Source organism: Dromiciops gliroides, chromosome 2, assembly GCF_019393635.1.
Source record: "Dromiciops gliroides isolate mDroGli1 chromosome 2, mDroGli1.pri, whole genome shotgun sequence".
NCBI classification, from domain to species: Eukaryota; Metazoa; Chordata; class Mammalia; order Microbiotheria; family Microbiotheriidae; genus Dromiciops; species Dromiciops gliroides.
Window position 1 is genome coordinate 187,544,459 of NC_057862.1, and position 72,089 is coordinate 187,616,547.

Consider the following 72,089-nt stretch of genomic DNA (forward strand, 5'->3'; position numbering starts at 1 on the left):
TAATTTAGATTGTTCCTGAGATCATGATGTTTCATAATTCATAGCCCTTTAGCATCCCCAGGAGAAGACTGGTGTTAGATATTGGAGAATACTTGATGCTTTTGTAGCATCCAGTGGTTTGGCATGATAAAAAGTTAATGATCAATTTCCCAAGTGAGAATTCCCAATCTCTGTCTCTTAAGGAGTTGCAGGCCCAGCTCATTTTATCTACGTAGTTCCTCATAGGAGTGTGGAAGTAAAGACTGGGTTTTAAAAGGCTATCCCAGAAGAGTACACATGAAGACTAGTTCTTCCAGGCCAGAAAAGATTTCCCCTGTGGGCCTGGCAACATGCAATGTATGCACTCTCTGAGGAAGTCTAGCCAAACACAACTTCTCAACACCAGAAGCTTATTATGATTACTAACCAATAACTAATATTTTATGCAGGGCTTTGAGGTTTGCAAAGTGCTTTACAGAGATAACCTCCTTTGATGCTCAAAACAACCCTGTGGGGTAGGTACTATAATTTATTTATCCCCATTCTACAGAAGAGGAATCAGGCCCAAGGTCACACAACCCAGCAGGCATCTGACAGATTCAAATTCAAGTCTTTGTGGCTTCAAATCCATCATGCTAGTCAATTGGTCACCTAGTTCAGCCACCAAATGATAAGGTTTTTTTCCTTTGGTCATAGTGATCCATGAAATGGACAAAAATACAAAATGATCCTCCGTCAGAATGTTTATTCATCTTATGAATTCAAAGCTAAATTCAAAGATAGAAAGGACTGTGGGTATGAATAAACTATGCCTCAAATAGATTAAGTGAATTGTCTGTGATCATATAGGCAGCAAGTTACAGAAAAGAGCATATACTCCTTACATATAGAATATACTCAGCAAATATTTTTGAATGAGCAATAGTAATAACTCATATTAAAGATTATAAAAAGATGTCCCCACAACAACTCTGTGAAATAGTGAGTCATTACCTTCATTTTGTAAGGTCTACTAACTCCAAGTCTAGTCTAAGGCCAGTGCTCTTTGGTCAATTATTCTATAAACTAATTTGAACTAAAGTGTTATTGAGTGAAAATAGTTTCATTTTTGCATCATTACAAAACCTTAACTTGAAGGAATAAGTAATGTGAGGATTTCAAATACCAAGGGTAACCAGAAAAAAATATATTATTAAGTTATGCCATCAATAAGTTAGTAAATTTTATTGCTTCATTGATGTCATTTGTTTTCATGTCATCATTATTTCTAAAAATAATAATAATAGCAACCCCCTCCAAGTCAAACTTTCTTTGTAATGTAGGGGGAAAAAAGTTAAACAACAATAACTGAGAGTGGCAGTGTGGAATATTGTGTTCATCATTCTGTCCCCATCATTATTCTTCTGCTAAAGAAAAGGGAGATACATAATATTTTCTGCTTTCTGGAATCTCATTACTGGTTTTTCAGTAACTTAAAGTTTGGCTTCCTTTTAATGATCTTTCCTGCCCTCATATGTCATCATTGTGCATATTATTCTTCCAGTTCTACTTATTTCACTCTGCATCAGTTTATACAAGCCTTCCCATGTTTCTCAGAATTCCTCTTAGTTGTCTTTTCTTACTGCATAATAATATTCTATTCTATTCACAAACCACCATTCAGCCTTTTTTTTAATAGGCTATTAAGCCCTTTCTTCAATACTTAAGCTATCAAAGGGAATCAAAGAGATTTTTTGTACAACCAATATGCTGAGTTTCACCTCACACCTTGTGGATTGGCAAAGATGGCAAAAACAGAACCATTGAGCATTAGAAGTGCTGCAGGAAAATATGACTACTAAAAAGCAAAGCACTGGACTTGGAGTCTGAAAGAGATGAATTCAAACTCTGCCTCATAAACCTACTAGTTATGTGACCCTGGGCAATTAACTCAATCCCTCAGAGTTAGTTTCCTCATCTTTAGAGGGAGGGTGATACTATCATCCTCCCTGTAGCATGGCAATGAGGTTCAAATAACATAAAATATGCAAAACACTTAAGCTCTGTGTAAACAATAATAGTAATATTATTATTACTAGACACATTGGAAGAGAGTCAAAGAAAGACAGTAAGTCACCAAGCATTCATTGTGTTTACCTTCTGTCAGACATTGCTGTGTACTAAGAATGCAAAGAAAGATTAAAAAAAAAAAAAAGTCCCTGCCCTCAAGGAATTTACTTTTCACGGGTGAGACAACAGGACAATAGCTGTCTACATATACAATCTATATGGTGTTGATAGGAGGTCATCGCAAAGGGAAGGCACTAACAGTGGAGGGGCTTAGATTGTAAACTCCTTTAGAATAGGGATGATCTTTTGTCCCTTTTTGTATCCCCAGTACTTAGCACAGTACCTGACACACAGCAAGTACTTAAAAAATATTTGTTGATTGATAGGAAAGGCCTCTTGCAGAAGGTGGGATTTAAGCTGCCTTGAAAGAGGGTGGGTGGGGCAGCTCGGTGGCACAGTGGATAAAGCACCAATCCTGAATTCAGGAGGACCTGAGTTCAGATCAGGCCTCAGACACTTGACACTTACTAGCTATGTGACCGTAGGCAAGTCACTTAACCCTCATTGACCTGCCCCCCCAAAAAAAATTTTTTTAAAGCAAAATAGATAGTCTTATATTTAATACAGGAAGCCAGCAGAGTTTTTTGAGTCGGTGGGAGTGATATGAAATACAGGTACAATAGACACAAAATTATTCATAGCAGGGCAGCTAGGTGATGGGGTGGATAGAATGCCTGGCCTGGAGTCAAGAAGTCCTGACCTCAGATACTTACTAGCTGTGTGACCCTGGGCAAGTCACTTTACTCTGTTTGCCTCAGTTTCCTCATCTGTAAAATGATCTGGAGAACGAAATGGCAAAACCAGTCCAGTATCTTTGCCAAGAAAACCCCAGATGGGGTCACAGAGTCAGACACGACAGAAACGACTGAATAGCAGCACAAATTCATAGCAGCACTCTTTGTAGCAGGAAATAACTGGAAGTAAAGTGTATATCAAGAGATAGATGGGTTTGGGATGGCAGAGTGGCCCAGTTCTCTACCACCTACACCCCGTCAGCAGCTACCAATTGATGGGTGACTTCTTTAACTCCAGCGAAATCTTTGCGATGCACTTCCCCTTGGTGCCTTACTGCCTCAGAACAAATGGTAGGGAATCAGGTTAAACAAAATCCTTCACTGCACGCCTAGTGTGTCATCCTTCATCAAACATGCTGGCCCTCCTAACCTGCCATTAGCAGGGCATGGGCTTTCTCTGCCAGCAGTGGTGATGAATTTGTGTTGCTCAGTCCACAGCATCTAAATCCTCTTGTGACCACCAGCTTTGCATTGAATCAATGTGCCGGGCAGAAGGATAAAGCTCCAGGTCCCTTGCTTCCAGGACATATTGTTGTGATTCTTTAAAAGTTACTCAGGACATTTCCTATAGGGCATGAATAAAATCAATTTGGGAAGCACCATTTCCAAATCTTTCTGCTGAATATTTTATAGGATGCTCTTCATTACAAGGAAGTGTATTATATAGAAAAGTTGAGAGAGAAAGAGAGAGAGAGAGAGAGAGAGAGAGAGAGAGAGCGCGCACGAGAGAGAGCTACTTCATTTGCAGTGTTTGCTGAGAGAGGCTGAGGTATGTTCTCTCAGTTACACATGACTAAAAAATGTGGTTGAACTTTGTTCAAAATTAAGAATCACTTGTTAGTTGCTACAAGGCAGGAGTTCTAGGTTAGGAATCAGGGGACCTTGATTTGAATCCCTGCTGTTCCATTTACTTCCTCTGTGACCTTGGATAAATTCTTAACCTCTGTGGGCCTCAGTTTCCCATCAGCAAAATAAAGGAGCTGGATTAAATGACCTCTAAGATCTCCCAGATCTAAATCAATGACCCTGTAGTCTAAAATGACTGTGATCGTATGAATCACTCCTTTCCAAGTTTGGGGCATGTTAAAAGGCAGCGAATAAGAATTTGAAATGGGATGCTTGCACTTAACTAGAACCAGGGCAGGGGCAAACCCTTTCACCCCTAAGGACCTGGGAAACAAAATACTCAAGGGCTTAAAATGTAACTGTGGGAAATATCTCAGAGCTAAATAGGGAAGGAGCAAAGGGGGAGCGGTGATAGAAAGGAAGGCAATTCTCCTGAGGGAAACAAATGGATGTCTACATAAAATACCATTACGGGCAATGGGAGCTTCATCACCATTGTTGTGTTGTGGTTTGTTGCCTCTGTGTGTGTGTGTGTGTGTGTGTGTGTGTGTGTGTGTGTGTATGTGTTTTCCAAATCATTCCAAGAATAGTCCAATAAAATGTCAGAAACAGTGCACTCAGCTTGGGCAGCTGGGGAATTTGAGGATTTCCAGCACAAAGAACCATCAGCAGTGGGGATGAGGATTCAAACAGATTGTTTGGCTAATGGACAAGGGAATAAATTCTCCCAGAACATCCCTATTCAACCCATTGGAAATGGAGTCGCCCTTCAGATAATCTGCACGCCTATTTCTTTTTTCCATTTTCAATTTATAATAACAATAACGACCTAGACATAGGACATTTCCTGGGCTTTAATGACTGTCTGAGGTTAATGGCCCTCAACTACACCTCAGGCCATCAACTCCTCCCAGTTGGTCATTAATCTCCAGGAAATATCCTGTACCAGGGTCATTATTGTTTCAATATCAACTATCCCTTAAAAGCTTTATGGATTCTGCAAATACAGATCTCTTGCCAATAGAGGTTATAAAACCTGTTTAGAATTCTGAAATTATTTTGAATTTGACCTCATGGGGATGTGTTTCATCCAGACTTAAAACTAAGCTGAGAAAACACTACCTATACTTTGTTTTCATTGATAGGATTCAAAAGAAAGGGAAAAAACCAAGAACAATCTATTCAATCTTACCAGAAAACAAGCAAAGCCAACGAATATTGGAAAGAAAAATGTGAACTTTGTGACTCACAACATTTCTCTGAGGGCACTAGGATATCACAGATTTGTTTTGCAGAATATTATTGGTATAATGATTAAATAGCACCAGAACATCTATATGCAAAGACTTTCCCCAAAGTCCTGGTATCTTAAATTTACGACTTGATTGATGCATTTATTTGTAGGTGCAAAGCCATATTTGTACATATGCATGGGTATTTCTGTCCCTAATTGGTCCCTAATAAACTCCCCTTTGCTAAATGACAAATCATTTTATTTCCAAGGCCTGCTTTAGGATTTTACATTATATGATATAAATCTGAAAAAACCACACACACAACATGGTATGCAAACTTTTCTAGGGAGTAAATTTAAAGCATTATGTTCCAAAGATTTGCGATGTAGAATCCCTGTCAGGAGCCAAGAGAAACATTAAATTTATAAAAAAGCAAAATATATTTTATGATCTACCTACCTAAACTCTTCTGGGGCTCCACCCCAGCATTCAAGTTATCTTTTATGTCATTATTTCGTTCCCACTGGGATACTATAAGAATTAAGATAGAAAGTTTTGAAGTTAAAGGTAAAGAAATTGAGACAAGTGAGGCATTACAGATTTGTGCTTAAGGGATGATTTGGTCAAAGGAACTGGTGAGAAAAATTATTTTGGCAACAGCACAGATTACCATCTGCTTGGGGAATGGAATAGGTAGCAGGAAATCCAGTGAATAATGAGCTAAATAAAATAGTCCAAGCATGTGATAACTAGGGGAAGATCAAAACCAGGACTAAAGATTTCAAAATGGCAATTATAGCACCCCCTCTTGACTTTTCCCCCTAACTTGCATGGTTTGGGTTCCCAGGGTTAATCTGCTACCTTGGATTCTAGGGTTCACCCTGTGAGTCTACAAACCGAACACTATAGCTCATAAGCCCCCACCAGTAGCTTTCCATTAACAATCAGTGAGTGGATACAATTAGATCTTGGCAAAGGCATTTACAAAAATGACAATACAAGCAGAATCTATGAAAATATTACTCTCCTAAGTCTCTCTCTCAAATACACTCTCCCAAATATACACACAGAGTTCATAATAAGAGTCAGCTTACACTTAGAGAAAATAGTAGTGAGGTACACATATCTGTTACATATATGGCAAAGGAAACTTAAAACTCCTAGTACTATAGGGTTTGGAAATATTTTTTTATCTTTATAGAGACCCAATGCTGAACTCTCAAGATCTGTTCCTCTGTGTATGATTGTTTCCTATATTTCTGTCTGGAATAACTCTCTTCTCCCTACTGGACACAGTACTAACTTTCCTTCAGAGCTACATATGGTTAATGGTGAAGATTAAGGGGAGAGAAATCCCCTGCCCCAAGTCTGTCCTCCATAGACAGCTCCTGATTGTAGTCTAGCCCACTCTCATATTTAAACTTCTCTAAATCTTGACTACAGGGCTTAGCTAATATAAAGGTATAGTCATTTTGATTTCTCAGCCAATCCCCGTTGTTCCTTTCTAGACTTAATCAGAGACATATTCACACCTGATAAAAGGATCAGGGCTTAGATATCCCCCCTTACAACCAATTTAGCACCTCATTAATATCTTATGACTACATTATAAGCCTTTTATGAGAACAAATGAAGTGGGAGGGCAATTCCCTCCCTTACAGTTACAATATCAACAACAATAACAGCACTGGGATAACAGCTCATCCCAGGCCCAGAACTCCAAGAAATATAAGATGAGAAAATGAGACTAAAATAATAATCAACACTTTTATTTATATGAAGCAAGTTTTTTGCTTTTGTTTTTTGTTATGGAAACCTTTTGCAGTCTGGTGAAACCTATGGACCCCTTCTCAGAATAATGTTTTTAAATGCATAAAATAAAATTCATGATATCAAAATAGATATAGATATAGTTATCAACTATGTTAACCTCCATTTAAGAACCCCTGATATATACAACTTAAGGTTTGCAAAATTCTTTGAATGTGTCATTTCATTTGAACTTCACAACCTAGTTAGATAAGTATTACTGGTATTATTTATTCTCATTTTGCAGATGAGGATGGATGCTGAGGCTCAGAGAGGTTAAGTTACTTGCCCACGTGCACACAGCTAGAAAGTGTCAGGAGCAAGATTCAAACACAGGTCATCCTAACTTTAAGTCTAACATTCTACCCAACAGAGAGGATGCTATGGAAATGGGACAAGGAATGCTATTTAGAAAGAAGCTAGAATTATTTGCAAATGATGAGTTAAGGCAGAAAGGGTAAATTAAATCTTTTCCATTTTGAGCTCACTGGGTTTGAAAGATAGGAATTAGAAGGTTAGGAATTAGAAGGGGGGATTTTAGGGTCAAATAAAAACCCCAACTTCCAAAGCCTAGATGCACAGGAGAATAAATTTAGAGATAGACAAGGTCTCAGAGATGTGTTCCAAGTGCTTGATTTTAAAGACAGTTCAATAGCTTTCACAGGGGCACAGAAGTAGTAGGCATTAAAAATAAAAAGCTAAGGGCAGCTAGGTGGTGCAGTGGATAGAGTACCGGCTCTGGAGTCAGGAGGACCTGAGTTCAAATCCGGCCTCAGACACTTAACACTTACTAGCTGTGTGACCCTAGGCAAGTCACTTAACCCCAATTGCCTCACCAAAAAAAGAAAAAAGGGGGAGGGCTAGGTGGTGCAGTGGATAAAGCACTGGCCTTGGATTCAGGAGGACCTGAGTTCAAATCCAGCCTCAGACACTTGACACTTACTAGCTGTGTAACCCTGGGAAAGTCACTTAACCCTCATTGCCCTGCAAAAAAAATAATAATAAAAAGCCAGGATCAAAATCAAAATGAAATAATCCTTTGACTCCAAATCTCTCTCTCTCTCTCTCTCTCTCTCTCTCTCTCTCTCTCTCTGAATTGGTTCTATCTGGCTTTTATGTACCAAAGTGGAGGGTAAATTGCAAGAAGAAAAATAAAATCTCCAACATATTTCTAGCAGAATATAACACATTTAAAATCTCCCAAGTTTCCATTCCAAATAAAAACAGCATGAAAAGATAAGTTTGTCCTAAGAATATTCTCATTTTAATGTACGGTGTGGGCACTATACATGGGGAATTCTTTGAAGAATTATCAAGTTCAGCAAACAATAAAATAGAATGGGGCACAAATGATATTGGCCATAGGATATGATTTTCTTTTTTTAGTTTCTGGTGGTTTTTTTAACTAAAACTAGAGGTCCCCCAAATAAGCTCCAATAATGCCTCCACTTCTGCAAAATGGACACACTTCTATATATGAGGCATAAGATATGGTATGATGGCACAACAAAGAGGAGTATCATGCAAATTTATATATTTGTATATAAAATTTATATATTTATATATTTGAAATGTCAAAGCTAAAACTTACCATTTGAAAACACCTTCTAACAAAAGTATTTCCACAACCATTATCCCTATTGAACAATAAGACAACTATAAGTTTCCACACAGAAGCCTCCTTTTCAGTTATCAACTTAGCAATATTAGAAAAGAATAAGTAAATTTAAAGTGTTTTATAAAGTATAGGAAAAAACCAAACATGGTGGATTAATGGTGACTTGAGAGTTACATTTAATATCATAAAATTTAGGGAAAATAATTTTCTTCCCTAGAAAGAGTTTGAGAACTGAGCATCATTGTTCATTTTCATTGTTCTCCATTAACTGGTCATTTCTAAAGTTCAGATTAGCAAAATGACAGCCAGAGAAACAGCCTTATAAAGTAGAGACCAAGGGTCAGTTATCTTAGAAAGAATAAGAGGGATATAACTGACCCTATAAGCTACATTCACCCATTTCAAAGGACTCTGAATGAGGAGTCTCCTGCCATATAGAATATGATTAAAATCCAATAAGTTTCCATTTTCTATTCCATTTTCCCAAGCTCATAGGAGAGCAGAAAAGTGCTTGGGTGGTTAAGGGGCAAAGGAATAGAGGAGAGGAGAGAGAGGAAGGAGAACCGGTTGGTTGGGTTGGAAGAGCAAGATCATAATAGGGGGAAAGCCTATTTATTATTGAGGCTGTCTATTGACTAGCTCTATGATTTCTGGCAAAACATTTTGCCTCTCTGACCCTTGACTTTCTCATTTATAAAACAGAGGTCAAATGATTTTCTTGGTTCCCTGAATGGGGATTCAAGACCGAGAATTAGTTCTAATATTCAGATGATTTTATTTAATAATTTTAGAAAAATGCATTGGTTTATTCTAGCTTAAAGCACTTTTGTTTAGTAGGCATTTGGTTTAAAAAAGATCTTCTGGTTTATTTGTGAATTATGATAATTAAATGAGATAATATAAAGAGCCTTAAAGCACTGAATAAAGGTTGGCTTTTATTATTATTTCAAAATTATTATTTGTGGCAGCTCAAATTCCAGCTCCATTCCAAAGCGCCTGCCTTTGGGAGCACTATGAAGAAAAGGGAATATTCCAAGATTTCCATAAAGAACTTTTTAAACCTTCAGTTCTTGAAGAAAAAGTAAGGATGATAGGAATGAAACATAAGTAATTCTGAGAACAGATTACCAATAATGAGATCATACAGTCCTGCTAGGCTCATTGCACCTCCTTAGCATTTCCTAGCTGCATGAAAGATGAAGATGGATGACAGAAGGACACAGAAACAATCACCAAAGTGAAAGGATGGCAAGTATCATCATTGGCAAGCCACACCATTCTCTAATTACATATAGAGATACTACCAAGAGCAGCTGGAATACCTACCTTGATACTATAACTCAGTCCATTTGGGACATACATACAGTGCCTATAAGGCAGGAAGCCAGAACTAGCTACTATACCAGAACACACAACAACACCCAGTGAAACTACAGCCCTGGACTGGAGAGGGGACTATCTTTTTCACATTGGACAACATGTGGCATGATGGATAAGAGTGTGAGATTTAGTGACAGGAAGACCTGGGTTCAAATCCCACCACTTACACATTACTCCAGTGACCTTGAGCAAATATCTCAGTCCTTCATATGCTATAAAACAGGAAGGACAATTCCTATAAGTAAGAGACAATAGAACATAGTATATAAAGGAACAAACTTGGAGTCAGGAAACTTAGTTTCAAGCCTTGCCTCTGACACATACCTAATCAAATCACTTAACCTTTCAGTGTCTGAGAAAAACATCTGAGCCTATAACTTTCTGAGATGCTATGTTCGTGGAAGGAATTTCCAGGCAAGGAGTTTCCTACATGGATGAAATCAGAGGTCTGGACCAAAAAAAATTTTTTAAATACAGATGGGGCAGTTACATGGTGCAAGTGAATAGAACACCAGCCCTGGAGTAAGGAGGAACTCAGTTCAAACCTGGCCTCAGATACTAATTAGCTCTGTGACCCTAGGCAAGTCACTTAACCCTGATTGCCTCAATAGATAGGTAGATGGATGGATGGATGGATGGATGGATGGATGGATGGATGGATGGATGGATGGATGGATGGATGGATGAATAAAAATACAGATAGAAAGATAGAGTTATAGATGATATATAAATATATTATCAGTCCATATGATATATTGGATAGAGAACTGACAACAGTCAGGAATTCAAGGGGTTCAGGTTCACCATCTGAAATATATTGGCTGTGTGGGCCTGGGCCAGTCAATTGACCTTGCAATATCCCCCAACAACTCCCTAAGACTATAAGTTACTTCTCTTGATCATCTCTGGTAGAGGATGTTTCCTCATGCTAAGCTCCCTACATAACATTACAGGACTGAACCAGAACCCACCAGGCAAGATTGTTGTGAGTTTCAAATGGCATCATGTAATTGAAAATGCATTCTATACTACAGAGTGCTAGGACAACATCAGTTATTATTAGTGAGCCAGACTTGTCTATGTACTTACAGCAAAGAAGACAGAAATATAATCTTCCTGGTGACATTCCTACCATCCAGGGCTTAGAAAAATTGCCAACTAGAGGTGAGACCTCAAGAATAGCTATAAAGTTACATCATACTCCTTAGCATGGCATCTTTTTTGGTCAAGATATGTAGGATCATTTCCTCCACTGATAGAAATGTCCTGTCCACAATCACTCTCAAATCCACAGAAAAGTTCCCAGGTACCAGTTTATCTTTGGGAGACCCTCAAGGAGAAAGACTCCCTAGGAAGGAGATCCCAATTTTTTTTCATCCCAGTTAAAGCTTCTATCCAATACATTAATAGTCACAATAACCTTGGTCCAGGGCATTTCCTGAAGAAGCCATAACCAGCTGGGGTTAATGAACTCTCCCTATCATTAATTCCTAGGAGAGGCCATTGGCCTGAATTGTTACTTAATTACTCTTCTGTGTACAGCTTCATAAAGCAGTGAAATACTTTCTTTCAGGAAGGAGGGAGATGGTAATGGGGGTCATCAGAGGCCATTAATTTTACAAATAGTTTGTTAGAAACTACAGTATGTTAAGAAGTCACATTGGCCCACAAATCAATTCAGGATGGTCCTTATTAGTAGGGACCTACGACTTCTTGGGTTTCTATGGGCATCTCTCTGTGGATTATCCACAGGGAAATGCCAATTTTGCAGATTCCAGTCAAGTAGTTTAGTTTAAATACATAAATAGAATGATTCATAAACAAGGGCTCAGCTTTCTCCTCTCTCTCTCCTCCAAAAAATAAATATGTGCATTTTCTTCAGACCAACAAAAATATTTACTTATTATGTAGCTAGCAAAAGGACTTTGGGAAAAAATGAAATAGATCAAAGGATGTAAAGATCAGTTACTCTATGATTCTGTGAGCCATATAATCCCAGGATAATAGATTTAGATGTGAACGGCCTAAGAGGCCATCCGGTCCAGCCCCCTCCCCACCACCACCATTTTACAGATGAGGTAACTAGGCCCCATAAATTTTAAGTGACTAACACCCAAGGTCACACAGATAGAAGGGGCAAAGACTCCAATCCCAGATCCTCTGATTTGAAATGCAAAACCATTTACACTGTAACATGCTACCTCTTCAAGGGTTTCAATGGAGTCTGGCACTTTATTGTACCACGGCCGACAAGGCAACACCTGAGCAGAAAGTTGAAAGACAAGGGAATGACCCAATGTTTTCTGCTACATTTCCCCCCCATAAGACCCCTTCAGATAGATACATAGATACATAGATAGAGATAGATGATAGACAGGTGTGTATTTATAGATTTATATTTTGTATATGTTATATTATATATGTATGTAGCCACATCACTAAACATTTTCAAGAACATCTAGTAAGCAATCTAATGCTAACTTTCAATCAGCTCTTCTAAGCCTATTCCCCTCAATACCAAAATTACATTGAATAATCAAGAGTTGGTTACATATATGTTTATATATGGTTGCATGTGGTTATATGACCCTGGTGGTCTGCAGAGGAAGATTCTTTTTTAATCATATAATTTAAGTCAGAAGCAGTAGACAATCATGATTAAAAGTCAGAGAGAGGGGCAGCTAGGTGGCACAGTGGATAAAGCACTGGCCCTGGAGTCAGGAGGACCTGAGTTCAAATCTGGCCTCAGACACTTAACACTTACTAGCTGTGTGACCCTAGGCAAGTCACTTAACCCCAATTGCCTCACCCCCAAAAAAAGTCAGAGAGATTTTAATAATTCCAGGTTATATATTAAGAGCTCATGTCCAAATACAATAGCTGGTGTCCATGCACACGCATGTGCATGCGTGTGTGCACATACACACACACAAATAACCCAGATCCTAGCACAAAGATGACACTACATGCTCTTCATAAGAGTTTACCTATTGAATCCCAAGGGGCAGCTAGGTGGCACAGTGAATAAAGCACTGGTCCTGTAGCCAGGAGGACCTAAGTTCAAATCTCATTCCGAATACTTACTAACTGTGTGACTCTGGGCAAGTCACTTAACCCCATTTGCCTTAAACATCTGGGGACATCTCTGGTCATTCTGTTGTTATATCTTGATGTTTGACCCAGATGGCCCTGAAAGAGTGAGGCTGGTGACCTTGCACAGCCCCTCCTCACTTAAATCCAATTTACTGCAAGCTATGACATTGCCGGGATGTCATGGTCCTCTTCTAGAACAAAGAACAAACAAAAAGAACTTAGTGAATCCCTCCCAGAGCCCATAATACTAAAACCCACCAAATGAGGCTTGAAATGAGAGAAAAAGTACTCAGCCCAAAATATAGACTGGGATGACTCCCTTACTCTGGAGGTCAGCAAAGTCCACAAGCAGTATGGGATCAAACTGACAAGAGCTTTGTTTTGTGTTGCTGTTTTCAGTTTGATTAATCTATCTGAGATTAACCTATCTCTTTCTTCTGGTAATACTTTCAAGAACCTAGGGTCCCCTCCAACATTCAAGGAGGCCTCAGAGGGTTTGGGGGTAATTCTTAAGATGCACAATACTTCCAATAACAAAAAATGTGTTTCCATTATGCAAAGACCAATCACATGAAGCCCAAAGGGGTAAATCCTCATGAGGGTAGCCACCAGCTAATATAATTTTTACTTATGGTCACTAATAAACCATGAAGGGATTACAGTGTGTGTTAGTGGAGGGAATACTCACAGCTACAAAATTGCCTTCCAAAGGGAATCCAAGGATTGTATGTGAAAGTCTTTTGTAAATTGTAAAGCATTTTAGAGGGTGTCCCAAAGCTTTAATAACTTAAAACTAGAGTAAGACTTTTGAGACACTCTATACAAATGTAATGAACTATTAATTACAATTACCACCACCACCACCCCCAACCCCAGAGAGGCAGTGTGGCATAGTGGATAGAAAGCAGGCCTCAAAAGGAGAAAGACTCAGGTTTAAATCCTGGCACTGATAATTAACTATGTGTCTGTCATTCGACAAGTCACCCAGCCTCTAGACAAATTGATTGCACAACCTTCCAGTGTTCCCAGGTAACTCTTTCAGATTATAAATCTCAGACCAGTTGCTGATCTGTGTTGCTTAGAAGGATCTTCCTCAGCAAGAGTTAGTTCCCTATGCAAAGGGAAATCACGGATATGAACCAATTGAGTGATTCCATAAGATGAGCTGACCAGTGTTACAGAAAACACTCAGCTGATGTACCTGTTTGTGCCCAGTCAGGCAGCTGCCCCACAGTGATGGTGGTGTGCTATTACCACCCACCTCCTATGACATGTTGCCCCACCCAACTCTGGATGACAGAGCAGGGCCAGCCTCCCCTGGGGGATCTAAGGAGTCTTGTATCAAACAACAGGGAGGTGACCTCTCTCTAAAGGTAATGAAATTCAATTGGAAGATTTAGTTGGGAGACAGAAGAAACTCTGGAGAAGCCAGTGTTCTGAGACAGGGAGGGGACAAGCATACATCTGGAGGGAGGTGGTATCTGAGGAAAGGAGGAGAGAGGGTAAAGAAAAAGGACCAGGGAACCTTTTCCCACTTGACTCTGGGCTAAGAAACATTGTCTTAACTTCTCTGACGTGTTGTCAGAAAGAGGATGCTGTGTTGCTACCAAGAGTACAAGATTATGGATGCTGGGGTTAGGGGAAGGACAATAGCCAGTGTTGTTTACCCAGACCCTTAAGGAAAATCATATATATCCAACCATGCCCACACTCTAAGAGCCTTTAAAAAATGACTGGGCCTAGAGGAAACCAGGGCCTAAGAGTAATTCCTTCAATTACCTATGCTCCACCTATTCTTTTTTTGTAAATTTTCATGGGAATTTGTTAGTCATGTAATCAATGATTAGATCTTGTGTTTTATAGTAATGTTTTGTTTATTCAGAGGTCAATGAAACCAACTTGCTGGTGGATGCTTAGGCCTCCCCAAAGAATAACCTTTTTTCTGCATAAACTGAGGCACAGAAGCAGAAAAAGGCAGAAGAGAACAACAATCTAAGAGTGAAGCTAGGAATCAGGAGACCTGGAGTAATCATGGCCTAGATCTGGGGGCAAGAGGGAAGTGGGGACTGGTGGCTCTAGTTTTTCCCATATCTATTGTAATTCTGGGATAGGTATTCTAAGAACCAGCATGAGATCCACTTCCCCATTTCACTAGCAAACATCTATCTCTATTGATACTTTAGGAAACTGAGGATGGAAGAAGAAGAGGAGCAGACCCTGTTGGATGAGTGAGTAATAAGGACTTAATCTCATTCCAAACTCTGCACTAGGTGAAGTTGTCTCTGATGTGTTTGCCTCCTGTTTCTATGCACATCTCTCTCCTGCTCTTGCCTCTCTGGTGGCCTAGCACCCTAATGCTGCCTGTACCATTGCAGTGCCTCACCCAGGCCTTATCTATACCCCTTCATACTACCAAATTACCCATTCCCTTCTCCCCTCTTTCCTTTCTAAAAACTCCAATCCCTTCAGTAATGCACTGTTGGGGCCCAGTTCCCAAAGTTCTGAGGAGAGAGAATTAAGTCACTAATTCACACTCAGGTATTAATAACTCCAGAGTTTAATGCAATCACTCCTCCTAAGGATCCATGCATTTTAAAAGACTACCTGGATCTTTTCACAAGTTCACCAACAGTGGATTAGCATCCCAGTTTTCCCACAACCCCTCCAAAAACCAATATTTCCCCTTTTTGTTATATTTGCCACTCTAATAGGTGTAAGGTGATATCTGAGTTGTTTTAATTTGCATTTCTCTAATCAATAATGATCTAGAGCATTTTTTCATATGATCATTGATAATTTTGATTTCTTTATCTGAAAACTGTCTGTTCAAATCCTTTGACCATTTGTCAGTTGGGGAATGACTTGCATTTTTAAAAATTTGATGCAGTTCTTTATATATTTGAGAAATGAGGCAAAGACACATCCCCTAACCCTAAGGAACGACTCTATAAATAGTCAATGCCAGGGAGATTGATGAATATCATTTTGAGACTGATAGTCCTCAGATAATACCATCTAGGTGGCCTCTTAAACATAAAGCTAATCTTTGAGGTAAGTAATGCTCAGGAAGAGATTCTCACCATAGCATTATTGCAGTACAAGCTCTGCCACCTATCTGGGAAGGAAGAAAGCACAATATTGGATACTGAATATCCCTAATATTGAAAAAGCAATTTCAGGGGCAGCTAGGTGGCACAGTGGATGGAGCACTGGCCCTGGAGTCAGGAGTACCTGAGTTCAGATCCAGTCTCAGACACTTAACACTTACTAGCTGTGTGGCCCTGGGCAAGTCACTTAACCCCAATTGCCTCACTAAAAAAAAAAAAAAAGAAAAAGAAAAAGCAATTTCAGAAAACAAATCCTGCCTTCAGTTTGAATCCTTTCATATCCTTAATAGACCCTTATCAGACTAATCGAAGAGACTTTTTATAGAGAGGAGAGGGGAATTTTTTCTGCTCTGGAATAATTTGGAGAAGGCTCAGAAAATATTCCCCTGGCTATGTTGGTTAAAAGAGACTGGAGGGGGCAGCTAGGTGGAACAGTGGATAAAGCACTGGCCCTGGATTCAGGAGGACCTGAGTTCAAATCCAACCTCAGACATTTGACATTTTCTAGCTGTGTGACTCTGGGCAAGTCACTTAACCCTCATTGACCTGCAAAAGAGAGAGACAGAGAGACAGAGACAGACAGACTGGAGCATGTTAAAAGAATAGGGATATGGGTTTGTGTGTGATACCAAAGGAAACAGACAGATGGATAGATGGATGCATGCCATGACTTTGGAAATCTTTCTGACTCTATTATACATTATTGTTCTCTGGTTATCTGTTCCTTATCAATTTTTCTGAATGGAGTCTACAGGTCCTCCCAAAAGATGGAAATCCTACGTTTGGAACAATCCAAGAAAACCCTAAACAGTTTGAACATGGACCTTGAAAAGGATCTTCAGAGAATAGATGAGGCAAACCAGTCTCTTCTATTAAAAATTCAAAAGGAGGAAGATGAAAACAACAGGTAAGGGTTTGGGGTTGAATGAGATTAAGGGCATCGCTCCTATTGATGGATGGGAAGATAGATGATGGAGATGAGGAAAGGTCTCTTTAAGTCTCCTTCTCCAGGAGATCAAACTCTATAAAAGAAAGACCCTCCTCTTCATTCTTTTTTTTTCTTTTTGATCCCAGGTCTCGCTATCTTTCCCTAGCTAAAAGTACAGTGGCCACTCATAGGCCCAATCCCACTATTAATTGACATAAGAGCTTTGACTCAGTCTGTTTCCAATCCAAACAGGTTCACCCCTCCTTAGGCAGCTTGATAGTCTCTCCCAAAGGCTAACCATATTGGTGTCCAACTTACTGGAAACACTCAGTACCTTTAGTTCTATTGAAGCCCAGAATACCCAAGCTCAAGAGGTCTGACAGTCTATGGACCACCACATGGGACCTTCCTTGACATTCTTCAGTAAATGTATCTGTAGCTTGATCCCTGAGAAATTAAATGTTTTAAGTGCTTAATGTTTTAAATGTTTGGACATTTGTTCATGTTAACAAAGATAATCTTTGCAAGCTGAGTTTGGTGGCAGGTGGGGGTAATGGAGGAGTTAGGCGAACTCAGGGGGCTTCTTATTTTTCCTGCCCCTTAGTGATCCAGAAAAGGATACATTGCCAATCTAAGGGGTCCCTGTTTGGTTGTCATTATAAGTCTTCTCAGCCTAGGACATTAAAAGTAGCCAGTTATCATTCCTCACGCGATTGCCCTTGTGTTGTTATACAGGTTAGAAAGTGAAATTGCCCGATTAGCACAGCTAGCAGAAGAACAGGAGAAGAAGGAGCTTGAATATAGCCTATCTGGCAAAGAGCAGTACTTGAAAGAACTGGAACAGGAGACATCAAAACTAGTAAGGAGGGGGCAGCTAGATGGCGCAGTGGATAAAGCACCGGCCCTGGAGTCAGGAGTACCTGAGTTCAAATCCGGCCTCAGACACTTAACACTTACTAACTGTGTGACCCTGGGCAAGTCACTTAACCCTGATTGCCTCACCCCCCCCCAAAAAAAAAAAAAACTAGTAAGGAGGTGGCTGGCAAATGGGGGACTTCATTCCTCATTCTGTGACTCTTTCTCTCCCCAACCATTCCTGAAGGCTCTTCTCCCTTTTCATGGCTCCCATGACAGGAACAGTTAGTTAACAGAGGGGAAATCACAGTTTTTGTAGACACCAAGAGAAAGAAGGTAGGAGAAAGGAGCTGCATTTGCCTGTGAAATTATTTAAGATGGAAACACTGTAAGAGCTATAGTGTGTGTAGGGGGCAGCTTGGTGGCACAGTGGATAGAGCACCGGCCCTGGATTCAGGAGGACCTGAGTTCAGAGCTGGCCTCAGACACTTGACACTTACTAAGCTGTGTGACCCTGGGCAAGTCACTTAACATTCATTGCCTTGCACAGAGAGAGAGAGAGAGAGAGAGAGAGAGAGAGAGAGAGAGAGAGAGAGAGAGAGAGAGAGAGAGAGAAAGAGAATGAGAATGCACTATAGTGCATGTGGTGAGACTTGACCCTATAGTCAACCCATATAACAGATATGCAGAAAAGTGTCCAGAGACTAGATCAAGGCTTCTTAACCATAATTTTTGTCTGATGAGCCCCTTTGGTAGTTATAGATTCCTCAGGGGCAGCTAGGTGGTACAATGCATAGAGCAATGGCCCTGAAGTCAGGAGGATATGAGTTCGTATCCAGCCTCAGACACTTGACACTTACTAGAAATGTGACCCTAGTCAAGCCACTTAACCTTCATTGCCTCAAAACATCTAGGGCTAGGGGACAGCTAGGTAGCACAGTGGATAGAGCACCGGCCCTGGATTCAGGAGGACCTGAGTTCAGAGCTGGCCTCAGACACTTGACACTTACTAGCTGTGTAACCCTGGGCAAGTCACTTAACCCTCATTGCCCTGCCCAACAAAAACAAAAACAAAAACATCTAGGGCTATCTCCAGTCGTCCTGATATATATCTTACCACTGGACTCAGATGGCTGTGGAGGAGACAGAGTGAGTCCTTGCTGATCCCTGATCCAGATGATCATTTATTAGGTCCATTAAAGTGGGGGTTCCTTTTTTGGGTGGTATTGATCAGGTTTAGATAGCCCTTGAGCTCCCTTCCAATGCTGAACTCCTGTGATTCTATAAAAAAGCTATTAGTCACAGGACAAATTCCAAGGAAGTATCAATATGGGCAAAAGGAGAGAAAACTCAAATTAGCACAGCTGGAGGCACTTAACCTTCTCTCCGTCTTTTCACAGGAAAAGATCAACGAGGCTTTGACCCAGGGTATAGCAGCACTTAAGAATCAGGTAGGGCGTGACTCTGATGAGCCCAACATGGTTACTAATGTCCCCATAGCAGCAACCTTCACCGAACAAAAAAGACACCACAAAGTGGTGACTGCAAAAGAACCCTATTCCTGAAAGGGGGCTATCATCTCCATCCCTTTGCTTAGATACTGGCATATGAGGCAGCACAGTATAGTGGATAGAGTGTTGGCCTTGGAGTCAGAAAGGCCTGTGTTCAACTCTTGCCTCTGATACTTACTCACCAGAGCTGTGTGACCCTGGGCATTACTGTTTCTCAGAGTCTCAGGTTCCACTTTGTAAAATACGAGTGATAATATTATTTCACAGGATTGCTGTAAAAATGACATGAGTTTTTATACATCTATATACATACATATATACATATGTGTATATCTATGTATATATTCACATATATGCACACACATATATATATATAGTCCACTTTGCAAACCTTAAAACATTATATAAATGTGAGCTGTTATTATTTGTTTATGGGTGCTAACATACTTTGTAAATAAACCCTTATACCTAGACTGAGGCTCATTATGGTAAAAGATAGGTAAGAAGTAGAACTATCTTTGAAATGAATGAATGAGTGTTAAGGAAATTTGGGGAGAGGCAGCCTGGTTTAGTATATAGAGCCCTATATTTGAAGACAAAGGAACACTGGGATCAAATCCCAGCTCTTTCTCCTATTACCAGTATGACTTTAAAAATTCACATAACCTCACTAGGTCTCAATTCCCTCATCTGTAAAAAATAATAATAATAATAATAATAATTAAGGAGTTGGACTAGATGACCTCTAAGGTCCCTTTTCAAATTCTATGACCTTTCAAGAGTGTCCTCTGTTCTATGTATTCCAGCAGATACCCTATTATGTTTTCCATACAGGAGAGTAGATAAGGCCACATCTAGAGCAGGGTGATCTAGGCTCTGCCTCAGAGTAAAAAATTACCCAAGGAGAGCAGATTGTCCCCTGGGTGGGGAAATCTAAAGACCTCATGACAAACAAGTATATTCCTCTAAAGGAGGAGGCAAGGGTGAAGGAGGCAAGAGTGTTGTAGCCTAATGATGAAGTGGGGCAGACACTGGTGAGCTGTTATCTCAATGACCAGGAGGATCTAACACTGGGGATGATGAGAAGAGAGGCAGGAGGAGCAACTTAATTGTGTCCCTAGTTCCTCAAGTTGGGCAGTGCTCAACCTCTACCCCAAGAATCTAGAAGGAGGGCAGGTTGGAGAATGGGGAGTAGCAGAATGAGTGATGAATGCCATTAGATGGTACTTGCCCAGTCATTTCCTTCCTAGTTTGATTTAGCACTGGGAAAGGAGACCTGACCCTGGCCCTGGCCCTGGCCCTGGCCCAGACCCTGGCCCAGAGAGTTGATCCCTTCAGTGTAAATAGTGGGCAACCCCCCAGGGGGCTGCCTTGCAATATAGATCACCATCCAAAGCGAGGACCATTATGCTGCCTGAGGATTAGAGAGATTGTCCTTCCCAGTACTGGCATGGACAGTAGCCTTCCTGGGAACATCACAGTCTCCCCAGTGTCAGGAACTTCTTTCTTTCCCCATGAAGATTTTTTTTTTTGGTCCTGCCTGGCTTCTTAAAATTTCTCCAGTTTGGAAACTGGAGAATGGGCAGAAGGACAAGGTTTAAAATATGAAGATGGGGAGAGGAGCAGAAAAACTTCCATAAAAGAAAGTCATTCTAAGATAAATACCCGCTAAATTCAGCCTAGAGGTGGGGAAGTGCTGGTCTTTCCAATAGAGTTTGACTGTAATGAGCTGGTAAATAGGGGAGTCAGCATAGCACAGTGGAAAGAAAAATGGATTTGGATTCAGAGAATCTGGCTTAAAATCCAGGTTTTACCATGAAGGTATTACCTGTGTGACTTCGACAAGACATTTAACTTCCCTTGGCCTCTGAGGGGTTGAGGGGGTAAAAGGCAACTTCCGGGATTCTGGAATTAGTTTCCCAGATCTAAGAGTTCTCTCTAGCAGCTCCGTATTGTCTTTCCTGGGGTCTAGAGGAGGCTAATTTTAAAAACCTAGCTGAAATAGCATTAGTCTCAGAGCCAGAGGAACAGGGTGTTACCCAGTGCTCTAACCACACACCCCCAAACTCTGGGTCTCTGTTTCCTTCTTTTTCAAATGAAGGACATTGGTCAAGGTGGTTGGTTGCTTGAGTCCCTTCTGGCTCTGACATCATATGAGGATCAGGACTCCATTTGACTCCACCCTAACTCAGTCTCAGTTTCCTTAAAAAATAAATTTGCCTTTCTCAATGTCACCTTAGGCAAGTGACTTCCCATCTCTAGGGTCTCAGTTTCCTCTTCTGTAAAATCAATTAAAGCAGAGCAGTGGTGTCAAACTCAAATAGAAATGGGTCCCTGAGGGTCACATATTGACTTAGGAAACCACAAGTTATTATTTGTGTTTTATTGTATTTTTATTTATTTTGTTAAATACTTCCCAGTTATATTTTAATCTGATTCTGGCCTTGGTGGGGAGTATTAAACTGCATAGCCCCAAGGGGAGTGAATTTGACACCTCTGAACTAGAGGAATCCCTAAGTTTTCCAAACTCTAATATGATACTGTGAGGGGGAGGCTTTTTTTGGGGGGGGTGGATTTCAAGCCTTCTTTCGGTTCCTTCCTCAAAAGCAATAATCTAGTTGCTGTTTGTAACCTTCCACTCAAACCACTCCACCCCCATTTATTAATAAGGCTTCTTAGATGTTAAGTGCAAAGGAACAACTAATTTTCTTTGATAACTAGGTCCCAAGGTCATTTTAAATAGGAAAACGCCTAATGTTCCTCTTCTCCTAGATGAGATGAGAGAAAATATCTGCCTCTATTCAGCATAAGTCCTATAATATCCTGGTGTCTCTATCTCCCCTATCTGAGATAATGGTCATTCCTTTTCTCCTTCCCCTACCAAAAAAAAAATCTTAGGGTGCCTTTTGTGCCACATTCCCTGGGCAACCTTTTTGGAAGTTCTGGTTATGGTTCTGCCCTTGGGACAATTTCACAAGGGAATTTTAGCTCTCCTAAGGATACTTGGTTCCCAAAGGATTCCCAATTTCCCCATCGAGGTTCTTCCTTCAATATTCTCCATTTATAGAATGTGTCGGGATGACAAAGGAACATACATTGGATTTAAAGAAATGACAGGAAAATCCTTCACGGATCAAATCAAAATGAGCTGATCTGAGGTTTCCTTGCTCTCTGAGATGGTTGACCCCAACCCTGGGTGACTTAGAATGGATTTGAGGTTCACGTTCAGACTTAGGATGGATGTGAGGTTCAAGTTAAAGGGTGTATCTGACGTGGCTAGCATCAACTATAAGGCCCAAAAATAAGGAAAGGAAGAGATTGTGCTGGGCTTCCTAGAACAAAGTGGAGAGAGACATTTACCACTATGATTCCTATTCAGGACCTCCAATACTCTTCTGCCCACTTCCCCTCCCCCAGCAACCATGGGGAAACTCAAGAGCCCATTAGCCCTGCATAGGACGTTTGTGCATCTCATTCAGCTCAATATACTTTTATGTGAAACTACAGCTTTCAGGGAAAACGCATGAGCCCAAAGCATTTGAGCCTGAGGAAGAAATCTTATCGGAATCCCCAGAAGTGGCAAAGGTGAGTGAAAATGTATTCCTGGGACTGCTTAGGTTTAGGGACCTGCTAATTTCCTAGGGGCCAGATCTCAAGGTCAGCACAAATCCACACAACTCTGAACCCTGTGAACCAAATGAGCCAAGAGCTTACTTACCTGTGATCTTAGTTTCAAAATTCCAGCCTAAAGCCGAATTCCTTATTCTAGCTTCCTTCAGAGTTGACCCCTACCTTTTACTCATTCATTTAACCAATATTTGTTGTGTGACCTGAAATTGTTTTAAGTATTTATTGAATAGCTTCCTATAATAATAAGAGCACATAATTATATAGTTTTAAGGTTTGCATGATCTACACTAAGGCTTAAAAGGACTGAGACCTGCAGGTGCCTTTCCTAATGTAGCCATGTAGATCCTTAGAAGTGTCAAGGCTTGTTTCTTACACTGTCTCATCAGATCCTCACAACAACCCCAGAAGTTGTTCATAACAGAGGTATTGGCACATCATCCAGCACTTAACGTAGTGCCTGGCACATAGTAGGCTCTTAATAACTGCTTATTGATTGACGATTGATTGATTGATTGATTGTCCTCAGAAGGTACAGAAGAGCTACAATAGGCTGAGAGTATTCAAGAGGGAGAGATCATTACGGGCTGGAATGGCTGGGAGAGGCTTATTGTGAGAACATAGATTTGGATCTAGAAGTTCCAGATGTTGGAGGCAATCTAGTCCAAACCCATACTTTTAAAGATAAAGAAATGAAGACCAGAGTAAAGTAATTTGTTCATGGTCACACAGGACTAAGTGGCAAAGCTAGCAACTGAACTCAGGTCTCCCAACGCCAAATATAGAGCTCTTTTCATGGCATATTGCTCTCCTGGAGAAGGTGGGAGCAGAATAGTGTTGTGAAGAACAGTCAGGTTTGGGATGGTTAAAGAGAGAGCAAGAAGAAGGCCTTCTGGATAAAGGAACCCAGTGTAAGAAAGGGACCAGGGGCAGCTAGGTGGCGCAGTGGATAAAGCACCGGCCCTGGATTCAGGAGTACCTGAGTTCAAATCCGGCCTCAGACACTTACTAGCTGTGTGACCCTGGGCAAGTCACTTAACCCCTATTGCCCTGCTAAAATTAAAAAAAAAAAAAAAAAGAAAGGGCCCAAAGGTGGAAATGACATGAACTCATTCGTCAAAATGCCAGAAAGACATTAGAATTTTAGAAGTCTTTCATAACGTCATAGATTAAGGTCTGGGTGAGGCTCCAAAAATCAGTTAATCCAGTGACCTCGATTTGTAGATGAAGAAACTAAAACTCAGTAGATTGAAGTGATTTGTTTGGGATCTCACTGATAGATAGGTAATAGGCCAGGAGTTGAACCCAGGTCCTCTGATTCCATGTCCAGTGCTCTTTTCATTGAGCCACACTGCCTTCTGGGGTAAGAAGTATGTGTGGGCAGAGTTGGAAGGACTGGAGCTGGGCCTGGATGATTATTTGGACTGAAGATTATTTGGATGGGCAAAAGGGAGGGTAATATACATGCCAGGCAAAAGAACATAACATAAGAAAAGACAAAAAAGAGGTGAGAATGACAATGTTCACTGGTTATAAGGAAATGACCAGAGTCTTTCCTAGAATCATTATTTGAGAACTACAGGGGACTTCAAAGATAATTTAATCCAAACCTCTCATTTTATAGATGGGGAAACTGAGACCTGGAAAGGTAAAGTGACATACCCAAGATTACACAGGTTAATTACTAGAAAGAATTAGGATTTGAACTCAGGTCTTCTGATTCCATATCCAGTGCTTTCATTACTAAACCAAACCAGGAAGGGGCCCAGCTGAGAAGTACCAATATGGCAGGGCTCTCACTTTGAGGTAAATAACACAAGGTGCTCTAGGCCCTTCTGTGTCTTGGAAATGAAAATTTTGGTATGTGGAACCTTAGAGTCAAAATGGAATCTTAGAAGTCATCTAATCCCAGACTCTACCCTGTACAGAAATCCTTTCTTCAATATCTCTCATGTAGAGGGATTAACAAGGCCCCCTAGAGTGTTTCTGGTCACAAGAAATCAGAATTGTCTTCAGAAATGGTCAATAGGGGATGGTAGATAGGTTTTCTTCCCTTCTACTATCTCCTGAATCTGACTATGAAATTTCCCATTTTCCATCAACAAGAAACAAAAGCCATGCATAAACTATGCATTGCCAAGCATAGTTTCTAGAAATCACCAAGTGAAATGAAAGGATCACAAAATCAGAGATTTAGAGCTGGTCATTTACCTCAACTCCCATTTTAAATATATAAAAACTAAAGCACCCATAGGTTAAGCCATTTGTCCAAGGTCACATCATAAATAGAAAAAAAAGGGGGGAGAGGAAGGAAGGGAAATCTGACTAAAATGACCATTCTCTTTCTTTCCTCAAGTGTCTGATGAAGAGGTCAGCCTTCTCCTTTTGGAGGCCAATTCTTCTACCTGTACCCACAATCCCAACCCCTCCCATTTGCCCTCTACTATCTCCCCCATCTGCCATTCCAAACTTCAATATCCCCGATTCCTTCCCTGCTGCCCACACATGTTCATAAGTCTCCCTAGTATTTACAACACTCTCACAAGATCCTTCCATCCGCACTGGTTATCATCCTATCACACTCCCTTTCTCAGTCACATTCCTTGAAAAAGTTTTTTAGCACGTTGACTCCCATTTCTCACTCTCTTTCTGGCTTTCTAACTCACCACTCAAGCGAAATCACTCTCTCAAAAGATGCCAATGAGGGGCAGCTAGGTGGCGCAGTGGATAGAGCACCAGCCCTGGAGTCAGGAGTACCTGAGTTCAAATCCGGCCTCAGACACTTAATACTTACTAGCTGTGTGACCCTGGGCAAGTCACTTAACCCCAATTGCCTCACTGAAAAAAAAAGAAAGAAAAATAAAAAAGATGCCAATGATCTCTAGACTAGAAAATCTTAATGGCCTTTTCTGAGTCTTCATCCTTCTTGTCCTCTCTGCAGCATATTCTTGGATAGTCTTTCCTCTCTGTTTCTTTTCATGACACTGCTATCCCATTATTCTCTTCCTACCTGTCTGATTCCTCTTTGGTTTGTCCATTCACTCTTTCATGTCTTACCACCAAAGTTAAAAGTGCAAGGGGAGGAGGGCAGGTTATGAAAGGCTTTGGATACTGAACAGAGGATTTTATCTTTGATTAGGGAAGGTGATAGGGAGTCACTGGAGTTTAATGAATGGTTGGTAGTGAGAAACGGGGTGGGATGTGATCAGATTTGCACGACAGGAAAATCAGTTTGACAGTTGAATGCATGATAGACTAGAATGAGCAGACATTTGTGGCAAGGAAGTCAACCAGAAGGATATTTCAATATATCCAGGAATAACAGGATGAGGGCCTGCACCAAAGTGCTGGTAGTATAAGAGGAAAGAAGATATATGAGAGATGTTTTGAATGTACAATCAATAGGACTTGGTAACAGATTGGATATGGGGGTTGAGAGACAATGAAGAGTCCAGGATGACACCTAGATTTCTAACATAGGTGTCTGGGAGGATGGTTGCAACCTTAACAGTAATAGGGAAGTAAGGAACAGAGAAAGGTTTCAGGGAAAAGACAATGAGTTCTATTTTGGATATGTTGAGTTTAAGATGTTTATGGGACCTCCAGTTTGAGACATCCAATAGGCAGTCATAGATGTGAGACCAAAGGTCAGGGAAAAGGTTAAGGCCAAATAAAAGGATTTGGGAATTATCAACATAAAAATAATTGAATCTATGGGACCTGATGAGATCACAAAGTGAAGTAGTAGATAGGGGAAAGAGGAGAGAAGAGAGAAGGGAAGGGAAGAGAAGGAAAGAGAAGGGAAGAGAAAAGAGGGCCCAGGACAGAACCCTGAGGGACACCTATGAATAGAGGGAAAGATCTAGATGAGGATCCAACCAAAAAGGCAGAGGAGGAGTGGTCAGATAGGTAGGAGGAAACCTGTCTCTCACTCCCTTGTCCAATCCAGCTGAAAACAGAGTGTGAAGAAGAGTTGACTATTTCATATCTGAGTGACTGGGAAAATAAGTAGTGGTTACCACTGACAGAAATAGTTAAATTAGGAAAGAAAATTAATAGGCTAGTACGTTGTGGAGAGAAAGTTAGAAGCTAATATTCAGGGAAAGGAGAATAAGCTAAAGAAAAGTTGGAAGAGATGAATAATAGGATTACACAGTAATAGCAAAACTGAATACATGAATTTATAATCATAAGATTAACAAACAATTGAATTTATTTATAGGATCTGAATCAGGGTTGTGGTGGAGCCAGTTTGGACTGGCTCACATGAGCAGATTGTTAAATTTCCAATGGGATCATTTACATCTTGAAAATTGACAAACCGAGGCAGCTAGGTGGCATAGTGGATGAAGCACTGGCCCTGGATTCAGGAGGACCTGAGTTCAAATTCGGCCTCAGACACTTGGCACTTACTAGCTGTGTGACCCTGGGCAAGTCACTTAACCCTCATTGTCCAGGAAGGAAGGAAGGAAGGAAAGAAAGAGAAAGAAAGAAAGAAAGAAAATTGACAAACCTACAAATCACAAGTTGATTTATTGTTTTGTCAATTGTCTTGACTTAAAGTGATGGAGAAAATGTTTTAAACGCATATTAAACTTTTCTTTTTTGTAATTTTTAAATTTATTTTAGACTTAGATATAAAATGAGAAAAGAAAAAAGAAGCATTGCAATGTACACAGCAGAACATAGAAGATTCAATATAAAACAAATTTCCATTTCAAGAAAATCTATATAATAAATATTACACATTGTTTTCAAATATGCCCAACTTTGCTTCCTTGTTGGTTTTCTTTTGTTCTCTGCTGTGTACTTTTTAGTCTGTTAATTTCCCCCCTTCCCTCCTCCCAAAGAAGGCTGCAATTAAATATGGAGAATACATATATACACATACATACACAGACACACACATATATATACATATATATCTATAAATATATATACACATACAACCATGCACATATATTTAAGACCATACTATGCTTATTTCTACTCATCATCTGTTTCTTTGATGGTAAATAGAATCTTCCTTCACAAGTCCAAGTCTTTCTATGCTTTTCTAAGTCAACCAGCTCATCATCTCATATACCACAGAATATTCCAACCCAATCACATCCCATCTGAGAGACTGTGAAAGTTTTTTTCCCAATTTCCTTCATTCCTTATATTCTTGGCTACATAGGTCTTCTTTACACAAGAAAAATTTAATTTAAAACAACTGAAATAATCAATTTTATACTTCAACAATGCTCTTACCTTATAATATAGTTTAAGGTCTGAATCTACTGAAACTATTTCCTTTAGATTTCCTTTCTGGTTTCTTTGACGTTCCTGACCTTTTGTTCTTCCAAATGAACTTTGTTATTATTTTTTCTAACTCAGTAAAATAAAATTTTAGTTAATTTAATTGTGACCACATTGAGTCTGTAGAGTAATTAGATAAATTTTTCATTTTGAAAATTATATTGGCTTTACCAATCCATGAACAATAAATATTACTTCAATTATTTGGATCTGAGCTTATTTGTAGAAAAAGTGTTTCATATTTATGTTCAAGTAGTTCCTGTGTGTTTTGGCAGGTATACACTCAGGTATTCTATACTGTCTAGTTATTTTAAAAGGTCTAAAACAATATTGAGAATATTAAACTTTTAAAAGTATGTCCTGATTTTTTTTGGAGGTCCAGTTTTACCAATATATTCCTGGGCTAAAGTGACAACCCACCCCCCTTTATCAAAAAGACTTCTAGACAAATGGACATACATCACAATGTCCTTTAAAGAACAGGATTTGGATTTGGAATCAGAAGACCTGAGTTTGAATTCTGATTCTTTAATTTATTATCTTTGTGACCTTGGACAAATTAGCCCACCAACTTCTCTGAACCTCAGCTTTCTAATCTGTCAAATAAAAAGTTTAGATTAGATGCCACTAAACTCCCTTCTCTCTGTCTGTTATACTCTCATCCAATATCCTCTGTATTTCTTATACTTCAAAATGAAGAACCTGGAAAGTAATTAGTATACAGTTTTAGTTTGCCAATTGAGAGAATCATTCATGTTTCTACCATTATCCTTGATGAGTTCCATACCTCCCTTTTTTTCCATAGATGAAAATACAACAGGCTGAAGTCTCTTTGTCCGAACAGGAGAAGGAACTGGCTAAGGTAAAATCACTACCTTTCCCAAAGCAGGATAGAAGGGAACAGCAGTGAGCTAGTGAGTCAATAAACATTTATTAAGAACCTACTGCGGGGCAGCTAGGTGGTGCAGTGGATAGAGCACTGGCCCTGGATTCAGGAGGACCTGAGTTCAGATCAGGCTTCAGACACAACACTTACTAGCTATGTGACTCTGGGCAAGTCACTTAACCCTCGCTGCCCAGCAAAAGAAATAAAAGTTAAAAAAAAAAAAAGAATCTACTATATGTCAGACACTATGCTTATCTTATCTAATCCAGCATATATAACTAGAGAGATATAGAAAAAAGAATAAAGAGAAAAATTCCAGTCCTACTTTCTCTAAAAATTGTCTTATGGGATAACTTCTAGCTCTATATTCTCTCCTTGCTCCCCTCACTCTTCCTACCACCTTACTGAATATAAATGATTGCAAGATCATTGCCCAGTAATGTTTCGTAGTTACTAAGTACTCAAAATCAAGTTCTAAAAGGAAAAGCAAGTTTTGCCTTTTATAAAGAGAATTTTTCCTGAAGAGGGAGCCCAGAGACACAATAAAAATGCAATAACAGCTAAAGCAATGGTTCAGGACATAAGTAGAAATATTATCATTCTTGTATCAACTCAAAGGAATAAATTTAAGATGGAATTTTGGCCTTCCAGGTACTGGATGAATACGAATCTGTACAACGGCTCTGTGAGTCCCAGGCCTATTGCATAAAGGTACAGCTTTTTGGTACAAGGGCACAAAGTCAGAGAATGTACCAGAGTTATGTTCCCCCATGGCCAGATCAATTTAAATTCATGAAGGTGGGCATCCACCAACCTCCATACCTTCCTGATTCCTAGCAATCCCTCCCTTGGGTCTTCTCCCCAATCCCTTAAAGGAACAATGGCCCAGTTACTTTATTTTCATCTCCCCACCCTCACGATCCCCAACCCAACCACCATCAAAGTTCTCCAACTTTAGAGGGGGAGGGAATGGTTAAAAGATGAGAACTTTGGGAAGGCCATAGACTTATACTACAATTTAATGATCCACATGGTTTGTCTGAGAGCTAGTATATTATAGTGGATAGAAACCCACTCTGAAATTGGGAAAACCTGGGTTCAAGTCCTGCCCATGACACAGATTGGTTGAGTGACCTGGGCAAATCACTCAACCACTCAGTGCCCCAGGCAACTCTCTCAATTATAGATGCAGAGCAGTTGATGGTCTGCATTCATAGGAGGAGTTCACTTGTTCAAAATTACTCAAAATTAACTTGTTCAAAATTTAAACCAATAAAATCACAGGTCTGATTCACAACAGCTACAATTCAAACAGCAATGACCATAATAATTTTATTAAAGCATATGAACCTTCCAATAAGTGATGGAAGTTTCCTTTATTTCTTTTTGAAGAAATATCAAGAAGCCCTGAGGAAGATGGAAGAAGAAGTAGAGAATCGGTTCCTTGAAAGAGAAGTGTGAGCTTTAGAAAACCACCATCTGGGTTTTAGCAACATTCCCAGGAACTTGATGAGTTTGGGACAACCTGGGACAAATTATATATTCCGCATGCCCTTTCCTAACCAAAGTCAAATAGGCAACAATTCTACCTGTCCATCCAATGTAGGTGGATATCTGGGCTCACCATCACAATTGGAGCAGACTGAATCCAGCACATTCAGTCCCTTCTCCCACCCCTTCCAGAAAGGAACAGGAACACATCTCTCTTCATTCTTTGTTATGTGATCAGTGGTTTAAGTTTGTATTAGGAGAAAATCTCACTATAACCCATATTCTCCTTGGGGGGTTGGGGGTGGGATGATGAGATCATAGATTTAAGAGCTATCATCCTACTGATGAAAATTCCCAGTATCATTTTCTGTTTAGAAATTATGATGGGGGCAGCTAGGTGGCACAGTGGATAAAGCACTGGCCCTGGATTCAGGAGAACCTGAGTTCAAATCTGACTTCAGACACTTGACACTTATTAGCTGTGTGACCCTGGGCAAGTCACTTAACCCTCATTGCCCTGCAAAAAAAAAAAAAATTATGATGGTACTTTAAGCAAGATAGTGACATAAACTTTACTTTGACCAGTCCTTTCATTTTACAGATGAGGAACTGAGGCCTAAAGAAGTTAGATGACTCAGCTATAGGCACACAGAGAAGTTTTAAGTGGCTGAGCCAAGACTCTAACCAAAGTCTTCTGCCACCAAATTCAGTGCTCATGATGCAATAAGTCATTGACAGGGAACATTCTATACTTAAAAAAAAAAGCCCTTAGACTACAAAATGCCCTATCCCCAGTACATGGAAATTCTATATAAACAAATACCTGGACAGAGTCTAAGCTTTCCATTTCTGCAGAGCTCAGGATTATTCGGAGCATATAGATCTCTGCATTAAAAAAATTATTAAGATCCAAAGATAAGAAAAATGTTCCTTAGATTTATGAGAAGTGTCCAAATAATGAGAAAATGACACATAACAAATAGAGGTTAATACAGTAGTAATTCTTTCAGAGCTCTCATTTTTCTGATTCTGCTTGTGATGTAGAATGGGAGCCATAGCAGATGCCATACAATCCTATCCTGATCAAGTGTCCTTTTAGATTTTATTGGGCCTGGAGCTGAAAGGGACTTTGGAAACATCCAATCCAATACCTCAATTTATTCATAAGGATACAGGTTCGTAGGAAAGAAGTGAATTGTCCAATATCATATTGTAGTAAGTAGCAAATCTGCAATTCAAAGCCAGGCCTTATTTTAAGAGTGATAGCATGATGTAGCAGATAAGGGTCTGGACTTAGAACTATAAGGACATGGATTCAAATCCTGCCTTATATGCTTACCAGTTGTGTGATCCTAGGCAAGTCATTTAACCTCTCTGTGTCTCATTTTCCTTATCTGCAAAAATAGCAAGGGGATTAGATGTAATGGGCTTCAAAAGATCTCTTCCAGCTCAATATCCATGATCCTATGATTCCTAGCTCAGTGTTCTTTCCACTACCCTGAACCTCCATTCAGATTGACAACTCACAAATCTGAATTATTCAACATCAAAGTAGGTCACGCACATAAAAGTACCAATTGTAACATAATCAGGAAATAGAAATCCAAAGTCTACTTCATGTTTCCCAACACCTTCGTTGGGTATCAGGTTATGACTTAGCTAAGAGAGCCCTATGAAAGAAAGATGGTTTTCCTTAACTACCATGATATAAATACCTTAGTGTACCTTTTTCAGTCCCTTTCTTGTGGGTTTTTCCATCAGATCAAAAGTCCTAAGTATATCCTCTCAAACAGCAAGACGAGGGTTAATGCTGGTGGATGACATCCAAAATAACGCGGTAAGCTTTTCCCTTCTTCATTAGCAAATATTTTTTTGTGGGGTGGGAGGTTGGTTCCCCAAAAAATCTCTTGTCCTACCAAATTTTTATACATGAAAACCAGCCTGGTATATTGGGTAGAGAAGTGGCATCAGAGCCAAGAAGAACTAGGTTTGAGTTCTGCCTCTGACACAGTGTCTGTATATATACAGAGAGAAAAAGGAAGGAAGGAGAGATGTAGATAGACAGATGGACATAGACACAGGCATAGATATAGATATATAGTTGTTATTGTTGAGTAGTTTTCAGCTAAGTCTGACAGTTCGTGAGCCCATTTGGGGTTTTCTTGGCAAAAATACTGTAGTGGTTTGTCATTTCCTTCTCCAGCTCATGATACAGATGAGGAAATGGAGGCAAACAGGGTAAAGTGACTTGCCCAGGGACACACAGCTAGTAAGTGTCTGAGGCTACATTTGAACTCAGGAAGATGAGTCTTCCTGATTCCAGGCCCAGCACTCCATCCACTGCACCACTTGTTTGTCTGCCTTTCTGTCTATCTATCTCTCTATCCATCCATCCATGCATACACACATATGCATACATGTATGTATAAGCATGTGTATATATGCATATGTGTATATACAGATCTACCGTATTATACACATGTATGCTGTGATGTTTAAAATCTAAATTGTGGTTGCCTTAAATCAGAAGCTTCAGCTCCAGTCTAGCCTAGAGTTCCAGCCTGGTTGGGTTCTTCCTCAAGTCCTCCTTCACGAGCCTGCTTTAATCAGGAACTCCCTCTCAAGCTGTTTGTGGAAGCTTTTTTATACATCTGGAACAGAGGCGGTCCTTACACACTGCTTCAAGGTGATTGGTTGGTGTCATCCAAATCCATTGTCTTTGAAGGTGTTCTCAAGTTGAGTTCACAGTCTAGTTTCTGAGAACAATACCTTCTTAAGGGATAGCCAGGTGTGATTACAATCCAATTAACTTGAAGTAGGCTTAATCAGCAGTCAATCACTCTCACTTGATTCAATCAGTATAGATTAATCTCCAGTTGGGTCTTTGAGTATCTGCTAAATCCCATTATTTCATCACAATGCATAAATGCATGTGTGCATGTATGCGTGCAACTTTATGTATGCATATACACAAATATATACATGTGTAAAATATGTAGGCAGCTAGGTGGCACAGTGGATAGAGAACTGGCCCTGGAGTCAAAAGGACCTGAGTTCAAATCTCATCTCAAACACTTACTAGCTGTGTGACCCTGGGCTAGTCACTCAACCCCAATTGCCTTAAACATCTGGAGCCATCTCCAGTCATCCTGATATATATCTTGCCACTGACCCCAGTTGGCTCTGGAAGAGAGCGTGAGGTTAGTAACCTTGCACAGCCTTCCCTCATTTGAATTCAATTCAGTGAAAGTCATGACATCACCCTGATGTCATGCTCCTCTTCAGGAATTTAGGACAAATAACAACAATGGTGTAATTATATAACATTAATATATAAATACATAAAATGTTTATATATATATACATACACATAAATGTATATGTACTTCTGGCATCCCTGTTAGAATGTAATTTCAGTAAAAATTGGGATTGTTTCATTCTTTGTACTTGTATCCCCAATGCCTGACACATAGTAGGTACTTAATATAAACATGGTTGATTGATTGGGTAACTCTCTTGAGACCATAAGTTGCAGGGAAGGAACCTACCTGCCTTCATAGAAGAAGCTTCCTCATCAGGAGTTTCCCCTACCACTTACATCACACATCCAATTCTTATCCCTGTGTCTATTCTTCCAATGCTAAACAGTAAGTCAACATGTGCAATACCAAATACAACCATTCTAGAATCCCCTAAATCTGACCAAAGAGGTCACCTAAGAACAAACTGTTTCTTTCTATTATAAGAAGCAAATCACAATCTAAAACAAAGTTGGCCAAGATGTAAGAGAAGGAGGGCTCTGGACAAGTAAAAATATTGATTAAAAATATACTGCACAAGGGGCAGCTAGGTGGTGCAGCGGATAAAGCACCAGCCCTGGATTCAGGAGTACCTGAGTTCAAATCTGGCCTCAGACACTTGACACTTACTAGCTGTGTGACCCTGGGCAAGTCACTTAACCCCCATTGCCCCGCAAAAAAGAAAAATAAATAAATAAATATATATATATATATATATATACATATATATATATATATATATATACATATATATATATATATATATATATATATATATACTGCACAGTACAGTTCTCATTCATATCCATCAGAGTGGTGACTTGTCAGTACTGGGAGAAATGGACCTGCTCTAGAGGTTAGCTTCTTAAACTGTGGATCCCGACCCCATATGGGGTCACATAACTGAATGTGGGGGTCGCAAAAATTTGGCAACAGTAAAAGGTTATGTATAGCTATTTTATATACCTATAAACCCAGGGTCACATAAAAATTTCTCAGGCCAAAAGGGGTCACTCAGGCAAAGAAGTTTAAGAAGCCCTGCTCTGGAGGGAGAATTAATTTCCCAAAGCCTGAGTTTTTGCCTCTAGAAGAACTATAATACTGGTCTTCCATGTTGAGGGCCAGTTACTATTATTTCTGAGCACATAGGGTGACAGCAGAGAGAAGGATAATGGTGTTTTTTTTTAAATAAGGAATATCTGCAGCATATGGGAAAGAAATATGTTTATGAGATTCTAGGAAGTTTTAGGGTCAAGTCTGAGATGGACCTAGTGGCAGACTTGGCTGAGGTTAATGGCTTGAGGTTCTCTTCTGGAAGTGATCTCTTCCTGGTTGGCCATTGCTCTGTTAGAGGGGATTATAGGAAGACACAATCCAGGATGTTTCTAAGGGTATTTGGGTATGTGTTAGATTTCCTAATGGGCTGAAGAACTGAACTGTGGATCAGAGACATATAGTCATTCTGGTTTTGTCGTTTCAGTAAATTGAGGGCAGAGACTGTTTTTTTATTTCGCCTTTATATTTGCCAAATGGCAAGTCTTATACTGTGAGCATTTAATTAAATACTTTTTGAATTAAATAAGTGGGTTTGCCTTCATTAGCTTCAATATCCTCAGCTCTAAAATTAGCGTCATAATAATCCCCCTTTCTACTTCACAGGCCAGTTATGAGGAAAATTCAGTCTCAGTGAAAACCTTTGAAAAGGAAAGTGCTGTAGAAATCCAAGCTACTACCATCACTATATTTTTTCTAGATTTCTGTCTTCTCTCTGAGACTAGGTGCCTACCACTTAGTTTCCTTTTGAGCTAATGAATAAGTTGACATAAGTAATAAATGTAGTTAGTGGAAACAATTTGGTAGGAGTGTGGTATAATTGATAGAGAGCTACTCTTGGAACCAGAAAGGATTTGAATCTTATGTCTGACATATTCTGACTGAGTGACCCTGGTACAAGGTACTTAGTACTCAACACAATACTTTAAAACTAAACTTCAAAACAGTTTTTGGTCTGCATTGGTAGAGGAAGTTTCCACACTGGAATATTTTACCATAGGAATAGCAAAGAAATCACAGGTCTAAAACCTGACCCCCCCCTGCACCCCAAAAATGATGTTTTCCTAGGGTTTGGGGGGGAGGGATAAATAAGTCCTAGCCCCATTTTGACCTGCTCACTGGTATCCTTGCTCTTCACCACAGGAGAAGATCTCTGTTGGAAGAAAGAGAAACCTCTTCTGGTACAAGTAAGTGAAAAATCTTTGTCAACTTCCTGGAGCCCCAGCCTACTATAAAGAGCACTTCTGGCAAACAAGGGAATCTAATGGGGGTGATAGAGATGAGACAGCCTTGTTAAAAAAAAAAAGTGGTAAATACAGTTAAGTTAGGAAGTATAATAGTCATGTAATCAATGACCAGATCTTATGTTGTACAGTAATGTTTTGTTTATTCAGAGGTCATTGGTAATCTCAACTTTTTCAATTTAGCAGAAAACCTGGAATGGAACCAGAAAAAGTCCTCTAAGCAGTCAAATTGATTTTACAAAATCCATTCACTAATACTCACACATAGAAGATTCCCAAAGGCCCTTACTCAGAGCCCATTTATTCATAGTTTATGCCAAATTCTAACATAAGTAGTTACCAGGTTTCCCAATAGATTAGAAAGCCATAAGTCAAAAGCAGGAGAAAAGCTGCTAAACATAGGCACATTGATATCAATAAGAAGAAACAGCAATAATCATAGTTTCCATTTATACAGCAGTTTGTTCAATTAAATTCAACATATTATTCACGGACACTAAATACTTTATATTCATTATCTCATTTGATAGCTAGCAGCAATGGAAAAGGCAGAAAATACTATTGAAAATATGGCATGAAAATTTAAGGGGCAGCTAGGTGGCACAGTGGATAGAGTGTTGAGCCCCAAGTTTCCTCATCTATAAAATGAACTGGAGAAGGAAATGGCAAACCACTCTAGTATCTTTGCCAAGAAAACCCCAAATGGGGTCATGAAGAGTCCGACATAACTGAAATGACACTGCATTATGAGAATGCAAAAAAGATGATTGTCTGGGGCCATTTAGTGTAGGCATAAATTGCATTCCATATCCCTAGAGCTTTTGAGAGGCAGCACCATATTACAGAATAGTATGATCATTGCTATTCATAGTACTTGGAGCTTAATAGCACTTTAAAGATCATGTAGTCCAACCCCTTCATTTTACAGATAAGGAAACTGAGGCCCTGAGAGGTTAAGTGACTTTCCTAAGGTAACACAGTGAGTCAATAACAGAACCCATCTCAAATCCAGATCCCCTTTGGTTCCAAATATGGTGTACTTATCACTATACCATGGGATTGAATTTGAAGTTCACGTTTAGGGTTTTCCATTTAAGATGGCAAGATAAAATATTTGTTGCTGATAATTATGATGATGTGATATGATAAAGAAAAATCCCCATCAATGCTTTAATTGAATACCTAAAGGGATAAGTTTCATTTATCTGCAAAATTTATTTGCAGATGACACAATCCTCCAGAGATTATAGGAAAATATTATTATTAAACTTATCCCTGAAGATGACTCCGGAAAGTACACTAAAAATGTATTCATAATCCCTGGATGAGGTCCCTAGTCTCTAGAGCTACTGGATACTGAAGGTGCCTGAAGAGAACTAATCATTACATAACTTAACTGTGATAAATGTCCAGAGCAGATACCCAACAATAACCCATATGGTGATTTCAGTACATGAGGCTACCAGAAAGGCTTCTCTTTGCCCAGCTTCTTTGTGAGAGTACTGGTTGTTAGCTAGGTAGGAGATTCCAAATCCAAAGAGCTGGGTTCTGCTCCTGACTACACAAGTGATCATAGTCTGACAGACTCTCATTTCTTAATGGTTCTTTGGTTCTAATACTCACAGGGATGTGCTAGAACCAGCTCTATATTTCATGAGAATCCATTGTTAAATTTTCAGTGTGAGCATTTATGCTTCAGACATTAGCAAGGCAAACATTACAAATCAGGACTCAATTTATTGTATTGTTGATTGTCTAGACTTAAGGAAATTATTGAGAAAATGTTAATAACAAAGATTAAACTTTAAAAGTATTGCATGGGTAAAAGAAAATTTTCCAAAAAGCCGGTTATTAAATATTTACCAGCACACCCCAATAACCAACTCCAATACAATCAAAAATGAAAATGGAGCAAGCAATATGATCAAAGATGAAAATGCCTTGACTAGTAGCCCAAGACAAGAACAGGTTCCACTCCTTTGATTCCAATGATCTATATGTCTTTGAGGAACAGTAACCCTGGAACTCTCTTTACAGGACTCTTGGATATCTCTTCTTTATAATCCTATTGTTCACCAGGCTACAAGGCTACCTGCTTTTCCATATTAATCATGTAAATCCAGATCTAATATTGGACACCCTGCCTAAGATGCTGGGCCGGAGCACCTTGTATAGGCTGAGGTGCTTCCTACTGCCATTTTTTACACTGGAGGCAGAAGATGTCTTGCCTCACTAATCCCTGTGTGTGGTATACTTGAGAGACAGGAGACAAAGCATGCCTGAGGCTAAGAGTGAGGAGTGGTCAAATGGAGGGAAGAAGACTGGAAGAGAGTCCCTTTCCCAAGGCCTGCTGTCCTGGTGACCTTCCCATCTAAAATTTTCCTTCCATGAGTTCTCTCCCCCCATAAAGAATTTTGTCATTAAGTTCTGGAGACTCTGGAGATACAATATGAGGAGCCAAAGTCTTATGGAAAGGGGTGGAGAGTAGGATGGGAATGGAGGGGCAAGACAGGCAACAGGAAATGACTACCTCCAAAACATCATGTGAATAATACATCCTCCAACATTCTCTTCTGTGTCTTTTCTTTACAATCTTATTGTCCATCTGGCTTTTCTATATTCATCTTGCCGAGCAGTGCTAGAGGTAGTCAAATGCCCCACTTGGCATTTGGATCAGGGTTGAGATTAAGGATGGGGGAAGGAGGGAGGGGGGTTGTCAAAGTTGTCTAGAACTTTACAATGCAGTAGCTTGCTTGTGGTGAGATACAACCTTCTAAACAAGCACACAACCGAAGACCAACTAAGCAATTTTTGCTATAAAGTCACTTTCTTTATAACCTTTTTCTGGATATGATTCTCATGGCCTTTCAAAGCCATGGATTGAAATTAGGTACTTAACCATACTGCAAGTGTTGTTCCATTCAGAGATGCCCGGGTCAGGCTAGGAGTTCACCACAGCACAATCAATCAATCAATAAGCATTTGTGAAGTACTAACATGTGCCAAGCACTGTGTTAGGCTCTGGGAATACAGAGACAAAATATAAGAACAGTCCCATTCTAAAAAGGCACACAGCATTCAAATATACCAGGTGTCCAAAAGGTCTTAGTGCAGCTTTCAAGCTTTAATAGATTAAAACCTATACTAAGACTCTGGAAAAAAATCCTGTATAGATTTATTCAAAACACATGCAAAGTAGATGCAAGCTAACTTTAGAAAAGATGGAAGGGGCAGCTAGATGGCGCAGTGGTTAAAGCACTGGCCCTGGATTCAGGAGTACCTGAGTTCAAATCCAGCCTCAGACACTTGACACTTACTAGCTGTGTGACTCTGGGCAAGTCACTTAACCCCCATTGCCTGCAAAAAAAAAAAAAAAAAAAAAAGATGGAAGATTGCTAACACCTGGGGAAACCAAGAGAAACTTCATGCAGAAGGTGGTACTTGATCTAAATCTGGAAGGAAACTAGAGAATCCCAGAGGTACGGGTAAGAAAGAATTTCAGGAATGGGGATAGCCAGGGAAAAGGCATGGAGAGGGAAGATACTGTGTCATGAGCGAGAATCAGCAAGAAAGCCAATAAAGCAAAGCCATAAAATGTGTGGAAGTACTGTGTAATAAAACTATAAAGGTAGGATAAAATCTGGAGTTTATATTTGATCCTAGAGATAAAAGAAAACCACTGTAATTTATTAAGTAGGTCTATGATATTATCAGACCTGAACTTCAGGGAGATTATCTTTTGTAGATGGTTGGAGGACAGATCAGAGTTCTCGGACATTAGAGATAGGGAAACAAATTATAAGACTATTGCAATAGTGCAGGTGAGAGGTAAGGGGCTGAACTAAGGTCATGGCTATGTGAGTAGAGAGAAGTTGACACATATGCAAAAGACATTGTGGACATAGAAACAAGATTTTTCCAATTAATTGGATATATGAGATGACAGGGAATGAGGAGTCCACAATGAAACTGGGTTTTGAAGTGGGGTAACTACAAGTGTGGTAGTATTTTGGATAGTAACAGGAAAATTCAAAAAGAGGAGCAGATTTGGAGTTGTATTTGAGTTATATTAAATTGGAGGTATCTACAGAACATTCAATTCAAAATGTCTAATAGGGAATAGGGGATGAGGGATTAGCCCTTAGGAGCACATTTAGGGCTGGATATAGGATTCATATATAAGAGGTGATCATTGAAAGTTGACTAAGTGAGAAAGTGTTGAAAGAATAGAAAGGCCAAGAAGACACTCTTGGAAATATCCACAGTTAGGGGGAGTAGCATGGATCTAGTGACAGAGACTGAGGAGGGGAAGTAATATAGATAGAAAGAGACCCAAAAGAGAGTCATGTCATGAAAGTACAGGGTGAACAAAGTGTCCAGTAGAGACTGATCAACAGTGTCCAGTGTTCCAGAGAAGTCGAGGAGGAATAGGGAAAGGTCATTACATTTTTAGTTAAAAAATCATGGAGCCAAAGACTGCTTAGAAGGTCTGCAGGAGGGGGCTGCTATCCTGGGACAGGAGTGAAGCCCAACCCCAAGGTCACACTGACACAGATCCAGTCCCAGGCAGACCTTGCCAGAGAAAGAGACCCCTGGAGCCTCTGAATCAGCATCGTCTGGAACTAAGCTCACTGTCTGGTGAGAGGGCTGAGTGGTTGGCCTGGGGAGAGATTAAAGGAGTCTCTTCTGGCACTGAGGCAGAACTTGGGTGTTTCCCTCCTGGGAATCAGGAAGCAGGCTTTAATGACAGTGGCCCAGGTTGGGGAGGGGAGCAGGCTCATCAGAGCTAACAACCACAGCACTGAAAGTTTTGCTGCCTGGTTAATTAGCAAGTTGGCCTGGGTTTATCTATGGACCAGAGAATAGGCCAGGTGAGTGAAGAAACTGCCCCTCCTTAAATACCACCTTAGACCCCCTGAAGCTAAGGACAGTACATCCTGGAAGTAGTGTCCCACTTTAAGAAGGAGTTAAAAGTCAAATAAAAGACTGTCAAGATGAGCAGACAGAGAAAAATGAGGACCATAGAAAGTTTTAGTGACAAGGAAGATCAAGGTACACCCTCAGAAGAGGATAGCAATGTCAGGGCTCCTACATCCAAAGCTTCCAAGAAAAATATGAATTGGTCTCAGGCCATAGAAGTGCTTTAAAAAAAAAAAGGACTTTGAAGATAAAGAGGGGTAGAGGAAAAATGGAAAGAGAAATGAGACTGATGAAAGAGGGTCATGAAAAAAAGTCAAATTTGAAAAGTCAAATTGGCCAAATGGAAAAGGAGGTACAGAAGCTCTCTGAAGAAAATCATTGTTTAAAAATTAGGATTGAGCAAATAGAAGCAAATGACTTTATGAGAAATCAAGACAATAAAGCAAATCCAAATGAATGAAAAATAGAGGGCAATGTGAAATATCTCCTTGAAAAAATAGCTGACCTGGAAAATAGATCCAGAAGAAATAATTTGAAAATTCTTGGACTACCTGAAAACCATGATCAAGGAAAGAGCTTAGACATTATCTTCCAGGAAATTGACAGTGAAAATTGCTCTGATATTCTAGAAGCAGAAGTTAAAATAGAAATTGAAAGAATCCACCAATCACCACCTGAAAGAGATACCAACTCCCAGGAATATTATAGCCAAATTCCAGAGTGGGAGGTCAAGGAGAAAATATTGCAAGCAGCCAGAAAGAAATAATTCAAGTACTCTGGAGACACAGTCAGGATAGCACAAGATCTAGCAGCTTCCACATTAAAGGATTAAAGGGCATGGAATATGAAATTCCAGAGGGCAAATGAATTGGGATTCTAACCAAAAATTACCTACCCAGCAAAACCAAGTATAATCTTTCAGGGGAAAAAATGGGACTTCAATGAAAAAAAGGACTTTCCAGTATTAGTGATGAAAAGATGTGAACTGAATGGAAAATTTGACTCTCAAATACAAGACCCTAGAGAAGCATAAAAAGGTAAACAGGAAAAAGAAATTAAGAGGGATATTAAAAGGTCAGACTGCTTACATTCCTACATGGGAATATGCTACATCTAACTCATAAGAAATTTCTCAGTATTAGGGCAGATGATAGAAATAAATTTAGACAGAGGGCACACGTGGAAATTGATTATGAAGGAATGGTATCTGTAATGCATTTGGTTTTTTGTCTTTTTTGGGGGGTGGTCAGAGTTGGGTAAGATGCCTGGGAATGAACAGTGGGTGAGTGTCTTGTGACTGGGGCCAGATTTGGGCTCAGATCCTCCTGGGTACAGGGTGGGTGCTTTGTCCACTGTGTCACCTAGCTGTCCCATGATGACATCTTTAGGGTAAAATTGAGGGGTGAGAGGACTGCACTGGGGGAGGGAGAAGGGGAGAGGTAGAATGGGGTTTCCCACATGAAAGAAATAGGAAAGGGCTTATGGAGTGGGGGGAGAGACAGAGGAGGAGCAGGGCAGTGAATGAGCCTTACACATCAGAATTGGCTCAAAGACCTTAATCTCATCAGAGTTGGCTCAAGGAGAGAATAACATACACACTCAATTGGGTGGAGTAATCTATTTAACCCTGCATGAAAGTAGGAGGTGAAGGGGATAAGAAGGGAGGGGTGAAAGAAGGGAGGGCAGAATGGGGGGGTGGGTAGTCAGAAGCAAATCCCCTTTAAGGAGGAACAGGGTGAAAGAAGATACTGTAGGGACCAGTTTTTAATTGGGGACTGCTAGCTAAGCAGCTCGTCGCAATATTGGGGAAAGGAAGGAGACCAGCAGCCTCCCTCAAAACAGAACAAGATTTATTTTAACAAGAATGAACTTAAAAAAAAAAACACAAACAGGATCAGTAGGATCAAGGGAAAGGAAATAAAATGGGGAAAGAGAAATTATAATACCTGAAAAAATACCACCACCCAGGAATCAGCTGAAAATATGCAACAGAATGCCTGTCACTTTCCAGCTTCCACCTAGAATGCCCAATTCTCCTCCCCCAAACCTAGAAACACCCCACATAGTCCCAACCAATGGGATGGCTGCTCTGACAGTCACATGACTGCCCTCAATAGGCTTCCAATCATTATAATTTTGCCAGGCCCATGTAAGTGTCAGCGAGTGGTGATGACCTGAGGCACCAGAGCCCTGGCAACGGCTATAACCAGTGGGTGGAGCACCATGCAGTTTGTGGAGCCCCAGGCCAGTGCGTGCTGAGGCATAAAAACCTCAAATAACAATTAATTCTTTACAATACATAATAGAATAAATATCATGTACAAAATGTATCATGTAAAAAATGTACAAAAAAAATCTATATCAACTCTTTGTGGTGGCTAAGAATTAGTAATCAATTAGTAATCAGTTGGGGAATGACTAGACAAGCTGTGGTATATGATTGTAATGGAATATTATTGTGCTATAAGAAATGACAAGCAGGATGATTTCAGAAAAACCTGGAAAGATTTATATGAACTGATGTTTAGTGAAGTGAGCAGAACCAGAACATTGTGCACAGTGACAGAAATATTGCTCTATGAGCAATTGTGAATGACTTAACTACTCTCAGCAATATAGTAATCCAAGACAATCCCAAAGGACTAATAATAAAACATACTATCTACCTCTAGAGAAAGAATTGTTATTGATTGAACAGAGACTGAAGCATGATATTTTGTGTTTTCTTTTTTTACTTGAGTCTTTTTATATAAAATGACTTATAGAGTAATGTTTTACATAATTGCACATGTATAATCTATATCTGATTGCTTACCACCTCAGGGAGGGGGGTAGGTAGGGAGGGAGGGAATGAGAGACAGATGGAATCTGGAACTCAAAACTTTAAATAAATAAATAATATTTAGAATTAAAGATGTGGAAACTGAAAAAAAATTTTTTTAAGAACTCATGGATAACATTTTAGAGGGTGATTTCAGTTGAGCGATAAGGTGGAAAGCCAAACTGCCAGGCAGTTTAGAAGAGATAGAGAATAAAGACAATGAAATCAACAAGTGTAAACATTTTTTTCAAGAGATATGACTGAGAATGGAAGGAAAACTATAAAATAATATACAGGGATGCAGGATCTAGTGAAGTTTTCTTTCAGGATGAAGGAATATGGATGCTTCTGTAGGCAACAGGGGAGGAACTAGAAGAGACAAGAGTAGAAAGAGAGGGAAGATGACAGAAGTAACATCTGCTAGAGATGAAAAGGGATGGAATCAAGGGGATATGTAGAAGGGCTGGCCATGAGGAAGAGAAAGGCCACCTCTTCAGTAGGGAACAATGTCATGGGATGAAGAGGAGAAAAGACCAAGCTAATAGCAAGTGGCTTCATTTTCTTGGTAATATACAAGACAAAAGATACTCAACTGAAAGGAGGGAAAGAGTGATCTTAGAAGATTGAAGAGAGAAGGGCACTCTCTTTCTCTGTAGAGACAACCAGAGATTCATATAATCATTGAATCATGGATTTAGAAGTGGAAGGGGTCTCAGAAGCCATCTAGTCAACCTCCTTATTTAACAGATGTAATAGGGCTTGCTTTATGCATGCCCAGATTTACTAACTTGGAGGTACCATGCTCCTGGGAGGAGTTCCCATCCCATCCTGCCATTCTCCTCCCATATAGCCAGACTATATAACCAGAACAGGCTGCATCTATAAAACTGCTAGACTGGGGACAGCTAAGTGGTGCAGTGGATAAAGAACCAGCCCTGGATTCAGGAGGACCTGAGTTCAAATCCGGACTCAGACACTCGACACTTACTAGCTGTGTGCCCTGGGCAAGTCACTTACCCCTCATTGCCCCTCCCCACCCCCAAAAAAACTGCTAGACTGGGACAATCACTCTTTCTTGCTCCATCAAGAAGATGATCAAAATTCAACCATAGCACATGAACTGACTAGGAAGGGGGTAGTACCTTCCTCCCTGACTTCTCCTTTTATGCCCCAAGACTTGAGGTATTTCTGTTTCTATTCTGTTTTGTCTTCAGCCCCTCCAGACCTAGGAGTTCAAGTTCTGGAAACATTGGAGCCAGGATTCTAGATGGGATGTTGCAATCCACCAGGCTGGTAGAGAAGCCCAGAAAACCTAGCCTGTCTGATACTTGAGCACAAGATGCAGGCAGGTGGGGGGGAGGATGGAAATGGAACTTGAAACTATGCTCTATAGGAACTGAACTAATCATTGAACCTAATCCATTTCTCCTTCCCAGAGACTGAGGTGGTAAAGGATAGATTCAACAATAAGTATTGAGGAATAAGTTTATGTATTTGTGATTATACTTCAAAATATAAAATATGCTGTTGTAAAAGTCAATCTGACTGTTAGTGGTTAAATGGAACTGAGGTGCAGGGTAGCAGAACACCATCAGTGGGAGCTGGAGCCACTGGCAAAGAGCCTGGATATCCCCTCCTCCACCACCACCACCCAAAAAAATCTATTAAGGATACTGGAGAAATCTGGGAAAGGAGTAAAATGTAATGTACCAGGTCTAAAGACAGGCAAGGTAAGGTATCCAATGTTTCATAGATTAGGAAACTGAAAAGGTTGCACTCATTATATTTAACACCTGCATCTCTTTTAGGTCCATTATCCAAACATTACTATCATTTCATGGGAGAGCACTACAACACAGATACAATAGACTTAGTAACACCATTGGGGCCCCAAGGCCAGAAGCATGGAATGAGACCACCAGCTAGACCACCAGAGACCACTCTCTTTCTATTCTCAGAAACTAATACTCATTCACAGATTTAGAACCAAATAAAACTGGAAGGGATTTTGGAGGCCATCCCTAGGCAAGGTAAGTGACTTTTGCTGTTGTAGAGTTGTTTCAGACTCTTTGGGAACCTATTTGGGGTTTTCTTTGCAAAGATATTGGAATAGTTTGCCACATCCTTCTCCAGCTCATTTTACAGATAAGGAAATCAAGGCAAACAGGGTTAAGTGCCTTGCCCAGGGTCATATAGCTGCTATGTGTCTGGATTTGAACTCAAGAAGATGAGTCTTCCTAACTTCAGGCTCAATACTGTGCCACCTAGCTGCCATTAAGTGACTTACCAAACATTAAACAGGGAGTAAGTATGAGGTAGAATTTGAACCCAGCTCTATAAAGCCTGTGCCATTTCCACTATACCATACTGTCTCCTCAATGCAAAAGTCCCTGGGACTCCCCACCTGGACCGCTAGAGTTTCATATCCCCTAATGCCCTAATGCCCTCACACCAACTCCCAGCTATCCTCAGCTCTCAGTTTCTCACTCTCGATAACACTCCCATTCTTCAGAGCACTCAATACTCCTCTTTCCATGAGTTCTGTCAAAAGAACATCCTGATGCTTTTAAAAGTATTCCTCAGGGAATAATTAAAATTTTTGAGCAGCTGTTTCTTTCCATGAACAGCTGTCTGCCTTTCAAGTCCAGTGTCCCCAGAGTCAAACACCTCAGTCTTTCTTTTTGTGCTGAAGCAAGGGAGGGGCAAGGGATGGCAAAGGACCCATCCAATTTCCTCCTGCATTCTCTTCAACTCTTGTTATTGGCTGACTAAACTGTCAATCCAACCAGCCAGGGACAGTGTAACAACCAATTAAGGTGATGGCTGGTTGGTCTGGTGTTGGCTGACAGCTCTGTCAGACAGTGATGTTGGAAGGAAGAGAGAGTTGGAGGATTGGTCTCTTCCTCCTTCAGTAATTTCATATTTTGAAGTACCCCCACCACTCTCTTTGGGACTTCAGCTGTACAGAATGCCTGTGTACAGTCCTCATTGAGCTACAGGAAAATTACTATTCAACACACAAAGAGTCATGCTATACATTACCTACATAAATAAGTATGTGCCCAAGACCTAAATGAAATTAAGCAAAGGATTCCAAATCAACGCAATACCATCTACTGTACCTTTCTACGGTTAAAACTGCTATTTCTAGCTTTCTAGTAATCTTTTTTGATAACAATAATAGCTAGCATTTATGTAGCACATTAAGATTTCCAAAACACTTGCATGTCTTCTCTGACAACAAACCTGTGATGTAGGTGCTATAATCACCCCATTTTACAGATATGGAAACTGAGGCTGAGAAAGATGAAAAAAAGGAAACTGTCTCAGGGAGAATTTGAACTCAGGTCTTCCTGGCTCCAAATCCAGCACTCTATGCACTGCATTCATCTAGCATACTTTTCATATTAAACAGCCCTTGCACAAATGCATCTATTGTATAATGATGATGGTGTTCATAATCGTGACCCACAATCAAATGATGTCTGACTCATCCAAAAAAAGATTACTCTTGTTCTACGTGGTTTTAATTCTCTTCATGTGCAATAACATTCTAATTTATTTGAATATCAGTCATCTGTGTATATTGGGCAGCTAGCTAGGTGGTGCAGTAGATAGAGTGTTTGTCCTGCAGTCAGAAAGACTCATCTTTGAGTTCAAATCTGGCCTCGGACACTTACTAGCTTTGTGATCCTGGGCAAGTCATTTAATACTGTTTGCCTCCATTTTCTCATCGGTAAAATGAGCTGGAGAAGGAAATGATAGACTACTCCACTATGTCTGTCAAGAAAACCCCAAATGGAGTCATGAAGAATCAGACATGACTGAAACAACTATACAACAATCAGTGCATATAAAATGTCACAATTCTCTAATAATCAGGAAATCTAAATAACATTCTCTAACTATACTAAGTAAAAGGAAATTTGACTACTTGCTTTGGGATCAGTTTTCAGAGGATTCTGGGCTTGATCATCAACAGTGGGTGTATCTGCCATGGGCAGATCACAGGCCAGAGGTTTGTATTAAATATAGAAGCCAAAAGAGAAATAAAACAAAAGCTGTCCCAGACTCTGATCTGAGCCAATTTATGAAGACAGCCTCAAATAAATTGTATTTGAACACACTATTTCCCCACTACCCAACAGGACTGAAGTCTGGTTCTCATGATAATTATGCTCTGATCCATATACATCCCCCTTACCTGTAACCCTTTCAATTCAGCAAACATTTAAGAAGTGCCTACTGTGCACAAGTCACTGGAGTAATTGAGGAATTATTGAGAGAACAAGAGTGAGAGTGAGAGAGAGAGAGAGAGAGAGAGAGAGAGAGAGAGAGAGAGAGAGAGAGAGAGAGAGAGGAGGGAGAGGGAGGGAGGAGAGAGAAAGAGAGGGAGAGAAATAGGGAAAGAGAGGGGAGAAGAAAGAGAAAGAAGGAGAGAAAGAGGGAGAGAAAGAAAGGGGAGAGACAGATAGAAAGAAAGGAAGAGAGAGAGAGGAAGAGAGGGAAAGAGGGAGAGAGAGAGATGGGGAGGGAGAGGAAGAGGGAGAAGAAGAGAGAGGGGAAGGAAAGGGAGAAAGAAATGTATACAACCACATATACATATAGATACATATATTCAACATATGGGGAGAGAAAGAGATTGGGAGGTGGAAGAGCTATGCTTTCTTTGATGTAGATAATTCCCAGAGAGGAAATTCCCTTTAGCAATGAAGATAGGCATCTGCTCTGAAACTTAAGAGTCTTAGAAAGTTGTAAGGGGCATTGGAGAGAGAAAATGTCTTGGCCTAGGTTACCCATTTGATAGTTATCAGATGTAGGCCTTGAATTCAGGTCTTCCTATCCAGAAGACCACTTCTCTACCCACTGTAACATGCAAAGGAGAGAAAATAAGTATCAGTCCTTCTGGTAAGACTTGGATTGACTGCCTTGAAAAAAGGTCTAAATCACTAAAGACCCTGGGAGTTGCATTTCTTCTCTGTAGGGGAAGAGAGGAAGCTGGCATAATAAGACTCCAGGTTGAGGTTTCTAAGGATCTCTTGAAGGATAGTAAAAAAGACACTCAGAATGGAAAGAAAGAGTTGTCTAGGTTTCTGATCCATGTATTGGGGGAAGTAAGAACCATCACCTCCCTCCTCTCCAAATGTAGTCTCTCCTCTCCCTCAAAAGATCTTTAACAACTCTCAATGTAAGTGATAGAAGGATGGTGAAGCCTATGGACCCCTTCTCAGTTTTCAAATGCATTAATTATATTAAAATACAGTTGTCATATTTTTAAAAGTTCAAATCCTTTCATTTAGAGATGAGAAAACAATGCCTCAATAGTTTATAGATAGATAAACAGGCAAATAGATATATGGATAGATAGATAGATTTATAGATAGATATAAAAGTTTGCCTCAATAGGTGAAGTGAATTGCCCAGAACCCAGGCAGGGCTCAGTGCCTCCTTTATCTATTTTCATTCTATAACCATGCTAAAGAAATACAAAATAAGGGAGCAGCTTGGTGGCACAGTGGATAAAGCACTGGCCCTGGATTCAGGAGGGCCTGAATTCAAATCCAGACTCAGACACTTGACACTTACTAGCTGTGGGACCCTGGGCAAATCACTTAACCCTCATTGGCCCACAAAAAACCAAACAAACGAACAAGAACATCCAGTCTTTGAAGGGCATAAACATTAAATGGATTCTATGAGGGGGTCTTTGGGCATTGAAGAGTGTCACAGACCCCTTTTATTAATTATTGCTAAAATGATTAATAAAATAATTAATTACCCAGAAACTATGTCTCTTGAAGTTTATATGCATCACACAATAATCTTACAGGGTAGGTATCATAGGGATTCCTATTTCCATTTCATAGATGATGAAACTGAGTTTCAGTGAAGTGACTTGCACATTATCATAAACCTAGCAAGTATATCAGAAATATTAGTTAAGTCTAGATTCCCTCTACTCCAAAAGCTGCACTATAGCTATCCATTATCCACAGAAAATAACTGATTGGGCCTCCTGCTTCCACCATCTCCAAAGTCCCTTCAGAGACCTGTGGCAACAAAAGCAAAGCAATATATTGAAACTTCTTAATTAGATCCCAGTAACGTAAAATACATGATAATTCAGATGGGGCTAGACTGAAGTTTACCCTTGCTCTATCTTACCAAGCAAGTTAACAGTGTAAATAATATTTCAAATAGAATGTTTACCTAATTAAGAGAACAATGTTCCTAGTATTTCAGAGGCACATATTTGCATACAGAGAGTGAAATTATAATGTCAGGAAAGGTTAATACTACTTAAACTGGAGCTTATTGTGTCATTCTTATCTATTACTTAAAGTAGACCCTCTAATTAGCAATCCTTTCTCTTCTTCAAAATAACTTTACATATTTGAAACTGTTGCTTTTAAAAAATATATTCATGCGGTGGATAAAGCACTGGCCCTGGATTCAAGAGGATCTGAGTTCAAATCCAGCCTCAGACACTTGACACTTAGTGGCTGTGTGACCCTGGACAAATCACTTAATCCTCATTGCCCTGAAAAAAAAAATTTTTTTTAATTAAAAAAATATTCGGACTACATACTAATTCAGTCTGGTTTTCCAGATGCTTGCTCCAAAGTCGCAGCAATAGAAGAAATATGATTGTCTAGAAATAATACTGGACTTGGAGTTAGAAAACACAATTTAAATACCAGGTCTGTCTCTTTCTAGCTAAATGATCTTGGATAAGTCATTTGATCTTTGTGAGCCTCAATTCTCTACTAGATAAAATGTAGATAATAACACTTGTATCACCCACTCACACAAGACTTTGATTTTGAACACCAAAAAAAGATAACATATGCAAAGTGCTTTGTAAACCTTAAACTATTCTATTGCTACAAACGATTATCCTGTAGGATATCATAGTTTTACTTTTTGCTTCTCAATGGATTCAGGCAACTTGATCTCCCTATCAGTTACCTTTATTTATCAGATTCATTAAAAGAAAGAATACTACCTATCTTCATTAACTCATGGAAATGAGAATTACAGGAGGCTGACCTGGGTGAGCTCTCCATCCATGTCTACTTTGGCACCTGGGTTCCTAGAAATGATCACTCACTACACACACACACACACACACACACACAAAAAGTGGCATTAGCCCCGAGCTAGGCATATTTTCCCTCAATCATGTAGTTGCTAAGGAAAGGGAGCTGAATGAAAAAGATACCATTGGTGTATTCTGTAGACCTCCCCATTGTAGCCCTGACCCCGACTCAATGTCAATGACAACAAAAATATAGTACTCCTCTCCCAACCCTCATTTCACTCTCCCTAAGTATGAACAAAAACTCATTAATATGAAGCTAGGTAGAGGAGTGGATAGAGTTCTGGGTCTGAAGTCGTGAAGATTCTTCTTCTTGAGTTCAACTTTGGCCTCAGACATTTACTAATTGTGTGACTCTGGGTTACAGATGAGTTTCCTCATCTGTAAAATGATCTGAAGAAAGAAATGGCAAACCACTCCAGTATCTTTGCCAAGAATGGGGTCACAAATAGTCAGACACAACTAAAAAATGACTAAAAAAAAACCAAATGGCAGCCTTACATAGATTTTTTGCTCCCCAAATCAGGAGGTAGATGGGATCTGTTAAATTCATTTCTGTTGCATCCAACAAGCAGTGTTTTATTTCTTGATTCAACTTCACTCTGATGGTTAGTTACTAGGTATCACAGGATTGTTCCTCTCTAGGCTCTCCTCCTGACTCTCTGGACTTTCTCTACCATGACACAGCAGCCTCCTCACCCTGAAAGTTCACTCTACCCCTTGAATTTCTCCCACCAGAATTCGAATCCACTGTGATGACCCCTTCATCATCAGATTGCCTCCTTCCCCCCAGAATCTGCATTTTAAGGAAAGCGTTCAGTCTATCTTCCATTCCTGACTTTCTAGACCTGCTTTCCATGTCTCCCAAATGGGTACCTCCCACACACACACTTTTCAGATCCTTTTATGTATGACCTTCACCCATTAGAATGTTGGGGATTTAAGGACAAAGATTTTCTACTTATATTCTTATTTCCAGTGCTCAATATAGTGCCTGGTGCATAGTTAGTACTTAGTAAATTCTTGTTGACTTGACATGATCCTGGTTACCTTCACAGGGTCAAAATGAGTACCTTTCACCTCAAAGTTACTCAGTGAATGACCTAGAATCAGTTTTTCTCATTTATTCCACTATCCTAATGCAAAGCAGCTCTTGGCCACTCCTAAGGCAACCAAAATGTTTATAACAGCAAAGAACTGGAAGTGAATTGGGTATCTGCCTATTGATTGGGAAATGACTGAAAAAACTAAGGCATCCGAATATAATGGAACAGTATGGTGCAATATGAAATGATAAATATGAAGAATTCACAGAAACAAAAGAAAATTTGTATGAACTTATAGGAACAGAGACTGGGCCTATGATGTCATTGATATAAGGAACTCCCAGGTGAGAAAACTCCTTCCTCCAATGCAGGTCAGCAGCTTCTCTAAAACTATGGTTTTCAAGAGTCACCTACAACAACTATGAGAAATTAAGTAGTTTTTCTAGAGTCACACAGATGATATATCTCAGAGATAAGACTTGGACCCTGGTCTATCCACTAGGCTTGGATGCCTCCTCTGTAAGAGCTGATACAGATTGGAACAGGTAGAACCAAGACAACAATATACACAATTACAACAGCAATATGAATGAAGAGAACACCCCCAAAGAAGTTGAACTCTTAGAAATTGAAAAAACAATGAAAGTCCAACCCCAAAAGAGGTAGGGGTCCATTGAACTCTATATACAGAGTCATATATAGTCATTGTGTGGGATGTTTTTGCTTGATTGTTTTTTCTTCGTCACAAGGGAGTATTTAGAGGGGCAGAAGGGAAATCTTATCTTGAAATAACGGCAATCATAAAACATTTTAAAATAAAAAATTTATTCATATGGCAGGTAGAACCAGATCACATGCCAGAACTCAGTCTACAGAAGCATCAGGTGTGTTTTTTTTCCTCTGCTGACCCAAATCACTGCTTTAAAAAAAAATTAGACTATCTAACAGTGACTCAGAAGAGAACAAACTAAATGAGCCACCAAGATTGCATTTCCAAAGGCCCAGTGCTAGGGAGTCTATCATACAAACACAGGAAGAGACTATACTGACTTTATCCACAAGATGGCAATGTTCTCTAAGAATTGTCTTCCCTTGTTAGCAGTCCCTAAGAAAAACAAAAAACAGCTTTACTTTCTCTTCTTGTGACAAAGCATACTCTGTGTTCTCTTCCTGGGTTGCTTAAAGGGATGGTACAGTAGCCTTGCAAATAAAAGTCCCTGAAACTTACAAGTTCCCCAACCTCCATCCAGTAAAACAATCAAAGTCATCAGTATTCTTTGTTTTCTGTTCACATAATGGCTATAGCTGCTCAGACTCCCTAGTGGGGAGAAGCTCACATTATTCAGGTTTTTAAGGCAAAATTTGTGGTTCTGCATCAGGTTATTTAAATATCCTACTATTCGGTCAAAGAAAAGAGGAGTTTTAGGAGACATTTCCAGAGGATCAGGCTTGTTCTGACTAACAGGAGGCCAGGGTAAACAGTGGCACGAGTGCATGACAGTCTACAGGAGAGAAAAAAGAAGCCTGTGTATTTCGCTTCCGAGCTGAGCTCACTGCTGTCCACCTGTCACATGCCCAAGTTTCACCAGCTGCTGATTCCTTTTGTACAATTTGTAAATATGAAAGGGAAAAGGGAGAGGGAATGGGGGGTTGGAGGGTGAGAGACAGACAGAAACAGTGAGAAAGGCAGAAACAGAGACGTAAAGAAATGTGAAGGAAGGGAGAGAGGAAGGGAGGAAGGAAGGGGAGGAGGGAGGGAGGGAGGAATGGGAGAGGAAGGGAGGGAAAGAAAGGAAGAAAGCAGTCCTGGCGAATTTTATAAAGTATGTTAAATTGAATTTTGGCAACCGAAGAGATGTCAAATTATGCTAATTATCAGATTATAAATAATACAAATAAAAAGCAAAGTCACCAGATATCATTGTAAAGTAGTCCCAGTCTTTAGAAAGAAAAGTGAAGAGCTTTTATTAGATACTTTTCTTTCTAAAGACTGGGACTACTTTACAATGATATCTGATGACTGCTTTTTATTTGGGAAAGGACTGCAGTAGGAAAGCAAATGTAGAAAGGCAATAGGAATAGCTAGGTGTATCCTGGGGTGTTATGTTATCATGTTCAATTCTTTCTGACCCCATTTGGGATTTTCTTGGCAAAGATACTGGAGTGGTTTGCCATTTTCTTTCTCTGGTTCCTCTGACAGATGAGGAAACTGAGGCAAACAGGGTTAAGTGACTTGCCCAGGATCACATAGCTAATAAGTGTCTGAGGCCAGATTTGAACTCACAAAGAGGAGTCTTCTGGCCACTGTGCCCTCTAGCTGTCTCTGTACCCTGAGGGAGTACCTTCATTTGGTCCTTTCACTCATGGAGGTTTGCTGAAGCCCGTGTATTTAAACTGAACAGGTGATACAATCATTGGCCAGTATCATCTGAGATCATTCATCTAGGACACTGTGCCTACTAAATAACAGAGGTAATGAGGGTATAGATAGAGCTGACTGGAACTTAGATGCTCAGTACAGCAGCACAGCTTTGTTAGTCTGGAGCTGATGGATAGCACCCTCCTGTCTGTGTTCCAGTGGTCTATTGCAGCTCAGCAAGTATTTATGAAGTGTTTACTATGTGCCAGGCACTGTGCATATAGTATTTTTTTATTTTGCATCATCAATGCTTAGCTTTGCACATTCTGTACCATCAATAAGAGTAGTTGTAATAGCAACAAAAATATCTGAAATGTACAAATTCTTTTTAAGTGCTCTTTGTCCATAATCTCATGTAATCCTTATTAAAAAAATGTTATGGGGGGCAGCTAGGTGGCACAGTGGATGGAGCACTGGCCCTGGATTAAGGAGGACCTGAGTTCAAATCCGACCTCAGACACTTGACGCTAACTATGTGACCCTGGGCAAGTCACTTAATCCTTATTGCCCTGCCCTGCCCCCCAAAAAAAGAAAGAAAAGAAATGTTATGAGGTAGGTACTACCCATTGGGGGGGGCGGTGAGGGTTAAGTGACTTGCCTAGGGTCACACAGCTAGTAAGTGTCAAGTATCTGAGGCTGGATTTGAACTCAGGTCCTCCTGAATCCAGGGCCAGTGCTCTATCCACTGAGCCACCTAGCTGCCACCTAGCTGCTCCCTAGTATTTCCATTTTTACAGACAGGGTGACTAAGGTTGAAAAGTTTAAATAAAGAGATGTGGCCATATGTTCCCAGGTAAGGCAATTAGGCATTAAGTAGGTATCTCAGTCTCTTGGGGGAAGGGAGGAGAAAACAGAAATACTGAGTTTGATAAAAAGCTGCACTTCTAATATAATGTAACGGAAATAACGCTGTATTTGGAGTCATGACCTAGGTTCAAATCTTGGCTTTACCACTTCATATCTGTGTGCCTTTCAATAAGTCATTTATTTTCTATATGCCTCAGTTTCCTCACCTCTGAAATTAGCTTCTTAGACTAGAATGCCTCTAAAATGCTTTCCAGCTCTAAACCTACGATCTAAAGGGCATAGAAAGCCCACTGAAGCAGCCTTCTGTGTGGCTTAGATCCACCTGCTATGCAGGAAGATCTGGAGGCAAAAGCCTGAGCCAAAAGGGGTAGTAAACCAAGCTGCCGATCTTGAAGTAGCAAATCCACAAGTCTCAGGTATGGATTGAGAAAAAGGCCTCAGATGAAGATAAGGGAGAAGAGAAATGTGAAGTAAAAGCTATATTCAGAAACATGGAAGGTTACCAACCAATGTCCTGCTCTTTTAGGAGACATTCCTTGCAATGGGGGCTGAGCAATGTTGGGGAGGGGAGGATGGAAGGAGATGGAGGAGAATGAAGGAGCATGGGCTTTAGGAGGGGGGAAGGGCAGGGATACTGTGAGCAAAACAGGGAGATCAATGGAGCGGAACTTTGGAGGCAGAAAGGGAGCAGGTGTGGTTGACTGCACTGGTAGAATGCCAGTCTTTCCACCCACACGGAAGCTGCCCACAGCTAGTGTATTTAAGCAGAAGAGGCCATGCTTGCTTGTTCTGAACCAGCCCTTTAGGACCCTGAAGAGAGAGAAGGAAGGGCTATTGGGGTAAGGGACAGAGCCAGGTGGGCCTCAGGTCTTGAAGCAGAGTAGGAAGGATTGCAAGTGGTCTAGGGTCCTGGATATTTCCCTTCTCATCTGGGTCTGTGCTCTAGAATTGATCTGCCCACCCTCCTGGGGATACAGCCAAGAGGACAAGTGGCATGTGTGTCCTCCCTCAGGAGGGCCTCGTGTGCCAATGGTTGTGCTAGAGTCAGGGGTATGAGCTGATACAGAAATGAAGGAAGCAAAATTAAGAAAACAGCATACACAATTGGGCCTAGGGCAAACCAAGAATGAATAAATGAGGGACGGAGGGAGGGAGGAAGGGAAAAAGCATTTATTATGACTTAACTATTCTCAACAATCCAAGACAATCCCAAAGAACTGTTGATGAAACATACTATATCCACCTCCAAAGAACAAACTGATATTGACTGAACACAGACTGAAGCAAGCTATTTTTCACTTTCTTTCATTTTTTTTCTTTTGTTCAGGTTTTCTTATACAGGATGACTAATATGGTAATGTTTTACATAATCGCACATGTATAACCCATACCTGATTGCTTACTGCCTCAGGGAGGAGGGAAGTGAGGGAGAAAAATTGAAACTCAAAACTATAAATAAAAATGTTTATTATTTTTTTAAAATAAAATAGGATGTTAGTGGGGGGGGAAGAAAAAGCATTTATTAAGCACTTATAGCCAACTAAATGCTGAGAAAACAAATATGATGAAGCAATACAATCCCTGAATTTAAGAATTGTACATTCTAAGAGAAGAAGGCAGAGCACATATGGGAGTAGTAGCTGGAGAGGGATGTTTTAGATAGGGAAGTCAGAATGGCAATTGGAATAACAGAGCAGCTAACTGAGATGCCCTTGCCAAGAATAAAAGAGTTGGTATGTACATTGTCTGTTCTGAAAAGCAGAGGTGGAAATGTGTAGCAGGCTGCTTTAGAATGGTATGAAAAAAATGACGACCTCCAGGAAATGGCACAGTGGTCTGAGATGAGGTGTGGCAAGATGAAACACTCACCAGTGGTTGTCTGGGGTCACAGTGGTGGGACCTTCAGTTCCAGTGGGAGGTTGGGGCTAGAGATGGCATGTTATGGAGACAGACAGGAAGAGAGAAGCTGGGTCACTAACTACCAACAATAGTCCATGATAACTCTGGGCATTTGGTTCAAGAGAAGTTACACACCTGTTAAATGACATCAAAGACAGCTCATCCTACTTACTACACGCTCTACAGGGGTTAGGGAAGGGAAATATTTGTACAAAATCAGTCTTTGCCTGTGGGACCCCATTGGATGGAAATCTGGAAATGCAATCACAGAAATATCTGTACCCCCTGCACTGTTTGGATGTCATCCTTTCTGCCTACCAGCCTTTAAGTCCCACCATTAGAAGTACTTTCAGTTAGGCCAAAGATACTGGGAACATTGTCTCTAGAAGACTTGCTAGCTGAGGGGAAAGCGAGAACCTTGAAGACCGGCTCTATTAGCAAAGATTGGTGTAGCTGTTTAGCTAACTTAGAGGAATTCAGAGCAAAAAGGAAAGAAAATTTGAGTCAGAAGAAAGGCATTTGAGTCTGCCCTTTGCCCCTCAGTAGCTGTGTGATTGACCTTGGGCATGTCACTTAACCTCCCTGAGACTCAGTTCCCTCAATTCCCAATGAGGGACATCCCCTACCAATGCAAATTAGCACCAATTCTGTAATGTATGCCTGGGGCACTGAGAGGTTATGTCCAGAGTCACATAACCAACATGTCAGGGCAGCACTTGAACCCATGTGTTCCTGACTCCAAGACCAGTTCTTTCTGCTATGATATAATGCCACTCATTTGTTAGAGTTAATAAATAACTGCCCTGTCTACCCTACATGGTAGTATTGAGGACTAAATGAGATTAAATATGAAGTACTATATAAATGTAAATTACTCTTTTATTTTTAACTGAATGGACAGAAAGCCCAGTGCTGTGGGAAATGAGATATAGCATGCTTTTAGCAAGTATACAGTATATGCAATATATTATGCTGGCCTTTGGGGTGATACAAAATCAAATCAAGTCAACAAGCATATTGCCACACATGGTGATAAGCCCTCAAGGACTTCACATTCTAATGGGAATGGCAACACGAAAACAACTATGTAGTTACAATATGGTTATCCCTTCCACATCACTAGGGGCATGGCACCCTGGTGATCTGGATAATCCATGTAAAATATTTTGTCCCTCCATTGGTACCAGAGAAGAGATTGGATTTTTTTTCCTTTTATGGTGTGTTTAGAATACCTTATTGTAAAATTTGGGTTAAGTATTTAGTCCTAGGTTCTGTGTCATCTGCTGGCCTTTGCCTGTCATCTGAGGCTTCCACAAAACTCCAAAAGAATTCCCATTTAATTTTTTATTATGCCAACCCAAGATATATCAAAACCAAATGTGGAAAGTCTCATTGTGGAAGGGATAAGTGTAACTACTGGGCAAATTGGAGGTAATTGCAGAGAGAAGAACACTAGTATTGAGCAGGACCAGGAAAGGCTTCCTGCAGACAATGAGATTTGAGCTGAACTTGAGGGGAGACAGGGATAACAGGAGCAAGAAAAATCAACACTTTGTCTCTGAACTCAAGGAATTTATGTCCTAGAAGGGGAGATAACCATTCATTCAATAAACATTTATTAAACCCATACCATATGTGAGGTAGTGACAAGCCTCCAAGGGCAAAGAAGAGGCATTTAGTATAACCCAAGCAGGGAGGGTAGGCAGACCTATATGACATCATATATTAATGTAAACCCTGAGCACAGGGCAACCTAAGAGGAGCAGGAGGGCACCGAAATAAGGAGAACCCTCCAGGGTGTTGGGCCACAGTAGAAGGGATACAAAAAGTGAGGATGAAATGATAGTAGCAGTGCTGGGAGCAGGGAGTGGGGAGGATTAAGGCATCAAAACAAACAAAAAACAATCCTACAACAAAGAACTTCCTGAGAAGAAGGAAACACACATACACACACACACACACACACACACACACACACACACATATGAACCCAAGGCCACATTTTTGCAGCCAAATAGCAACAAGATCAACTTAATCCATAGCAGACTATGGATTGGGCAGAGAGCAAGCAGGGATTCCTAAGAAGGGAGCAGTGTGAGAAAAGACATTTGAAAACTTGATTAGGACATTTCTCTGCATCCCACTTTTGGACTTAGGGAAAGGCAAACCACAAGATTTACTAATGAGTCATGTGATCTTTAGAAATCAGGAAAGGCTTCCTGTGGAACACAGAAAAATAAAGACGTGGTCTCACATGTCCTGTTTCCCACAACCCATATGGATGAGAAGTGGCGAGGGGATTCTGCTGCAACAAAGGAGGTTTGCATTAGGCTAAAAGTCAGAAAGATGCTGGCTTCTGGAGTTTTGTTCACCAGGGCTTAGGGATACTTATAGAATTTTTAAAACTAGGAAGAACCTTAAGAATTCAATCGGTATCATAATTTTACAAAGGAGGAACTTGAGGTCTGTGGCAGAATGGGGACCAGAACCTGGGTCTCCTGATACCTTGTTCAGAACATCATTTGGTCTGAGAAAAATTATGGCATATTGATCATTAGAACATCTTGAGGCTGAAGGGATAGATTTATAATAATACAAATTCTTCTTCACTGGACCAGGGGATCAAGCTTAACTTCACTAGCCCTCAATTTTCTTGTGTGTAAAAATGACTTTGGACTATAGAAAAACCTTTGTTGAGCAAGTACTTATTAAATTAGCTACTGTGTCAGGCACTGAATGTAAAAAGGATAAAAATGTAAAAGGAGCTTACCTTAAAATGGTAAGTACTATTTATCTAAAACCATCAGCAAGCATTATCTGAAATGGGAATAAGCTAGAAGCCTTCCCAGTACAATCAGGGGTGAAGCAAGGATGCCTATGATCACCTTTATTATTTAATATTATACTAGAAATCTTAGGTATAACAATAAGAGAAGAAAAATAAATTAAAGGAATTAAAATAAGTAATGAGGAAACAAAACTGTCACTCTTTGCAGATGATATGAAGTTATAGTTAGAAAATCCTGGAGAATCGATTAAAAAATACTTGAAATTATTAACAACTTTAGCAAAGCTGCAGGATATGAAATAAAGCCACATAAATCATTAGCATTTCTATATATTACCAATAAAGTCCAGCAACAACAGATAGAAAGAGAAATTCTATTTAAAATAACTGTGGCAGGGGCAGCTAGGTGGCGCAGTGGACAGAGCACCAGCCCTGGAGTCAGGAGTACCTGAGTTCAAATCCAGCCTTAGACACTTAACACTTACTAGCTGTGTGACCCTGGGCAAGTCACTTAACCCCAATTGCCTCACTAAAAAATAATAATAATAATAAAATAAAATAACTGTGGCCAATATAAAATACTTGGGAGTCTACTTGCCAAGACAAACACAGCAACTATATGACCAGAACTATAAAACACTTTTCACAGAAATAAAGTCAGATCTAAACAATTGGAAAAATATTAATTGCTCATGGGTAGGCAGAGCCAATATAATAAAAATGACAATCCTACCTAAGTTTATTTATTTAGTGCTATACCAATCAAACTATCAAAAAATATTTTATAGAGCATAAAAAATAATAACAAAATTCATCTGGAAAAACAAAAGTTCAAGGATATCATGGGAATCAATGAAAAAATACAAAAGAAGGTGGCCTAGCAGTACCAGATCTCAAACTGTATTATAAAGCAGTAATAATCAAAACAATCTGGTACTGGCTAAGAAATAGAGAGATAGATCAGTAGAATAGGATAGATAGAAATTACACTATAGTAAATGACAATAGTAATCTAGTATATGATAAACACAAAGATCCAAGCTTTTAGAACAAAAACTCATTATATGACAAAAACTGCTGGGAAAACAATATGGCAGAAACTAGGTATAGACTAACATCTCATATCATATACTAAAATAAAGTCAAAATGGGTACATGATCTACACATGAAGGATGATACCATAATAAGCAAATTAAGAGAGCATGGAATTGTTTATCTATTAGATTTATGGGCAGAGGAAGAATTTAGGACCAAAGAAGATATAGAGAGTAAAACAAAATGTAAAATAGATCATCTTGATTATATAAAATTAAAAAGCTTTTGCACAAACAAAACTAATGTAACCAAGATTGCAAGGGAAGCAGAAAACTGGGAAAGAATTTTTGAAACAAGTATCTCTGATAAAGGCCTCATTTCTCAAATATATAAAGAACTGAGCCAAATTTATAAAAATACAAGTTATTCCCCAACTGATAAATGGTCAAAGGATCTGAACAGGCAGTTTTCAGACAAAGAAATCAAAGCTATCTATAATCATCTGAAAAAATGCAAATTAAAACAACTCTGAGGTATCATCTCACACCTATCAAAGTGTCAAATAAAACAAAAATGGAAAATATTTGATGTTAGAGGAGATGTGAGAAAGCTGGGATGCTAATCCACTGTTGGTGGAGTTGTGAAAAGATCCAACCATTCTGGAGAGGAATTTGGAACTATGCCAAAAGGGCTATAGATCTGTGCATACCCTTTCATTCAGCAATACCACTGCTAGTTTTATATCCCAAAGCCATCCCCAAAAACAGAAAAAGACCTATTTATACAAAAATATTTCTAACAGCTCTTTTTGTGGTAGCTAAGAATTGGAAATCAAAGGAATATCCATCAATTGGGGAATGGCTAAACAAACTGTGGTACATGATGGTGACAGAATATTATTGTGCTATAAGAAATGACAAGCAAGATGATTTCAGAAAGGCCTAGAAAGACTTGTATGAACTGATGTATAGTGAAGTGAGCAAAACCAAGAGAAAATTGTGAATAGAGACAGCAATATTGAAGAACTGGGAATGACTTGACTATTATCACCAATACAATGATCCAAGGCAATCCCAAAGGACTATTGATGAAACATACTACCCAGCTGCAAAGAAAGAACTGATATTGATTGAACAGACTGAAACATGCTATTTTCTACCTTCTTTCATTTTTTTCTTTTAATCAAGTTTTCTTTTACAAAATGACAAATATGGTCATGTTTTACATAATCATACATGTATAACCCATATCTGATTGCTTGCTGCCTCAGGGAGGGTGAGGGGAGGGAGGGAAAGAGGGATAAAAATTGGAACCCAAAAGTATAAATAAAAATGTTTACTACATTTTTAAAAAATAAATATTTTTAAATGATGCATTATAAATTTTTTAAAAAGACAAAAATGGAACCATCAAGTTGCTTACATTTTATCAGGGTAGACCATCATACATAATTATATATAAAGTAAATAGTAGTTAATTTGGGAGGGAAGGCATTAACAGCTGGAGGGAACAGGAAAAACCTACTGTAGAAGGGAGAACCTACACTGCCTCTAGGAGGAAATTAGGGATTCTACAATGATATGTGAATTACCTAGGACAAAGAAAATTAACTTTATTGAGACTCAATGAAACTTAAAACTTTTTCAATCTTTAAAAAACTTTTAATAAGTCCTCTTTTGCTGAAACCATTTGTTTTATAGGATTAGACATTGGGTTCAAGGATATTATTCTCTATCATGAATAGATTATAATAATAGATATCGAGATATTAATATATATTAATAATAGCATTTATTATATTAATAGATATTAATAATTAACTAGATATTACCATGAAATTAGATATTAAACATACCTTTGACAGACCTTTTTTCCCCATGACTAGCCTTGATTATAGCCCATAGGTTTTTGTTTGTTTGTTTTGGTTTGGTTTGGTTTTTTGGTGAAGCAATTGGGGTTAAATGACTTGCCCAGGGTCACGTAAGTGTTAAGTGTCTGAGGCCAGATTTGAACTCAGGTCTTCCTGAATCCAGGGCCTGTGCTCTATCCACTGCACCACCTAGCTGCGCCAGCCCATAGGTTTTTAGTAAAGTTCATATCAGAATCCTCAGGCAATTGAAGAATGTTTACCTCCATCTCTTAAGAAAATTTCTTGACCTTTCATGTCATGTGGCATAGTGCCAAGTCATATTGCAATGTTTCATCTCCATCTGGGGTTTTCTGTACTTCTAGAATCATTTCTGCTTCTCACTATATCAATATATTTATCAGAGTTCATCAGTTCCCTCAATGGATATGAAATTTTCAGGCTTACTAATCAAGTAATCAAGTGCCCCCCCCCAATTTGGAGCAGGGAGAGGAAAATGCATTACAATCTGTTGAAGATGCCCACATGTTACAGAATCACTGGGACTTCTTTTTTTTTACAATGTTTTGGAATAGCCTTGCATGAAAAAGTGAGTTTCATCATAAAAAATTACCTTTGTGCTATCTTCAATACTTTTTCAATATATGTTTCTTGTCTTGCACATGACAATATTTATTTTCTTCATAGCAATGGTTGGCAGATGTTGTTTTTAACTTCTCAATGTTCTTCCAAGAAGCTTATACTGCACTGTAAAGTAATTAATAGTAACCCATCCTCTGTCAGGTTCCTTCCAGGTCTTTACTTATTTTCTGAGCATTAATTAAGCTGTTTGACCAGAAAAGTTTATCAGTTGTTGGCATTATTGTTGTTGACTGTACTTTTCTTGGTGCTTGAGTATGACTGATCCTTTATCATCAGAGGTTGAAATGATACTTGAAACACTGTATTTCCCCACACACCAACAACTGTTACAATATCTCTATTAGTCACTGAAGTGTGCTTTTTAAGAGCTATGACTTTTTTACGTTTTCTTGGAGAAATGTTCATTCTTTTTTGAAATTTAATTTGATTTGATTTTTTAAAAAAATTTCCAATTACATGTAAAGATATTTTTGAGTTCCAAATTTTTCTCTCACCCTCCTTCCCCTCCCCCATCCAGAAGCCAGCAAGCAATCTATTATAGGTTATACATTATAGTCATGTTAAATATATTTCCACATTAGTAATATTGTAAGAGAAGAATCCGAACAAAAGGAAAAAATGCAAGAAAGAATAAACAACAACAACAAAAGCAGCAACAAAAGTGGAAAAAGTACACTTAGATCTGCATTCAGACTCCATATTTCTTTTTTTGAATGTGGAGAGCATTTTCCACCTTAAGTCTTTTGGCATTGTATTGTTGAGAAGAGTTAAATCTATCACACAATGTTGTTGATACTGTGTACAATGTTCTCTTGGTTCTGCTCATTTCACTCAGCATCAATTCATCAAGTCTTTCCAGGTTTTCCTAAAATCCATATAATTATCATTTCTTACAGCACAATAGTATTCTATTACATTCATATACCACGGGGCAGCTAGATGGTGCAGTGGTTAAAGCACCGGCCCTGGATTCAGGAGTACCTGAGTTCAAATCTGGCCTCAGACACTTGACACTTACTAGCTGTATGACCCTGGACAAGTCACTTAACCCCCATTGCCTGCAAAAGAAACAAACAAACAAAAAACCCATTCATATACCACAACTTGCTTAATCATTCCCCAATTGATGGGCATCTCCTCAATTTTGAATTCTTTGCCACCACAAAAATAGCAGCTATAAAGAAATATTCATTCTTACAAACCACAGAATTAGTGCATAAAGCACCAGCCCTGGATTCAGGAGGACCTGAGTTCAAATCCAGCCTCAGACACTTGACACTTACTAGCTATGTGACCTTGGGCAAGTCACTTAACCTTAATTGCTCCACGACAAAAAAACAAAACTACAGAATTAAAAACACAAGAAAAGAGAATAACAAAACATGTATGTGATATGAAATCCAGCACTCAGCTATCAGAGAACTAACTAATGGTGTAAAAACCAGCTCAATCCAATTTAATATGGTCAAATTCAAATGATCTTAGACTTGTGTCTGTAGAATCACACACAAATGACCATTGTTATTATTTTTTAAAACCATATCAAAATTATTCTTTGTCCCAAATAATTCATAAACCACTCTAAGTGATGGAGGTAAGGAAGGAAGGAATTCGAAGCATGGACCAAAGATACAAAACTACAGAGAGGAAATGCAGCACCATGAATGGTGAATAATAGCAAACAGGCCAATTTGGCTAAACTCTGGAGTGCATGAAGAGGAGTGGCGCAGCTGGGTGGCAAAGTGGAGAGAACGCCGGGTCTATAGTCAGGAAGACCTGGATTCAGATTCAGCCTCAGACACTTACTGGATGATAGCAGGTCAGACATTTAACCTCTGTTTGCCTCAATTTCCTCATTCGTAAAATGGAAATAATAAGGGGCAGCTAGGTGGCGCAGGGGCAGCTAGGTGGCGCAATGGATAGAGCACTGGCCCTGGATTCAGGAGTACCTGAGTTCAAATCCAGCCTCAGACACTTAACACTTACTAGCTGTGTGACCCTGGGCAAGTCACTTAACCCCAAATGCCTCGCTTAAAAAAAAAAAGGCATAAATAATAAGAGCACCTATCTCCCTGAGTTGTGAGGATCAAATGACATAATATTTAAAGCACTTAGCACAGTGCCTGGTACATCATAAGCAATATGTAAAAAAGGGTTGTTATTACTGTTGCTCTTCAATCATTTTCAGTCATGAACAACTCTACGTGACTCCATTTGGGGTTTCCTTGGCAGAGATACTGGAGTGCTTTGCCATTTCCTTCTCCAGCTCATTTTACAGATAAGGAAGCTGAGGCAAACTGGGTGAAGTGACTTGCCCAGGATCACACACTTAGTAATGTCTGAGGCCAGATTTGAACTCCTAAGAATGAGTCTTCCTGAGCCCAGGCCCAGCGCTCTCTCCACTGTGCCACCTAGCTGCTAGCAGCAGCAGCAGCAGCTGCACCAACACCAGCAGCAACACCAGCATTATAATAAGGTTAGCAACCAAGATGGTGGCATATAGTAAAGGTCTTGAAAAGCCAAATAAAGGAACTTATTTTTGATCCTGGGGGTAACAGGGAGCACAGGAATTTCTTAAGTGGGGCAACAATATGGTTAAATCAGTGTTTTTAGGAAAATCCTTTTGGTATCCGTGGAGTATAGTGAAAAAGCACTATGTCTGGAGTCAGGAAAGGTCTGGGTTCAAATCCGGCTTCTAACAGAAGTTCTGTGTGATCAAGAGTAAATCACTTAAACTTCCTATGCCTTAGTTTCTTCATCTGCAAAAATAGGGATAATAATACCTTATTGTATCTGCCCTACTCAGTTGGTGTAAGGATTAAATAAATTAATATGTGCAAAGTGCCTTGCACACATTAAAGTACCATGTAAAAGTAAGCATTATGATTCAACTTCAGGTTTCATCTGGTGTAGGTATGCCATCCACAACAGCTGGTCCTCACCCCTACCATTCCCCTTAGGAGAAGGTGTCAATGAGTTTTTGTTGGGTTTGAGGCAAAGCTTCTATTAATATTGATGATGGTGGTGGTGGTGATGGTGATGGTGATCACTGGCATTTATAAAGAGCTTTAAAATTTGCAAAGTGATTTATAATTATTTTTATTTGACTCTCACAACCACTCTGGGAGTATAGTGTTATTATCCCCATCTTAAAGAAGATTGAGTGCAACATTTAAGTGCTTACTATGTGCCAAGCACTGTGCTAAGCATGGGAGTTACAAATAGAAGGGTCAGACAGTCCCTGCTCTCAAGGGGTTCACATTTTAATGGGGAGATGACAACACATATGAAAGGTTTCAGCTGCAAGTTAGATGGAAAGGTCCCATAGTCCTTAGGGTTTGGCAGCAAAGCAATTGTTAATATGTCTTTTTAAATGCATTTCCACTAGGAAAAAAATCATATCGATTTCTGATGTTGAACCATTTGAAAATGGCAAGGATTTTGGTATCTTTCTATATCTCTATGTCTCTCTATGTGTCTATCTTTATCTCTGTATCTCTCTCTTTCTTACTGTTTCTCGATCTTTCCCTACGTGTCCCTCTCTTTTACTGTTTTTCTCTGATGTAATCAATGTAGAGAGCTCCTGGTGATCAAACACCTTCTCTGCAACTTATAGTCTCACAGAGTTGCCTGAAGCACTGAGAAGTTGTCAGTTAGTCAATTAATATTTATTAATCACTTATTATGTGTCAGGCACTGTGCTAAGCACTGTGGATACAAAGAAAGGCAAAAACAGTTTATGCCTTCAACAAGCTGACATTCTAATGGGAAAGATGATATGTAAATAAATACATATATATAAAAATATACATAGTAACTGGAGATTAATTGACCCAAGGCCACACATCCAGTATCTGTCAGATGGGGAGCTTCTTGGAACCCAGGGCTACTTGAAGCCAAAGGTAGGAAATCTATCTATCCACCACACCTCTTACAAATCTCTTATTAATACGATAAAAAGTATTTTTTGATTGTCAACAGTACTCTGTCAGGACTTAATGCAGACATTTTGTTGCTATATGGGACAGGGTACATGGTCAACCTAAGTCTGAAAACAATACTCATGACCAACACTACAAGAAATAAAGACCATCAGCATATAAAGAGTTAGATGGCCAAGAATGACAGAATGTTCAGCACACTGATGGATCTATGCCACGGAGGTACCATCTGCTATTACACTGGGTAGACTGCCCGATTTGGTATTACTGAATGGAAGAATTTGCTATGAAAAGTTGGCCATACTGGCTTCTTTTCTGAATACTCAGGTTTATCTTGACCATCTGCACAACTGATCAGGCAGACAAAGTTAAGAAAGGCAAGCCTATTGCTTTATTAATTAATGCTACTGAAGAAGGGGGGCCCTGCAGCTTTTCACAAAATTCTGAAATTTGGACTCTACCCTGCGAGAAAACAAATTGAGGTTGAAAAGGGAATCATGCAATCAATTATGTATGTCCCAGAGCTTCTGTTCCATCCACATTTTTGAACCATCAAAGCCAAAAGACAGGTACATACAGAAAAACAACACTTTGCTGAAGGACTGTCAAAGCAAATAGAAGGAAATCAGAAAGATCATATATGAATGTTGGCCAACCAATATGCTCATTAATTTCAAACACCATCCAACAAAAGAGCACCTTTATAACCACCTTGAAGTATCACATGTACACCTTCTTTTCCCAGAAAGGTTATTTCTTTAAAAATAAATAAATCCAAAAGCATTTATTAAGGACCTCAAATATGCGGGGCACATATGGTAGAGTTTGGGGATATGAAGACAAGGGTAAAACAGTCTCTCCCCTCTAGGAGCTTATTTTATATCAGAGAAGATAACCTGAACATAAAAATTTATATATTTTTAAAAAGCATGTAGTAGGGGCAGCTAGGTGGTATGGTGGATAAAGCACCAGCCCTGGATTCAGGAGGATCTGAGTTCAAATCTGGCCTCAGACACTTGACACTTACTAGCTGTGTGACCCCGAGCAAGTCACTTAACCCTCATTGCCCTGCGCCCCCCACAAAAAAAAACACACACAAAAAAAATGAAATAATTTCAAGGAGAAAGCACAAGTACCTAGGGAGAATCAGGAAAGGTCTCAAGGTAGGAGAGAGCCCAGAAAAATCAAACAACTTGTCTGAGGTCACATAGAACAGAACTTCTTAAACTTTTTCCACTCACAAGTTCCTTTTCACAAGAGAAACTTTGGATATATAGGTATATAAAATAGATATACATAACCTTTTACTATTGCCAAATTTTTCACGACCCCAACATTCAGTTATACAACCCCATGTTGCAATCCACAGTTTAAGAAGTTCTGACATAGAAGATTGAACTGGGATTAAAATTTAGGGATTCAAACTTTTATAGGTGGGTAGAGGGAATTAGGCTAGATGAGCCTTAAAGCCCCACCGCCACTTACTCATAGATTCCAGGATCTCATAATTAAATTCAATAAAGTTAACCCAAAATCCACTCAAAACTATTTAGGGACAATGAATTAATGCATGAAGAGAAATAACCAAGTGCCTGCCACAACCTCACCCAAATATCCTAAAACAAAATGGCGTACCTCTGACATCTGATCTCCTTAGCATTTTAGGACTAGCTAAGTACTGTGCTTAGAGAAATGTTAAAGCTAGACTTAGGAGACTCGGATCATCTGGTACAATTACATTATTGTACACATGAGGAAACTGAGGTCCAGAAAAATTAACTGATGGGCAGGATGATGATGTAGAGCTCTAGATTTGGAGTCAGAAATTATTAGCCATGGGACAATACACAAGACCAGCTGGAACTTATATATTAGGTAATGCTTGCAGTAAAGAGCCAAAGTTCCCTACATATAGTAGGAATGTAATGTGTGTTGAGCTAAATTGAATTAATTTCTCAAAGAATCAGTTTCCTCGTCTTTAAAATGGAAATATTAATACTCATTTTACCTTCTTTGTAGGGTTTTTGCAAGGAAAGAGCTTTGTAATCTGAAAACCACTATTTGAGTTATTATCCACAATGTTATTATGATGACTTTCTCATACTTCTCATCTTTTTCAATGAAGTTCAGATAGAAATGATTCTGGGACAAGTTGTCATCTCGTAATCATTTGTGGATGATTGCACAAATGGATAAGATAACTGTTGGAAGCCCTCAAAAGAGCATTGATTGAAGTCAGAGGGTCTTGATTCAGCACATCCTCTGATACCATCTACATGATCTTTAAGAAGTCACATAAGGGCAGCTAAGTGGCACAGTGGATAGAGCACCGGCCCTGGACTCAGGAGGACCTGAGTTCAAATCCAGCCTCAGACACTTAAACACTTACTAGCTGTGTGACCCAGAGCAAGTCACTTAACCCCAATTGCCTCACCAAACAAAAACAAAAAGAAGTAACATAAACTTGAGCCTCATTTTCCTCTTCTGTAAAATGAAAAAGTTGAACTGAATGACCTCCAACATCCCTTTCAGGTCAAATTCTTTGACCCAATGATCTCTAATGGGTGACATTACTATTATCTCATTTATCTCATCTTATTTGATTGAGTTCATTACAAAAAAAAAAATAGTGTGAGGACAAGTTACTATCCTGCTATTATTCTTCTATACTGAATGTTCAGTGCACTATTTCACAAGTTGGTAAAAGAATTGCTTCTTAAGCACTGAATAAAACGTATCATGGTATAAGCTTATTTTCTGCAGGCTCACTAAAAGTGTCCTTGGTACAACTCCTGGAGAGGGCAGAATGATGGAGACATTACATGCCTCATCACAATTCCCACATGATTTGGGTTTCTTCTGCTAATTTTCTATATTTTGAAAGTATTCTGTTCCATGTAGCTTAGAGATTGATGAGTATTTTGTATGGTGACCTCTATTTAAAATATATTGTTGGGGCAGCTAGGTGGTGCAGTGGATAGAGCACCAGCTCTGGATTCAGGAGGACCTGAGTTCAAATCCAGCCTCAGATATTTGACACTTACTAGCTGTGTGACCCTGGGCAAGTCACTGCAACCCCCATTGCCCTGCAAAAAATATAAATATAAATATATATATATACACATATATATATATTGTTTTAAGGTTCTATAGATCAATATTCTATCTGGATTACTGTGGGCAAAGATTCTATGATAATGCCCCTTTTGCATTAGAGGTTATTGGATGAGTTCTCAAGTATATTGTGCATTTGTTGTTCAGGGATTTGTCATCTATCAGGATAGGAAAGAGAGTGAGCTTCCAATATGTCATTCTAGCTACGAGATCATGTCTTGCTAGGTACTGATACTATCAGGGCAAAGTTTTTGAAGCCTGCAGTGATGTGTTGCACAATTTCTACCAGTTCCTTGCATAATCTGTATTAGTCACAAAATATGAGCTCGCTAAGAATATAACTTTTATAATTTCTAGTGATCCTTCAAAAACCCTTGCATTTCCATAAACAAATCTTTATGACATACCATTGTTCAACACTTTTTTGTCAACATATGCTGATGAAGTTCATGCAGATGTCATAGTTAGTCCTATTTAGGGGAAATTATAACTAATCGAAGGGTTGGCAGACCTATATAAGGTTTTGACTGTTTTCATGGAAAATGTTCCATTTTATGCCAATTTTTCTTGACATTATTGTAATGGGGGTCTGTTTTAGAGAACAGGTTTTTTTGTGTGTGGACATCATATATTCTAGTATTCTCACTACACGTGGCCATGTGTTAAATATTTGCAGCCCATGAACAAGCAATAAATGGAAACCTTAGTCAAAGGCTTTAATCATTTAAAAAAAACATTGTGGATGCTACAGTGCTTTGGGGTGGTTCATTAAATAATTACAAAACTGATAATTTGCTTTATAGACCAGACTTGTTTGGCACACCATTTCTCAGCCAATATGTTGCTTCCTTGGAAATATTTAAAGATGTTTGTATGTGTGTGATGAAGCTGTAAAATCTTTGAGTTGTGGTAAAATATGAAAGTTTTTAACAGTCGGTTAGGATAACTGAAAGACGCCAGTTTTTCAAGGACCACCCTTTTGGGGAGGAGATGAACAGTCCGCCTGCTGCGCATGTCAGACTGCCTGCTGGGTTTTTTGACTTCCGGGGTGGAGAGAACGAGAGTAGGCCTTTTTGCCTGCTTGGCGGGACTCCTGGCGGCGCGGCACAGACGGTCTCCCTCACTCCAAAGGTGGCCTTTTTGGTTTGGTGAGTTTTTATAAGGAATATAGACTAAGCCTAGATTTAAGACGATTTGTACTGTATTTCTATTTTCCTGTCCTTCTAATCAACAACACCTTATATACAATAAAGGCTCTATCTAGAAAACCAGAAGCTTCTTCCATTTACTAGTCTGGGAGATAAATTAAGGGAAAAGTTAAGTAGGGGAGATTTATGATCTAATATCCAATTTTAAATCTCACAGTTTGGCGACCACGAAGGGACCTTAAGGACCCTCCCACCCTCCCTAGTTTGGCCATAAACCGGCTAATTCGGTGGATTTTCCAAATACCCCCCCCCCCCACGGACTTTCCCTTTGTCTAATCTCCCTTAAAGACTTTAAGCCTCTAAAAGTCTTGCTTTAA

General features: G+C 39.6%; 1 protein-coding gene across 1 annotated transcript; it reads left to right on the forward strand.

The window, feature by feature from the left end:
- The first annotated feature begins 15,056 nt into the window (after positions 1-15,056).
- TMCO5A (transmembrane and coiled-coil domains 5A) lies at positions 15,057-38,401 on the forward strand. Its single transcript, XM_043981295.1, has 11 exons — positions 15,057-15,091; positions 16,725-16,877; positions 17,634-17,757; positions 19,154-19,204; positions 22,772-22,849; positions 28,998-29,054; positions 29,730-29,789; positions 30,471-30,535; positions 32,331-32,406; positions 36,065-36,108; positions 38,203-38,401. The coding sequence occupies exons 1-11, from the start codon at positions 15,057-15,059 to the stop codon at positions 38,399-38,401; spliced, it is 942 nt and encodes a 313-aa protein (XP_043837230.1).
- The last annotated feature ends 33,688 nt before the right edge of the window (positions 38,402-72,089 follow it).

What these genes read in the sequence shown, in the direction of transcription:
- TMCO5A (XM_043981295.1), top strand. Translation starts at nt 15,057, where the DNA reads ATGGAAGAAGAAGAGGAGCAGACCCTGTTGGATGA. An exon ending in GAGCAGACCCTGTTGGATGA is followed by an intron (nt 15,092 to 16,724) that starts GTGAGTAATAAG and finishes TGGAGTCTACAG; the next exon opens with GTCCTCCCAAAAGATGGAAA. An exon ending in ATGACATCCAAAATAACGCG is followed by an intron (nt 32,407 to 36,064) that starts GTAAGCTTTTCC and finishes TCTTCACCACAG; the next exon opens with GAGAAGATCTCTGTTGGAAG.